The sequence below is a fragment of the Bombina bombina genome, chromosome 2 (genome assembly GCF_027579735.1).
Source record: "Bombina bombina isolate aBomBom1 chromosome 2, aBomBom1.pri, whole genome shotgun sequence".
Lineage (NCBI taxonomy): Eukaryota > Metazoa > Chordata > Amphibia > Anura > Bombinatoridae > Bombina > Bombina bombina.
The window spans coordinates 826,393,672-826,465,760 of NC_069500.1; the positions used below are offsets into that span (position 1 = coordinate 826,393,672).

At 38.4% G+C, this 72,089-nt stretch overlaps 1 protein-coding gene across 1 annotated transcript; it reads left to right on the forward strand.

Annotated features, from left to right (window-relative positions):
• Positions 1–22,336: 22,336 nt before the first annotated feature.
• Positions 22,337–46,653, forward strand: LOC128649694 (cytochrome b-c1 complex subunit 10). The gene is made up of 3 exons (XM_053703100.1): positions 22,337–22,401; positions 27,573–27,727; positions 46,482–46,653. Exons 1-2 carry the CDS (start codon positions 22,352–22,354, stop codon positions 27,691–27,693), a joined length of 171 nt encoding a protein of 56 aa, XP_053559075.1. The 5' UTR covers positions 22,337–22,351; the 3' UTR covers positions 27,694–27,727; positions 46,482–46,653.
• The last annotated feature ends 25,436 nt before the right edge of the window (positions 46,654–72,089 follow it).

The window sequence follows — 72,089 nt, forward strand, 5'->3', positions numbered from 1 at the left end:
GTTTTATCTATTGGTGTTAAATTGGCGTCGTCTAAAAATCTATGCAATAACTGTCTACAGGGAGTGCAGAATTATTAGGCAAGTTGTATTTTTGAGGATTAATTTTATTATTGAACAACAACCATGTTCTCAATGTACCCAAAAAACTCATTAATATCAAAGCTGAATAGTTTTGGAAGTAGTTTTTAGTTTGTTTTTAGTTATAGCTATTTTAGGGGGATATCTGTGTGTGCAGGTGACTAATACTGTGCATAATTATTAGGCAACTTAACAAAAAACAAATATATACCCATTTCAATTATTTATTTTTACCAGTGAAACCAATATAACATCTCAACATTCACAAATATACATTTCTGACATTCAAAAACAAAACAAAAACAAATCAGTGACCAATATAGCCACCTTTCTTTGCAAGGACACTCAAAAGCCTGCCATCCATGGATTCTGTCAGTGTTTTGATCTATTCACCATCAACATTGCGTGCAGCAGCAACCACAGCATCCCAGACACTGTTCAGAGAGGTGTACTGTTTTCCCTCCTTGTAAATCTCACATTTGATGAAGGACCACAGGTTCTCAATGGGGTTCAGATCAGGTGAACAAGGAGGCCATGTCATTAGATTTTCTTCTTTTATACCCTTTCTTGCCAGCCACGCTGTGGAGTACTTGGACGCGTGTGATGGAGCATTGTCCTGCATGAAAAACAGAATTTATGCTTACCTGATAAATTACTTTCTCCAACGGTGTGTCCGGTCCACGGCGTCATCCTTACTTGTGGGATATTCTCTTCCCCAACAGGAAATGGCAAAGAGCCCAGCAAAGCTGGTCACATGATCCCTCCTAGGCTCCGCCTACCCCAGTCATTCGACCGACGTACAGGAGGAATATATGCATAGGAGAAACCATATGATACCGTGGTGACTGTAGTTAGAAAAAATAATTCATCAGACCTGATTAAAAAAACCAGGGCGGGCCGTGGACCGGACACACCGTTGGAGAAAGTAATTTATCAGGTAAGCATAAATTCTGTTTTCTCCAACATAGGTGCGTCCGGTCCACGGCGTCATCCTTACTTGTGGGAACCAATACCAAAGCTTTAGGACACGGATGAAGGGAGGGAGCAAATCAGGTCACCTAAATGGAAGGCACCACGGCTTGCAAAACCTTTCTCCCAAAAATAGCCTCTGAAGAAGCAAAAGTATCAAATTTGTAAAATTTGGCAAAAGTGTGCAGTGAAGACCAAGTCGCTGCCTTACATATCTGGTCAACAGAAGCCTCGTTCTTGAAGGCCCATGTGGAAGCCACAGCCCTAGTGGAATGAGCTGTGATTCTTTCAGGAGGCTGCCGTCCGGCAGTCTCATAAGCCAATCGGATAATGCTTTTAAGCCAAAAAGAAAGAGAGGTAGAAGTTGCTTTTTGACCTCTCCTTTTACCAGAATAAACAACAAACAAAGGAGATGTTTGCCTGAAATCTTTAGTGGCCTCTAAATAGAATTTTAGAGCACGGACTACGTCCAAATTGTGTAACAAACGTTCCTTCTTTGAAACTGGATTCGGACACAAAGAAGGTACAACTATCTCCTGGTTAATATTTTTGTTGGAAACCACTTTCGGAAGAAAACCAGGCTTAGTACGCAAAACCACCTTATCTGCATGGAACACCAGATAGGGCGGAGAACACTGCAGAGCAGATAACTCAGAAACTCTTCTAGCAGAAGAAATAGCAACCAAAAACAAAACCTTCCAAGATAATAACTTAATATCTACGGAATGTAAGGGTTCAAACAGAACCCCTTGAAGAACTGAAAGAACTAGATTAAGACTCCAGGGAGGAGTCAAAGGTCTGTAAACAGGCTTGATTCTAACCAGAGCCTGAACAAACGCTTGAACGTCTGGCACAGCTGCCAGCCTTTTGTGAAGTAAAACAGATAAAGCAGAGATCTGTCCCTTCAGAGAACTTGCAGATAATCCTTTCTCCAAACCTTCTTGTAGAAAGGATAGAACCTTAGGAATTTTTATCTTGTTCCATGGGAATCCTTTAGATTCACACCAATAGATATATTTTTTCCATATCTTATGGTAAATTTTTCTAGTTACAGGCTTTCTAGCCTGAATCAGAGTATCTATTACAGAATCTGAAAACCCACGCTTTGATAAAATCAAGCGTTCAATCTCCAAGCAGTCAGTTGGAGGGAAACCAGATTCGGATGTACGAATGGACCTTGAACAAGAAGGTCCTGTCTCAAAGGTAGCTTCCATGGTGGAGCCGATGACATATTCACCAGGTCTGCATACCAAGTCCTGCGTGGCCACGCAGGAGCTATCAAGATCACCGAAGCCCTCTCCTGATTGATCCTGGCTACCAGCCTGGGAATGAGAGGAAACGGTGGGAATACATAAGCTAGGTTGAAGGTCCAAGGTGCTACTAGTGCATCTACTAGAGTCGCCTTGGGATCCCTGGATCTGGACCCGTAACAAGGAACCTTGAAGTTCTGACGAGAGGCCATCAGATCCATGTCTGGAACGCCCCATAATCGAGTTATTTGGGCAAAGATTTCCGGATGGAGTTCCCACTCCCCCGGATGGAATGTCTGACGACTCAGAAAATCCGCTTCCCAATTTTCCACTCCTGGGATGTGGATTGCAGACAAGTGGCAGGAGTGATCCTCCGCCCATTGAATTATCTTGGTCACTTCCTCCATCGCCAGGGAACTCCTTGTTCCCCCCTGATGGTTGATATAAGCAACTGTCGTCATGTTGTCTGATTGAAACCTTATGAATTTGGCCTTTGCTAGATGAGGCCAAGCTTTGAGAGCATTGAATATCGCTCTCAGTTCCAGAATGTTTATCGGGAGAAGAGATTCTTCCCGAGACCATAGACCCTGAGCTTTCAGGGGTTCCCAGACCGCGCCCCAGCCCACCAGACTGGCGTCGGTCGTGACAATGACCCACTCTGGTCTGCGGAAGCTCATTCCCTGTGACAGGTTGTCCAGGATCAGCCACCAACGGAGTGAATCTCTGGTCCTTTGATCCACTTGAATCGTCGGAGACAAGTCTGTATAATCCCCATTCCACTGTCTGAGCATGCACAGTTGTAATGGTCTTAAATGAATTCGTGCAAAAGGAACTATGTCCATTGCTGCAACCATCAATCCTATTACTTCCATGCACTGCGCTATGGAAGGACGAAGAACAGAATGAAGTACTTGACAAGAGCTTAGAAGTTTTGATTTTCTGACCTCTGTCAGAAAAATCCTCATTTCTAAGGAGTCTATTATTGTTCCCAAGAAGGGAACTCTTGTTGACGGGGACAGAGAACTTTTTTCTATGTTCACTTTCCATCCGTGAGATCTGAGAAAGGCTAGGACGATGTCCGTATGAGCCTTTGCTTTTGACAGAGACGACGCTTGAATCAGGATGTCGTCCAAGTACGGTACTACTGCAATGCCCCTTGGTCTTAGAACCGCTAGAAGGGACCCTAGTACCTTTGTGAAAATTCTCGGAGCAGTGGCTAATCCGAATGGAAGTGCCACAAACTGGTAATGCTTGTCCAGAAAAGCGAACCTTAGGAACTGATGATGTTCCTTGTGGATAGGAATATGTAGGTACGCATCCTTTAAATCCACCGTGGTCATAAATTGACCTTCCTGGATGGTAGGAAGGATCGTTCGAATGGTTTCCATTTTGAACGATGGAACCCTGAGAAATTTGTTTAGGATCTTGAGATCCAAAATTGGTCTGAATGTTCCCTCTTTTTTGGGAACTATGAACAGGTTGGAGTAAAACCCCATCCCTTGTTCTCCTATAGGAACTGGATGAATTACTCCCATCTTTAACAGGTCTTCTACACAATGTAAGAATGCCTGTCTTTTTATTTGGTTTGAAGATAATTGAGACCTGTGGAACCTTCCCCTTGGGGGTAGTTCCTTGAATTCCTGGAGATAACCCTGAGAAACTATTTCTAGTGCCCAAGGATCCTGAACATCTCTTGCCCAGGCCTGAGCAAAGAGAGAAATTCTGCCCCCCACCAGATCCGGTCCCGGATCGGGGGCCATCCCTTCATGCTGTTTTGGTAGCAGTGGCAGGCTTCTTGGCCTGCTTACCCTTGTTCCAGCCTTGCATCGGTCTCCAGGCTGGTTTGGGTTGAGAAGTATTACCCTCTTGCTTAGAGGATGTAGAATTAGAGGCTGGTCCGTTTCTGCGAAAGGGACGAAAATTAGGCTTATTTTTAGCCTTAAAAGACCTATCCTGAGGAAGGGCGTGGCCCTTTCCCCCGGTGATGTCTGAAATAATCTCTTTCAAATCAGGACCAAACAGTGTTTTACCCTTGAAAGGGATGTTAAGCAATTTTGTCTTGGAAGACACATCCACTGACCAAGACTTTAGCCAAAGCGCTCTGCGCGCCACGATAGCAAACCCTGAATTCTTCGCCGCTAATCTAGCTAATTGCAAAGCGGCATCTAAAATAAAAGAGTTAGCCAATTTAAGTGCTTGAACTCTGTCCATAACCTCCTCATACGAAGATTCTTTATTGAGCGACTTTTCTAGTTCTTCGAACCAGAAACACGCTGCCGTAGTGACAGGAACAATGCATGAAATTGGTTGTAGAAGGTAACCTTGCTGAACAAACATCTTTTTAAGCAAACCCTCTAATTTTTTATCCATAGGATCTTTGAAAGCACAACTATCTTCTATGGGAATAGTAGTGCGTTTGTTTAAAGTAGAGACCGCCCCCTCGACCTTGGGGACTGTCTGCCATAAGTCCTTTCTGGGGTCGACTATAGGAAATAATTTCTTAAATATAGGGGGAGGAACAAAAGGTATGCCGGGCCTTTCCCACTCCTTATTTACTATGTCCGCCACCCGCTTGGGTATAGGAAAAGCATCGGGGGGCACCGGAACCTCTAGGAACTTGTCCATCTTACATAATTTCTCTGGAATGACCAAATTGTCACAATCATCCAGAGTAGATAATACCTCCTTAAGCAGTGCGCGGAGATGTTCTAATTTAAATTTAAATGTTACAACATCAGGTTCAGCTAGTTGAGAAATTTTTCCTGAATCTGAAATTTCTCCCTCAGACAAAACCTCCCTCCTGGCCCCTTCAGATTGGTGTGAGGGTATGTCAGAACCGTTATCATCAGCGTCCTCTTGCTCTTCAGTGTTTAAAACAGAGCAATCGCGCTTTCTCTGATAAGTAGGCATTTTAGATAAAATGTTTGCAATAGAATTATCCATAACAGCCGTTAATTGTTGCATGGTAATAAGTATTGGCGCACTAGATGTACTAGGGGCCTCTTGTGTGGGCAAAACTGGTGTAGACACAGAAGGGGATGATGCAGTACCATGCTTACTCCCCTCATTTGAGGAATCATCTTGGGCAATATTATTATCTGTGGCATCATTGTCCCTACTTTGTTTGGACACTATGTCACAATTATCACATATATTTAAATGGGGAGAAACCTTGGCTTTCATACATATAGAACATCGCTTATCTGATGGTTCAGACATGTTAAACAGGCTTAAACTTGTCAACAAAGCACAAAAAACGTTTTAAAAGAAAACCGTTACTGTCACTTTAAATTTTAAACAGAACACACTTTATTACTGAATATGCGAAAAAGCATGAAGGAATTGTTCAAAATTCACCAAAATTTCACCACAGTGTCTTAAAGCCTTAAAAGTATTGCACACCAAATTTGAAAGCTTTAACCCTTAAAATAACGGAACCGGAGCCGTTTTTACATTTAACCCCTATACAGTCCCAGGTATCTGCTTTGCTGAGACCCAACCAAGCCCAGAGGGGAATACGATACCAAATGACGCCTTCTATAAGCTTTTTCAGTGGTTCTTAGCTCCTCACACATGCATCTGCATGCCTTGCTTTCCAAAAACAACTGCGCATTAGTGGCGCGAAAATGAGGCTCTGCCTATGACTAGAAAAGGCCCCCATCTGAAAAAGGTGTCCATACAGTGCCTGCCGTTTTTTAACAACAATCCCCAAGATTATAATAACTATTAAGAGTTATAATCTGCCAAATATGCTTAGCAAAGTAATCGTTTTAGCCCAGAAAAATGTCTACCAGTTTTTTAAGCCCTTATAAAGCCCTTTATTCTTTTACTTAATCTAAGAAAATGGCTTACCGGTCCCCATAGGGGAAATGACAGCCTTCCAGCATTACAAAGTCTTGTTAGAAATGTGGCCAGTCATACCTCAGGCAGAAAAGTCTGCCAACTGCTTCCCCCAACTGAAGTTACTTCATCTCAACAGTCCTGTGTGGAAACAGCAATCGATTTTAGTAACGTTTGCTAAAATCATCTTCCTCTTACAAACAGAAATCTTCATCTCTTTTCTGTTTCAGAGTAAATAGTACATACCAGCACTATTTTAAAATAACAAACACTTGATTGAAGGATAAAAACTACATTTAAACACCAAAAAACTCTGAGCCATCTCCGTGGAGATGTTGCCTGTGCAACGGCAAAGAGAATGACTGGGGTAGGCGGAGCCTAGGAGGGATCATGTGACCAGCTTTGCTGGGCTCTTTGCCATTTCCTGTTGGGGAAGAGAATATCCCACAAGTAAGGATGGCGCCGTGGACCGGACACACCTATGTTGGAGAAATCATGTTTTTCTTGAAGGATGCAGACTTCTTCCTGTACCACTGCTTGAAGAAGGTGTCTTCCAGAAACTGGCAGTAGGACTGGGAGTTGAGCTTGACTCCATCCTCAACCCGAAAAGGCCCCACAAGCTCATCTTTGATGATACCAGCCCAAACCAGTACTCCACCTCCACCTTGCTGGCGTCTGAGTCGGACTGGAGCTCTCTGCCCTTTACCAATCCAGCCACGGGCCCATCCATCTGGCCCATCAAGACTCACTCTCATTTCATCAGTCCATAAAACCTTAGAAAAATCAGTCTTGAGATATTTCTTGGCCCAGTCTTGACGTTTCAGCTTGTGTGTCTTGTTCAGTGGTGGTCGTCTTTCAGCCTTTCTTACCTTGGCCATGTCTCTGAGTATTGCACACCTTGTGCTTTTGGGCACTCCAGTGATGTTGCAGCTCTGAAATATGGCCAAACTGGTGGCAAGTGGCATCTTGGCAGCTGCACGCTTGACTTTTCTCAGTTCATGGGCAGTTATTTTGCGCCTTAGTTTATCCACACGCTTCTTGCGACCCTGTTGACTATTTTGAATGAAACGCTTGATTGTTCGATGATCACGCTTCAGAAGCTTTGCAATTTTAAGAGTGCTGCATCCCTCTGCAAGATATCTCACTATTTTTGACTTTTCTGAGCCTGTCAAGTCCTTCTTTTGACCCATTTTGCCAAAGGAAAGGAAGATGCCTAATAATTATGCACACCTGATATAGGGTGTTGATGTCATTAGACCACACCCCTTCTCATTACAGAGATGCACATCACCTAATATGCTTAATTGGTAGTAGGCTTTCGAGCCTATACAGCTTGGAGTAAGACAACATGCATAAAGAGGATGATGTGGTCAAAATACTCATTTGCCTAATAATTCTGCACTCCCTGTAGTACGGTCAGTCTGCGTTGTTTTTTCTCCGTTATAAAGATGGGCATAGTATTGAGCAAAGATATCCGCTATTTCCTGTGGATTCGAGGTACATGTACCATCATGTTTCTGTAGAACTGGTATGGAAAAGGACTTTGTCTGTTCCCTAAGCTTATGTGCTAAGTACTTATCTGGTTTGTTAGAGTAGATAAAATACTGTGATTTCAGCTTGTGAGCTGCTCTAAGGGATGCCTTATTCATAATCGTTGATAACTCTAGTCTCTTAGCTTGTAGTTCCTGAAACTGTTACTGATAGGCCCTGTTGATGTAATCTAGTAAGGGTATCTATTTGAGTTTGTAGTGAGTCTATCTGGCTTCTATTAACCTTGTTCAGGGCCGCTTTTTCTTTAATAAGTAGTCCTCTGATGAATGGTTTGTGTTCCGCCCATGTGATAAAGGGATTAGAGGTGGATCCCATATTTATTGCCCAGTACTCTGACATAGTTTGTGAAATAGAGTCATATGTGAAATAGAGTCATATGTGCCTGGTTTCTGTAATACCAAAGGGTCGTAGTTCCATGATCGTGCCGCGCTAACGTGAAATGTTTCTTTAATGTTTACTTGGACTATGGAATGATCCGACCAAGCACAAGCGTGTATGGTAGAAGATGTCAAATCAGGAATCAAAATCTGGCTTAAATAAACATAGTCTAACTTTGAGTATGTTTTATGCACGTGAGAATAATAAGTGTAATCAGACGTTTTACCATATAAGGTATCCCAGGAATCTATAATGTTATGAGACAAAAAAATCTCCTTTATTTTCTTAACCATAGAGTTATGTTTTAGCTGTTTTTGGGTCAATTTGGTCTGTTTTGTATTCTGATATGGATACATCGCTATATTAAAATCACCTCCTAGGAGTATCCTAGCTTGTGACCACTGGGTTAATAAATAGGAAATGTGCGCAAAAAAAGATATCTGTGTCTCATTGGGTGCATATATGTTGCATAAGACAATCTGTTTATCCCGCTGCCTCCCACGCACTATTAAAAACCTCCCTTCCGGATCTCTAATTGTTTCTTCTACTACGAACCCCAAGGATTGGTGTAACAAAATCGATACCCCCCTCTTTTTTTGTCTGATGTTGAGTGTTAGTGTTGAGTAAAGCATCTGGACCAATATTTTGGAACTACTTCTTTGGTAAAGTGTGTTTCCTGCAAAAATATTATATTAGCTTTTAGTCTCAGATATTGGGACAGTGCTGTCCTTCGTTTAAGATCTGTGTTGAGGCCTCTAACGTTATGTGAAATTAGACAAATGTCAACAGTCATTACTTACAATTTGAAGTTTGGGGCTCTCCCCCCCAGATCCGCTTCTTCCACATTCATTACCACCATCTTCAGAAACTTCAAATGGGTACCTCCCTTTCTAGGAGTTTCACACGAGCAGGATTAGCAATGCAATAGAACAGAAACAAGAGCAAAAACAAAGTTACAGAATATTTTCAGCATATCATTTGTACAACAACGAGTGGTAACAGTAAAAACAACAAAAAACAAATATCTCCTACATTTGGTAACTACATGTAGAAGATAAACATTGAAAATTAGAAAGTCTCTCATCCCCTCCCCACTCCCCCCTTTTATTCCATACACCTTATGAGTATTTTATACTCCCACTGCTGACACAGTAATGTTGGGCATAGTAAACGTTCATGTTTGCTTTGATCATTCTACAAACAGTCCCATCCTCAGACCACCCATGTCAGGAGATGCTATACTAAACCTTAGTTTCTTGATACCCACATTTTTTGCTTTGAGACATACTATATCACCTCAGTCTGTTGATCTCCAAAACGTGTGTCGGACAGAAATATCATGTCTTGGTTTTCTTCTTCGTGACTCTTGTCCACTTTTGTCTTTGTGGTTGACTAGATCCAGATGCCTGCTGCCCTGTTTCCTCTCTGTGCGTCATTTGTGGCAGATCTGGGGTTTCCAGATGTAGTTTACTGCAGATTGCTGGGATCTCCGCCGGTTCTCTGAGACTCAGAGATCTGCCATTGTGTAAAATATATAAGTTGAAGGGAAACCCCCACCTGTATCTGATTTGATGTTTCCTCAGGAGTGTGGTGAGGGGTTTCAGACCGCTTCTTCTCTGCAGCGTTTTGACACAGAGGTCTTGATAGAATTGGATCACTGAGCCTTGGAATTTAAACGTAGAGTTCTTCTTTTGGTTTGGCTCGTAGTGCCCTGTGTGCTCTTTCTAATTGAAATTTCTCTTCACCTACTTTGCCAGTAATGGCTTGGAAGAGTTGATGTAGATAGATATGTAATTCATCTATCGTAACAGATTCCGGTATCCCTTTCAAGCGTAGATTACATCTTCGGCTTCTGTTTTCGAGATCTTCCAATTTATCTTGCATTTCAGTAACCTCCTGCTGTTGTGCAGTAAGTTGCTGGTTAAAATTAGTGAGATCTTCTGTTGCTGAAGTTTCAACCTCTTCCAGAGCCACCACTCTAGAGCCTAGGTCCATGACATATTGCTTTATTTCTGCCAGGCTGCTAGTCACAGTGCTTTGGAATGCATCAAATTTTTCCCAGAGTTTATCAAAGTTCTTATTGATATCCTGTTTGGACACCAATGCCTTAAGGTCGGCTTTTGTGGCAGGGATAGAGTCATCTTCATTAATCTGTGAATCAGTGTCAGAGTCTATATCTTCGTCTGCGACATTGTTGGTTGTCTCCAGAACTTTCTCCTTCACAGGTTTAAAAAACATAGTTGCTGTTGGTGTTTTAAGTCCTTGGGAGGATTTAGTTTGTTTTCTAGCTGTCATGTTGGCTGTTAAATGTCAGTCTTTGAGGAAGAATAGTAGCAGTTTTCAATTGGGGATACTGGCAAATATCCTTTCTGATTTGTTTGAACCCTTATATCGTCAGGAAAGCTTGCGTTTTGTGACTACCTTGCACCCATGTGGAGATTGGTCATTATCTATTGATTATGTTTTCAGCAAGGCATTTTCTGTAGCAAACATATTATGTTGGCTTTTGATATTCCTTGGAGTTCAGTGTCTTTGCATTTGAGAGGGTTCAGGTATCTGTAGCTATTTCAGTATTCCTCCCTATGAAATATATGTGTAGATATAGTTCAGGCCTCAAAGCATTTCAATAATGGTCTTACCGTTCTCTTATTGTGTGAGAACAGAGCCCTGCTTATAGTGTATATATATGGCAGTCTATGGAGGGGTAGCGTTGTTTTATCCTGTTACAACAGATCTCTGCTTATAGTATGTGCGCATAGCAGGCTATTACAGGGTTAACTGAGTCACATCAGCATCTTAATATTACGACATTAGTTGCAGGGTCATCATATCCCTCTGTGTATACTTGCAGTATGTTAGATTAAAACCCTTTCTCTTAGCGAGAACTTTTAAGCATAGAGCCATACATGAGTATGAATTTCTTCATTAATCCCCTCCCATCATCTGTCATTGAAAAACCTTTATTGTAAGGCAGTTGCATATAATTGATGACAACAAATAAGTAAAGTTCTTATATAGCATGTCCCCCACCAGAGACCACTTCACATAACATGCAGTGTTTGTCATCTTCAGTCGGCACTTCGCCGCTTACACACTGTAACCCTGTTCCAGTAATCCGGTTCAGTCAGTGACCGATCTGTACAGGCTAAGAGCCGCTGTTCCTTTCTCCCTCCCTGCAAACAATCTCCTCTGTGACCAATCTGGCACAATGTCGCCTATTTGTGTGACAGGTAAGGTCCTGGATCCGGGTTAAATTGCTTGGTGCTATTACATCTGACACCGCAGTCAATTTAAAAAAGTTTTACCCCTTGTTTGATGAGTAACTGACCTCGTGGTCAAAATGGCGGATCGCTCCGCATATTCACCGCTGCACCCGCTGCTTGTCAGATCGCTCAGTGTTCGGATCAGCCTCCAATCTTTCTCCGTTAGGTTCACTACCCCTCCATTGACACTCTCTCAAGGTTTTAGGTAGATATATGCCCTTTAGAAGTTGTTAATTGAGCAGTGTTCAGCGGAGCTCTAAGACTACACTGCCATCCCTGTTAGGCTCCAGGCTCCGCCCCCCAAGCAACAAATATTTAAAGGGACAGTAGAGTCAGAATTGAACTTTCATGTTCAGAGAGAGCACACAATTTTAAGCTTTTCAATTCACTTCCATTATCTAAATGTGCACAATCTTTTTTATATATCAGTTACTACTGAGCATGTGCAAGATTCATAGGATATATGTATATGCATTTTGTGATTGGTTGATGACTGTCACATGATGAATTAAGAAGAAAAATGTAACTGACATTTGTCAGAAAAAAATCTACTACTCATTTGAAATTCAAACTTAGTGCTTTCGCATTGTCTTTATATTATTCATGTATTAAATATGCAATTCTAGTCTAAAAAAACAAAACAAAAAAACCCCACAAATTCTGCCCCTAAACCTACATGAAGGTGCGGCCCTCAAGCCAGTTCTTCTGGTAGGGGGCAGACTAAAGCTATTTCAAAGAGTTCGGACAGACTCTGTCCAAAATCAGTGGATTCAGAATATAATTTTTCAGGGGTATTGAATAGGATTCAAAATAAGACCTCTTTTGGGAAGATTCTTTCTTACCCATGTAACAAAAAACCCAGTAAAAGATCAAGTCTTTCTGAAATGTGTTTCAGATCTAAAACTTTCAGGGGTAATTATCCTGGTTTCACAGCAGGAACAAGGATTGGTTTTTTTTTTATTCAAATCTATTCTTGGTACCAAAGAAGGAAAATTCTTTCAGACCAATTTTGGATCTGAAAACTTTAAATCGTTTTGTAAGAGTCGCAATTTCCAAGATGGTGACTATAAGGACTATTCTGCCTTTTGTTCAGCAAGGTCACTAAGGCCTAGATTTAGAGTTGGGCGGTAGCCGTCAAAACCAGCATTAGAGGCTCCTAACGCTGGTTTTGGGCTACCGCTGGTATTTAGAGTCAGTCATTAAAGGGTATAACGCTCACTTTCCAGCCGCGACTTTTCCATACCGCAGATCCACTTACGTCAATTGCGTATCCTATCTTTTCAATGGGATCTTCCTAACGCCGGTATTTAGAGTCGTGGCTGAAGTGAGCGTTAGAAATCTAACGACAAAACTCCAGCCGCAGAAAAAAGTCAGTAGTTAAGAGCTTTCTGGGCTAATGCCGGTTTATAAAGCTCTTAACTACTGTGCTCTAAAGTACACTAACACCCATAAACTACCTATGTACCCCTAAACCGAGGTCCCCCCACATCGCCGCCACTCTATTAAAATGTTTTAACCCCTAATCTGCCGACCGCACGCCGCTGCCACCTACATTATCCCTATGAACCCCTAATCTGCTGCCCCTAACACCGCCAACCCCTATATTATATTTATTAACCCCTAATCTGCCACCCCCGCTATCGCTGACCCCTGCATATTATTATTAACCCCTAATCTGCCGCTCCGTACACTGCTGCCACCTACATTATAGCTATGTACCCCTAATCTGCTGCACCTAACACCGCCGACCTCTATATTATATTTATTAACCCCTAATCTGCCCCCCTCACCGTCGCCTCCACCTGCCTACACTTATTAACCCCTAATCTGCCGAGCGGACCGCACCGCTACTATAATAAAGTTATTAACCCCTAATCCGCCTCACTCCCGCCTCAATAACCCTATAATAAATAGTATTAACCCCTAATCTGCCCTCCCTAACATCGCCGACACCTAACTTCAAGTATTAACCCCTAATCTGCAGATCGGAGCTCACCGCTATTCTAATAATTTTTTTAACCCCTAAAGCTAAGTCTAACCCTAACACCCCCCTAAGTTAAATATAATTTAAATCTAACGAAATAAATTAACTCTTATTAAATAAATTATTCCTATTTAAAGCTAAATACTTACCTGTAAAATAAACCCTAATATAGCTACAATATAAATTATAATTATATTGTAGCTATTTTAGGATTAATATTTATTTTACAGGTAACTTTGTAATTATTTTAACCAGGTACAATAGCTATTAAATAGTTAATAACTATTTAATAGTTACCTAGTTAAAATAATTACAAAATTACCTGTAAAATAAATCCTAACCTAAGTTACAATTAAACCTAACACTACACTATCAATAAATTAATTAAATAAAATACCTACAATTACCTACAATTAAACCTAACACTACACTATCAATAAATAAATTAAATAAAATTCCTACAAATAAATACAATTAAATAAACTAACTAAAGTACAAAAAATAAAAAAGAACTAAGTTACAAAAAATAAAAAAATATTTACAAACATTAGAAAAAAATTACAACAATTTTAAACTAATTACACCTACTCTAAGCCCCAAAATAAAAAAATGCCCTACCCTATTCTAAATTACAAAAGTTCAAAGCTCTTTTACCTTACCAGCCCTTAAAAGGGCCCTTTGCGGGGAATGCCCCAAAGAATTCAGCTCTTTTGCCTGTAAAAAAAAACATACAATACCCCCCCCCAACATTACAACCCACCACCCACATACCCCTAATCTAACCCAAAACCCCCTTAAATAAACCTAACACTAAGCCCCTGAAGATCTTCCTACCTTATCTTTACCATGCCAGGTATCACCGATCGTTCCAGGCTCCAAAATCTTCATCCAAGCCCAAGCGGGGGCTGGCGATCCATAATCCGGCGGCTGAAGAGGTCCAGAAGAGGCTCAGAAGTCTTCATCCTATCCGGGAAGAAGTGGCAATCCAGACCGGCAACCATCTTGATCCAAGCGGCATCTTCTATCTTCATCCGATGACGACCGGCTCCATCTTGAAGACCTCCACCGCGGACCCATCTTCTTCTTCCGACGACTTCCCGACGAATGACGGTTCCTTTAAGGGACGTCATCCAAGATGGCGTCCCTCGAATTCCGATTGGCTGATAGGATTCTATCAGCCAATCGGAATTAAGGTAGGAAAATTCTGATTGGCTGATGGAATCAGCCAATCAGAATCAAGTTCAATCCAATTGGCTGATTCAATCAGCCAATCAGATTGAGCTTGCATGCTATTGGCATTGAACTTGCATGCTATTGGATTGAACTTGATTCTGATTGGCTGATTCCATCAGCCAATCAGAATTTTCCTACCTTAATTCCGATTGGCTGATAGAATCCTATCAGCCAATTGGAATTCGAGGGACGCCATCTTGGATGACGTCCCTTAAAGGAACGGTGATTCGTCGGGAAGTCGTAGGTCCGCGGTGGAGGTCTTCAAGATGGAGCCGGTCGTCATCGGATGAAGATAGAAGATGCCGCTTGGATCAAGATGGTTGCCGGTCCGGATCGCCTCTTCTTCCCGGATAGGATGAAGACTTCGGAGCCTCTTCTGGACCTCTTCAGCCGCCGGATTATGGATCGCCAGCCCCCGCTTGGGCTTGGATGAAGATTTTGGAGCCTGGAATGATCGGTGATACCTGGCATGGTGAAGACAAGGTAGGAAGATCTTCAGGGGCTTAGTGTTAGGTTTATTTAAGGGGGGTTTGGGTTAGATTAGGGGTATGTGGGTGGTGGGTTGTAATGTTGGGGGGGTATTGTATGTTTTTTTTTACAGGCAAAAGAGCTGAATTCTTTGGGGCATGCCCCGCAAAGGGCCCTTTTAAGGGCTGGTAAGGTAAAAGAGCTTTGAACTTTTGTAATTTAGAATAGGGTAGGGCATTTTTTTTATTTTGGGGGTCTTTGCTATTTTATTAGGGGGCTTAGAGTAGGTGTAATTAGTTTAAAATTGTAATATTTTTCTTATGTTTGTAAATATTTTTTTATTTTTTGTAACTTAGTTCTTTTTTATTTTTTGTACTTTAGTTAGTTTATTTAATTGTATTTATTTGTAGGAATTTTATTTAATTTATTTATTGATAGTGTAGTGTTAGGTTTAATTGTAGATAATTGTAGTTATTTTATTTAATTAATTTATTGATAGTGTAGTGTTAGGTTTAATTGTAACTTAGGTTAGGATTTATTTTACAGGTAATTTTGTAATTAATTTAACTAGGTAGCTATTAAATAGTTATTAACTATTTAATAGTTATTGTACCTGGTTAAAATAAATACAAAGTTGCCTGTAAAATAAATATTAATCCTAAAATAGCTACAATATAATTATAATTTATATTGTAGCTATATTAGGGTTTATTTTACAGGTAAGTATTTAGATTTAAATAGGAATAATTTATTTAATAAGAGTTAATTTATTTCGTTAGATTTAAATTATATTTAACTTAGGGGGGTGTTAGTGTTAGGGTTAGACTTAGCTTTAGGGGTTAATACATTTATTATAGTAGCGGTGAGCTCCGATCGGCAGATTAGGGGTTAATTATTGCAGGTAGCTGGCGGCGACGTTGTGGGGGGCAGATTAGGGGTTAATAAATATAATATAGGGGTCGGCGGTGTTAGGGGCAGCAGATTAGGGGTACATAGGTATAATGTAGGTAGCGGCTGTATACGGAGAAGCAGATTAGGGGTTAAAAAAATATGCAGGTGTCAGCGATAGCGGGGGCGGCAGATTAGGGGTTAATAAGTGTAAGGTTAGGGGTGTTTAGACTCGGGATACATGTTAGGGTGTTAGGTGCAGACATAGGAAGTGTTTCCCCATAGAAAACAATGGGGCTGCGTTAAGAGCTGAACGCTGCTTTTTTGCAGGTGTTAGGTTTTTTTCAGCTCAAACTGCCCCATTGTTTTCTATGGTTATATCGTGCACAAGCACGTTTTTGAAGCTGGCCGCGTCCGTAAGCACCGCTGGTATCTAGAGTTGCAGTGACGTTAAATTATGCTCTACGCTCCCTTTTTGGAGCCTAACGCACTGAAAACCCAGCCATTCTGTGAACTCTAAATACCAGCGGTATTTAAAAGGTGCGGGAGAAAAAAAGCACGGGTAGCTAACGCACCCCTTTGGCCGCCAAACTCTAAATCTAGGCGTAAATGTCCACAATAGACTTACAGGACGCTTACCTTCACAATTCGATTCATCCAGAGCACTATCGTTTTCTGAGATTCTTTTTTCAAAACAAGCATTACCAATTTGTCGCTCTTCCGTTTGGCCTTGCAACAGCATCAAGAATATTTTTAATAGTTTTAGGTGCCCTTCTATCTGTAATCAGAGAGCATGGTATTGCGTTGTTTCCTTATTTGGACTATATATTGGTACTAACTCAATCTTTTCATTTAGAGAATCTCACACAAAACAATTTCTGTTGTTTCTTCAAAGACATGTTTGGAGGATCAATTTACCAAAGAGTTTTTTGATTTCTCAGACAAAGGTCACCTTTTTAGGTTTCCAGATAGATTCAGTGTCCATGACTCTATTTCTTACAGAACAGAGACGTTTGAGATTGGTTTCAGTTTGTCTAAACCTTCAGTCTCTTATTATTCCTTTCAGTGGCTATGTGCATGGAAGTTTTAGGTCTCATGATTGCAGCATCGGACGCGATCCCTTTTGCTTGTTTTTATATGAGACCTCTACAGCTTTGCATGTTGCACCAATGGTGCAGGGATTATACTCAGATATCACAACTGATATACTTAAATCCCAACACCCAACTCTCTCTGACTTGGTGGTTTAACCATCACCTTATTGTTCAAAGGGCCTCCTTTGTTCATCCTACTTGGACTGTGATCACAGCAGATGCAAGTCTCACAGGTTGGGGAGCTGTCTGGCGGTCTCTGACAGTACAAGGAGTTTTGAATCCTCGAAAGTGGAGGTTACCAATCAATATTAGAATGCTGTGCTATTTTCAGAGCTCTTTAGGCTTGGCCTCTATTAAAGAGAGAACCGTATATTCGGTTTCAAACAGACAATGTCACAACAGTGGCATATTTCAATCTTCAAGGGGGGACTTGCAGTCCCCTAGCAATGAAAGAAGTGTCTTTAATACTTTCTTGGGCTGAATCCAACTCTTGTCTAATCACTGTGATTCATATACCAGGTGTAGACAATTTGGAAGCGGATTTTCTCAGGCGTTTACATCCAGAGTGAGAGAGTGGTCTCTCCATCCAGATGTGTTCTATCAGATTGTGCAGATGTGGGGTCTTCCAGACATAGATCTGATGACCTCTCGTCAAAACAAGAAACTTCCCAGATACCTCTCCAGGTCCATGGATCCCCAGCAGGAATTGATTAATTCTCTAGCAGTTTCATGGTTTTACCAACCTGCTTAAATTTTTTCACCTCTGGGAGTGATCTCAAAGATCATAATGGAACAATCTTATGTGTTTCTGATAGCACCAGCATGGCCTCACAGGGTTTGGTATGCGGACCTTGTCCAAATGTCCAGTTGCCAACCTTGGTCACTTCCTCTAAGACCAGACCTTCTATCTCAAGGCCCGTTATTCCATCCAGATCTCAAATCTATAAATTTGAAGGCATGGAAATTGAACGCTTAGTCCTTAGTTAAAGAGGTTTCTTTGACTCTGTGATTAACACTATGATACAGGCTCGTAAGCCTGTTTCAAGGAAAATATATCACAAAGTTTGGAAAACCTATATTTCATGGTGTTCCACTCATGATTATTATTGGCATTCTTTTAGAATTCCTAGGATTCTACAGTTTCTTCAGGATGGTTTGGATAAAGGTTTGTCTGCCAATACTTTGAAAGGACAAATCTCTGCTCTTTCTGTTTAATTTCACAGAAAGATTGCTAATCTTCCTGATGTTCACTGTTTCGTACAGGCTTTGACTCGTATCAAACCTGTCATTAAATCTCTCTCTCCTCCTTGGAGTCTAAATTTGGTATTATAGACTTTGCCGGCTCTTCCTTTTGAGCCTATGCATTCTTTGGACATTAAACTACTTTCTTGGAAAGTGTTATTTCTCTTGGCTATCTCTTCTGCTAGAAGAGTTTCTGAATTGTTTGCTCTCTCTTGCGAGTCTCCTTATCTGATTTTCCATCAAGATAAAGCTGTTTTGCTGACTTTGTTTAAATGTTTACCTAAAGTTGTGAATTCTAACAACATCAATATGGAAATTATTAATCCTTCCTTGTGTCCTAATTCTAAGAATACTCTTGAAAGGTCTTTACATTCTTTGGATGAGGTAAGAGCTTTGAAATATTATGTTGAGGCTACGAAAGATTTCAGAAAGACTTCTAGTCTATTTGTTATTTTTTCTTGTTCCCGAAAAGGTCAGAAAGCCTCTGCCATTTCTTTGGCATCTTGGTTGAAACTTCTGATTCACAAAGCTTATTTGGACACGGGGCAGTCTCCGCCTCAAAGAATTACAGCTCATTCTACAAGATCAGTTGCCACATCTTGGGCTTTCAAGAATGAAGCTTCAGTTGATCGAATCTGCAAAGGAGCCACTTGGTCTTCTTTGCATACATTTACTAAATTTTACCATTTTGATGTTTTTGCTTCTTTGGAAGCACCTTTTAGTAGAAAGGTTCTTCAGGCAACTGTCTCGGTTTGATTCTAGTGCCTATGATTTACGTTTTTTTAATTTTTAAGAAAACTAAATTATGTTTTTGGATTTAATTTCTCAGAGGAAATAGCTGCTTTTATTTTATCCCTCCCTCTCTAGTAACTTGTGGACTTCCACATCTTGGGTATTATATTCCATACGTCACTAGCTCATGGACTCTTGCCACCTATATGAAAGAAAACATAATTTATGTAAGAACTTACCTGATAAATTAATTTCTTTCATGGTGCCTATTTTTTTTGGGTTATGATGTTTTATATAAAGCACTTTATTTATCCAGTTCCTCTTTTTTATGCTTTTACTTCTTTTACACCTCACTAACTTGGCTATATGTTAAACTGAGATATGAGTGAGGTGGGAGGTGTATTTATAGGCATTTGAGGTTTGGGAAACTTTGCCCCCTCCTGGTAGGAATGTATATCCCATCAGTAACTAGCTGATGGACTCTTGCCACCATGAAAGAAATGAATTTATCAGGTAAGTTCTTACATAAATTATGTTTTTTTTTATAAAATGCAAGTTTAGGTTTTTTGAAAGTGTATTATTTTATTTAAAATGAAAATAACTGTAGATATTTTCTTTGTTAAGCTTTATATTGCAAATTGCAATCAATTACAGAATAAGAAGCCAACTTCAGCCTTGTATATTTTGCAGCTTTCTTGTTCTTAATGTTCATTCACAGTGGTTACCTTATAAATGACAATCAGCATAAACCACTGTGAATGAACATTAGAGGGTTATAAATATTTGGGGTTTTTTAGTAATAAAAAAAGCATTATCGATTATATAATGTCCAATGAAACACAAGTAACTGCTTCTTACCGTAAAACGAAGCTTACAAAGCGATAAATATTATATATATATATTTTCTTAGGAAACGGCCGTAACGTCCGCCCACAAATGTAGCTGGATTTTGCTATAATCCATGCAAAGCCCTCCATCCAATGGCGCTGCAGCAATGTCTTATTTATTTAAATATTTAAAGCAGTCTTAGTCATCACTATCGGCATGCACATAATATGTTGTGGGCAATCGCATGAGCAATGGACCTATATTCTACCATCTTCCATATTTGTTATTCTACACGAACGTCATCATTCAGCATCTTTTTATGGCCAATAATTTTAACTTCCATTTCTCAATATAATCATTTATTTTGTGTCTGTCAAAAACTATTTGCAACACAAGAAAGTAATCAATGTTAGCGTCACGTGTCCTCTTAACAACATCCGTCGAGGAGATGATGACGAGCGGCGGAAGGTAGATAATCCCCCCAACTGTCCCGATTTTCGCGGGACAGTACCGATTTTAGGGGTCTGTGCCCCTGTCCCGGTTTGCTAGCCATATGTCCCGATTTGCCCCATGCATTTAAAAAAATTATTTTAAATTCTATTGGGCCCATACTGAGAAGCAGCTGGCTTTGCTCTCACAGAGTTAGATACCTGTTAGATTCCCTGTGGAATGAGTTAAGCAGGAGTAAGAAGGCTGTATACACTCTGAGCATGGGTAATGGTGACCTCTCTAACCTACCTCTGGTAGTAATGATGTCTAACCCCTGGTGATAACACTAGCATGCCTTCAGTTTTATAAAATGAGCAGTGCTAATACCAGGGTAACGAACAGTGGCAGCCGCAGACTGCCAGATAATGTGCTTGCCAACCCCAGGACCCCATACAATGAATTACAGATACCCATATATGATGTAGTGTGTGTGTCTATCTGTATCCATAACTGTGTGTTTGTATCTGTATGTATAAGTTTATGCTATGTAGTATGTGTGTGTCTGCATGTATAAATGTAAGCTATGTAGTGTGTGTATGTGTATCTGCATGTATAAGTGTGTATCTGCATGTATAAGTGTATGCTATGTAGTGTGTGTTTGTCTGCATGTATAAGTGTATGCTGCATGTATAAGTCTATGCTATGTAATGTGTGTGTATCTGCATGTATAAATGTATACTATGTAGTGTCTGTGTATCTGTATGTATAAGTGTATGCTATGTAGTGTGTGTGTATCTGCATGTGTAAGTGTATGCTATGTAGTGTGTGTGTATTTGCATGTATAAATGTATGCTATGTAGTGTGTGTGTGTATCTGCATATATAAGTGTATGCTATGTAGTATGTGTCTGCATGTGTAAGTGTATGGTATGTAGTGTGTGTGTGTATCTGCATGTGTAAGTGTATGCTATGTAGTGTGTGTGTATCTGCACGTATAAGTGTATGCTATGTAGTGTGTGTGTATTTGCATGTATAAGTGTATGCTATGTAGTGTGTGTGTCTGCATGTATAAGTGTATACTATGTAGTGTATGTGCATGTGTAAGTCTATGCTATGTAGTGTGCTACTGTGCATTTTTGCTGACTTTAAAGGCCAGAATCTAGAATATTAATGGGGAATGCAGAAAGCAGTTTTAAAGAATTTATTATTAAATGTCCAATTAAAATAAAAATATTTAGCAATGTCTTTGCAAAGGCTAATTAAATACATAGCTCACATAGCCATACCAGTGGTTTGAGCTTGTGTTTGATTTGCTGCCTAAGTGTATTAAAAATATATGACTTTAGTTAGAATTTTATTTATATTACTTTGGTCTTATGATTTTTTAAGCCCCGCCCACCACATTGCAATTTTTTCTTTTGAATTTTGAAATGTTGGGAGGTATGTAATACTGTGTACAAGTACGCATGCGCTTCACAAAAGGATGTCTACTGCACATGCCTGACACCATTTTAGTTCTACCTAGGTAGAAATTGTCAATTTGCCAGAAAAAGTCTTCAAAGTATGGGTTTGGCAGCATTTATATTTAATTTTGCTAATTGCATGAATATTTAATTTTACAATGTTTAATACATTTTTATGTAGTTTTCGAAATTTAAAAATCATTTTTTTTGGGTTTACTATCCCTTTAAGAACAAGAAAGCTGCAAAAAAAGTTTAGGTTTTCATGTTATTGTCTATAGGTTCGTTTGTTACGTTAAAGTTGATTGGAGAAAAAAAAGCAGACAAAAAAAAAAACCTTTGGGTGGAGGTCACATGTTTCCTGTCTAGCATGGAGGTCCAGTCTGCAGCCAGACCCTTCTTTAAAGTGCCCTTTGGTCAGATCTGTCCTTTACATTGCCCGAATGTATTTCCCCCCTTATTTCTTATATTTATCCACGATTAGGTCTTTCAAGTTAATTTGAAAATTAGTTCGTATTTTGTGTATTTTTTTTAAATTTTATTAAGACAGGCACATTGAAAGTCAGCAATGAGGTCCTCTTGCCGCCATGTTTGTATTCCCGCTGATATAACCTATTGCGAGAGTTGTGGGTCACATTGTGATTTGTACACTGTATGTTGTAGTCATGATCGGCAGGTTGCTGGGTCCTCGGTATCAGCAGTTGGCAAAGAATTGGTGAGCTTTCTGAAAGCATTTAACGAGTGCTTGTTAAAAAAAAAAATAAGAATCCCCGTGGCCTTCGTTTAAAGAGAGGTTATTTGTAGGGCGTACTAAAATCATTAACGGTGTTTTGTTACTTATAGCAGTTTATAGGTAATTTGTGCGTCCAGCAAAACTGTGATGGGAATTTAATACAGTAATGATCTTAAATCATAATTTCGTGATTACGACTATAGTTAATATTCGGAATATTATGTGAATTATGATCCCTCCCCTTCCCATTAATTCCTATGCAATTATGTTTATGATATGAATAAATAAGTCATATCAGTTCTAGTTAAGATATTACCCCATTCAATATGTCAGTTCTATAGGTTTTATGATCTTTACTGTGTCTTTAAAAGCTTGCATTTAAAAGTGTAAATGAAGGGTAACAATATGTTGAAGCTAAAATGTGCGAAATCTAACTCGTTTTTTAAAACACGATTGTGCAAAGGTTTAGTTTGCAATTTACGAATTTTACCCTGGCTTCTCTGAGGGAGGCATCTGGAATTTGCCCCAATAAGTACTAGGGTTTTGTCTACTCTGTGAGGCATCGTTCTATCGTTATACTCTTTACCTTTCTCAATACACCTACCTAATGCAAATATGGCTTCACAAAGATCAAAAGCCACGGTCTTAGAAAATGCTTCTAGTGTCTGATAACACTCCCTTTGACCCTTCTAATTTTGTATTACAAGCATTTTTAGTGTGTACTGTCACAGCTGTGTCATTTCTGCAGCATGTGTCCCATACTCTCTTCTTTCTATACTGTTTCCTTAATTGCTGCACTGACTGGTAATGTAGCATACTGTGCTGGTATCTGTGCTATAACACCTTTTGAAGATAATGGTTAAAACTGTTACTGGGGACCAAGGAGTAAAAGTGATGATAAATCCTAGAGTTTCAAAAACATTAGGATTTACCAGCGCTAAAAATAAAGGTGACCTTCATTCACAAGTTACCAAAAAAAAACCTGTAGAAGGTTCCTTTATTTCACTGCAGCTTCACTGCTATCCTAAGAGGCTCCGGCTGCCCACGGTAAGTCTTTTTTTTTTTTTTTTTTTTTTTTCCTTATTGTGGTTTCGTTTCCACTTCTTAGCCATTAGCTGTACTAGCCATATGCCAGTGTTTTTCAACCATAGTCCTCAAGTACACCCAACAGTCCAGGCTTTCATGGTAGCTGAACTAGTGCATAGGTAAAATAATCGGCAGATGTCTGAGAGCAGGTTTGTAACCATGGTGTTACTGATTAGTTGAATACTTAACCTGTGCACTGGTTCAGCTTTGAAAGCCTGGCCTGTTGGGGATACTTGAAGATCGCGGTTGAGAAACACTGTATTATGCTAGTACGGCTATTGGCTAAAATGTGGAAACGTCATCTTGTTGAAAAAAAATCAGTGAAGCTGCATCAATATAGTTACCTTCTACACAGGTGTGTGTTTTTTTTTTTTGTTAACTTGTGAATGAAGGTCACCCTTTTTATTTTATTTTTTTATCACTTTAAAGAAACATAAGTCAAAATGAAATCTTCATGATTCAGAGCACTCAATTTAAAAAAATAATATCCAATCCACTTCCATTATCTAAATGTGCAAATTCTTTTTATATTTATACTTTCGAAGGCACCATTTTCTACAGAGCATGAATTCACAGTATATTCATTTTATGATTGGCTGATGGCTGTCACATGATGAAGGGCAAAGGAAAATGGGACAAACTGACATTTTTCTGAAAAAAAATATCCTCATTTGAAATTCAAAATGCTTTTGCATTGTCTTTTTATAATGCAATTCCACTGTATTTAATGGTTTGTTTTAAATGACTAATTCTGCAAATTGTTGCCAGCCAAGGACTTTAAAGCATTGTTTTGTGTATGCTGTTTCTGGAATTCAGTGATCAGGTGTCCTAGTACCCTACATTAGATTTTTCTTTAAAGTAAATTGGTCCTTTATCTTAAATCATAGTAGTTATTAACCCCCATCTTAGCTGCAAATCCTGCTTCCCCAGGCTCGAGTGTTACTTTTATTTTTTCTCTCCTCAAGCTGAGCTGTACAGACACTTATGGTAAGATTTAACATGATTGCAGGCGGACAGATTCGCAAGTAGAAAATCTGTCAGTCTCCAATTGCCACTTGATGCTGCAACATGTGTCAATGTAATGTTGCGCAAGAGCTTTCTTGTGCAATGCCGTCCCCTTCTCTTGAGCAACACATTGCTTGAGAGCTGGGCACATAAGTCACCTGAAATCGAGTGGCAAAAGAAGCAACTTCTGCCCCCTTAAAGGGACAGTCTAGTATAAATTAAACTTTCATTATTCAGATAGGACTTTTAATTTTAATCAACTTTCCAATTTACTTTTATCATCAACCCCCTGATCACATGACTGTGACTGTTTTAATATCTGTTGTCTTAAATTTAGTATTTTGTGCTAAATCTTAAAAAAAACCCTGTGCCTGAACAGTGCTATCTATATGGCCCACGTGTACTTTCTGTCTTTGTGTTGAAAAGAGATTTACTAAGCATGTGATAAGAGGCTTAGAAATTAGCATATGAGCCTACAACGAATAGTGAGTATAACAGGGTTAAATATAAATGTACATCTAAAGTTATTCATGACATCTTAATGGTAGGCAACATTCTAAAAACCAAAACAAAAGTCACAATAGTAACGTTAGGAACTGGTTACGGCAGACTGATGAACTAACATGCCTAATACATAGGGTTAGGGCTGAGGATAACGGAATGTATGGTGTTCAAGATGCTTAGCCTACTCCAGTAACCTGCAGTCCCGGAGGAGCAACTATTTGAAGGGCTAAGGCTTTCACCCCCAGAAGTAGAGGCGCAATTAGGAAGGGAACAGGAGTGCTGTAAGATGAGCCCAGCGGGTCTAATATGGCGGAGGGTATATAGAGCATATCTTCTGGCCTCCCCATGTAGCTCCAGAAAATCCCCCAGTCATCCCCTTTACAGGAATTAAGCATGTAAGTTTCCGCAGTGATGTGGGCAGCAGACCTGTTTCTCTCTAGCTCCGCTCTGATCAGCTGCTTCGGGGCAAGAGCAGAGTGAACAGCTGCGCATTGCATGGTAACGTGCGGGAAGTTCTCTGGGGTCAGGAGGGATGAGATCTGGGAAACCATCTTGGTAGGCTGCTCAAGTAGTGTAGGCAGAGTGCCTCTGGTCTCATTCGCTATCCTGCTATGGAAACGGAAGTGTTGCAGGTTGTGTTCTTGTGCCGGTTGGCAAGCAGCTATGTCAGGATCCCCCTCTGAAGCATCTGATAAGCCCTCCCAGGCAAGAGAGAGGTGTCGGATAAGATCGTCAAACTGAGCTTCCATGCGGAGTTCCAGGGCAGAGAGTGCAGTTCTGATTTGGAAGTCCATCTTCTCTATTGGTTAGAGAATCAAAACTGCCCCCAGAAGGTAAATGAGTGTCCAGGGTCTAGGTGCAAATGGATCCTAATATGGAGTTGTTCTAATAGCGGTTGTAGAGATAGCAGGCCCTTCACCCAGGGATTGTGGTGTCCATGACGTCACTGCTGTAATGGCGACTTTGCGCCTCTTCAAAGGCTGCTCTCCGTGATCGTGACCAAAAGATGGGTCATATAGTGGCTGACCAAACTGTCTACGGGGCTTTGTAACGTATTCTCCATCTTACTAAACTACAAGGAGATAAGGGGAGACCCGTATGTTGTCCGGTTCGCAGCAGATCAATCTAACTCCACTTTTTCCAAAACTACATATGTGCATCTTGATGGTGCTCCGATGAGAACTATGAGGCTGACGTCCAATTTACTTATCTAAAACTCTAATTATAAAGTCCTTTGGTGTACTTTATTATGTTGTTAGAGCAGGAGCTCTCAATACCTGCGTCTGCTCGGCTTCACAGTTGGCTCCGCCCCACCTTTTTATCAATTTTTGTACACACATGCTTCCTTATCTTTATCTGCATACTAAATCTCACTACTTGGAGAGAACAATTGGAAATTAACATTTTATTACATTATCTCTTACCTCCCACAGGGAGTGTCATTTCTTCTGCTAGCTATGTTTACACAGCTTTTCTATAGCCTATACAAGGACAGTAAAGTCACAATTGGACATTCATGATTCAGATGGAGAATACAATTTTAATCAACTTTCCAATTTACTTCCTAGGTTTTAGCTGCTGATTGGCTGTGTGTGATATATAATCTATCTCACCAAATAGACATGCACTCCAGAATCCAAGAAATTATCGCCGGGGTTGCACCAGAAAGTATACACAATATCCAGAAAGAGTGCACTCACCAGGGCTTTTGACATTTGAGGAATAAATTGTGTCAAAAACCCTGGTAAGTGCACTCTTTCTGGATATATATCTATCTCGATTGTCATTGGCTCACCTATGTGTTCAGTTAGAAACCAGTAGTGCATTGCTGCTCCTTTTTTATATTTTATAATAGAAGTAAACTGTAAAGTTGTTTAAAATTGTATGTTCTACCTAAAAAATAATTTTTTGGGGTTTCATGTCCCTATAGGTGGGGATACTACAGGTAAAATTGGCTATTTCAAATGCTTATATGAAGGTAAACAATTTAATACACTTCAGCAGGTAAAATGGATTATTGGAAACAAATTAAAGGAAAGAAATATTTAGGTTTAGCTGTCCCTTTAACTAACTTACTGCTCCTATTAAAGCTAATGGTGTTCTCATTGCCTATTAGGGATATAAAATAATGGGCCTCTCATGCAGCTAGTCCACTGTTTTTTTTAAAGCTGTCCTCAGGCCTCCCCAACAGGCCAGGTTTTCAGGCTTACCTTGGATGAGAGCAGGTAAAATAACCATGGTTACTAATCAGCTGATTATTTCACCTGTGCTTCAGTTAAGATAGCCTCAAAATGTGGCCTTTTAGGTAGGCCTGAGGACAGGTTCAAAAACCAGTGAGCTTGACCCATCACTGCATTGAGTAGGAGATGATGATGCAGCTGCTTATTAGCTGTACTCCTCAGATTGGGAAGTAAGGGGGGGGGGGTACTCGAGTCTGGGGTTTCCAGATTATTTGGTAAGGAGGGTGATTATTATTTAACATTACAGCATTTATTCAGTGTTCTTTCATAACCTGGGATTTCTTATTCTGGTCCCTCTAACAACACTCTTTATTGCAGGGCTCCAATTCTAGCCACATGGGGTACAGTTGGAGGAGTAGGACTAATCTGGGCCACTGACTGGAGGCTATTTCTTGACTATGTCCCATATGTAAATGGAAAATTTAAGGAAGAGAAATAAATTGGTATGTGTGAGACCTGCTATATGCCATATGGTGAGTAATGCATCAGAAGACCACTCTTATCCACTTGATATTTTTATTATATTTTAAGTTGTTTAGTAAAATTAGAATCTTTAGCTTCTTGTATTTATCAAGCTTTAAAATAGACTCCTTGAATTTTACTTTTCTTTCCTAGCGTTTTGTGTTCATAATTTGTATGAAGTTGGCAGCTGTCTGCCAGCCAGATAGGACGACAATGGATTGTGATCCCCTCTGACCTACAAAGGGGTTAAAGGGACAAAATAGTTATTCCCTGAATGTGTTTTACATGACATGCTGTACCAGCTGCAGTGTATAGAATGTATGAGAAATTGCTAATTTATGCTGCTTTTTGCAAAAGAAATAGCTGGATTTGCTCTTTGAAGCTACAGCCCATCAAAATAGGCTAAGCTTGCAAGCAGAACATATCTGTTTCTGTACAATACTTAAAGCTTGAAAATTTTCAATTTCTATCTCTTCCACCACCCTTTTTTTTTTTTTTTTTTTTTTTTGCCTGCGTTTACATAGTTTCTCAATAGCCTACAACCTTGGTATATAAACCTTCAGTATTGATATGGATACAACAGGCTGAATCTCTTTCAAATGCCAATATAAAGACTAAGGAGCTATTTGTGGAGGGGATATAGTTGAATATTAAGAACACACATTCAAAATTTTTGAAAATTTACTTTTCAACCTCTTAATTTCTCAGACTGACATTTTATTAATTTCTTGGTCGGGTCAAAAGCACTATTTAACTCACAAATTTTGAGCGAATACTTTCTAATCTCCATTATTGGGGACTATAACAAATCCTTCTCTCACTTTTTTTTTTTTTTTTTTTTTTTTTTTTTTTTCTTCTTCTCAACAATTTTGTTGAAAAGAACTGTCAACTTTCTAAAACGTATTCTTTTTCCACCTTTTGTGTGTTACACCCAGAAATCTTGAGAAAACGCCCTATAATATCTATTAGGAGAGATTATAGCAAACTATTAACTATTTTTTTTTTTTTTTTTTCTCTCTGTATGGAGAAATATATTAGAGACAGTCAACCCAAAATTTGTCCTAAGTCATTCCTATAAAGTTGCAAACCCTTTTTGCCAACTATAGCCCAATTGTGTAACATATATCGTTTACAAGTAATAGGACTTACTTTTTGCCCCTCTGCCTGTTTAAAATGTCCGCCTGCCACTCCCCCCCCCATTTCACCACCATAGTCATGTGGCTGTAATCAAAGTTACTTTGTGATCGTACACGTTCCTGTATTTGACGCATACGCAATGCACCAATTTTACTGAAGGGGTAAGTTTTAAACGGGAACTGAAAATACCACATCATTATCCTAGCCGTTTTATATTTGCGGCAGACCAGTGTGCCATTTGCGCCGCAAATATGAAACGGCTAGGATAATGATGTGGTATTTTCAGTTCCTGTTTGAAACTTACCCCTTCTGATGATGCTGATGACGAAATAGGATAGGGGGCAGGCTGCTATAGTTTGCAATAATAAGCATTTGCAATTTTATAGGAATGACTTTGGTCAAATTTTGTGTTGACTGTCCCTTTTTAGTACTGCAAAAAATAAATCTGCAGCAATGGCGGGTAACATGATTAAAAATCGAGAGAAGGAATAAAATGTCTAATGAATCAGTTGTAGAATTAAAGTGAAGGTCAATTTTGATGAATTAGTGCCCGGTTTTTAATAATCCTATTAAAAACAAGTGCACTTTAATTCATCAAAATTGACATTTCACATGTTTTCTTCAAAAACTTACCTTTTAATCCTGGCAGCCGCTCCAGCACTTCCTCCGCCCGTCGCAAGCAGTCTTCGCGGGTCGAAAATGACAAATCCGGTTTCCTCCAATCACTGCGTTGCTTCAGGCCAAGATTCCCCCGGGGGGGGGGAGCCGTGATTGGAGGAAGCCGGATTCGTCATTTCTGACGTCTGCAGAGGCTTCTGACGGCCGGGGGAATCGCTGCAGCGGCTGCCAGGATTAAAAGGTAAGTTTTTTGAAGAAAAGAAGTGATATGTCTATTTTGATGAATTAAAGTGCCCTTGTTTTTTTTTTTTTTTTTTTTTTTTTTTTAAATTCTTTTTATTGAGAAATAATAACATACAGATTGAGAGCATGAGTATAAGCAAGCACATAATACAGACATAATCAAGACAGTAGTTACAAAATATAATTTCAGCAAGCCAGCATTGCAACCCCATGTGTCACAATAGTCTCAGTGGGGGCTCTTTAATGACCTTGATATCATGTTGGTGCTTATATCTTGCTGAGGGAACATACAGCGTTTTAGCTCTCAATCCAGATAAGGCATATACAGTATAGTTGACTACATCGCAAACGTCAATTAAAAATGTAAGCTATGCATATCTTCTTGTTACAGTGATTTTCTCATATATTTTTTTTAACCCCTTAAGGACCAAGGACGTACGCCACACGTCCTCAAAAAAAATACACTTAATGACCGAGGACGTGTGGCGTACGTCCTTGGTCTGGAAAGCAGCTGGAAGCGATCCTGCTCGCTTCCAGCTGCTTTCCGGTTATTGCAGTGATGCCTCGATATGGAGGCATCCTGCAATAACCCCCCTTGGCCATCCGATACAACTCTCTGCACCGGACATCGTTTGTGGGTTATCGTTGGCGGGTGGGCGGCCATCGGTGCTCTGTGTGAAGTGGAGGGGGGCGGGATCTACGGGGGCGCGTGCACGGGGGGGGGTGGCGGGCGGGAGCGGGTGGGAACCGCTACACTACAGAAAAAAAAAAAAGTTAAAAGCTAAAAATAAATAAATGTAATTATTAAAAATGTAATCTAAGGGACCTGGAAGGGGTTGGGGGTTGGTCTTGGTGGGGGGGGGGAAAGCTACACTACAGAAAAGGGCATTTAAAAAAAAAAAGGCACATTTTTTTTTTTACAAAACTGGGTACTGGCAGACAGCTGCCAGTACCCAAGATGGCGCCCATTAAGGCAGAGGGGAAGGGTTAGAGAGCTGTTTGGTTGGGGATCAGTGAGGTTGGGGTCTAAGGGGGGATCCTACACATAAGCATATGTAAATATGCTTTTTTTTTATTTTTAAAAAAGGGCCAAATACCTTTTTATTTTAGTACTGGCAGAGTTTCTGCCAGTACTTAAGATGGTGGGGACAATTGTGGGGTGGGGGAGGGAAGAGAGCTGTTTGGGAGGGATCAGGGGGTCTGATGTTTCAGGTGGGAGGCTGAGCTCTACACTAAAGCTAAAATTAACCCTGCAAGCTCCCTACAAGCTACATAATTAACCCCTTCACTGCTAGCCATAATACACGTGTGATGCGCACCGGCATTTAGAGGCCTTCTAATTACCAAAAAGCAATGCCAAAGCCATATATGTCTATTTCTGAACAAAGGGGATCCCAGAGAAGCATTTACAACCATTTGTGCCATAATTGCACAAGTTGTTTGTAAATAATTTCAGTGAGAAACCTAAAATTGAGAAAAAAATTTACGTTTTTTTTAATTTGATCGCATTTGGCGGTGAAATGGTGGCATCAAATATACCAAAATTGGCCTAGATCAATACTTGGGGTTGTCTACTACACTACACTAAAGCTAAAACTACCCCAAAAAGCTCCCTACATGCTCCCTAATTAACCCCTTCACTGCTGGGCATAATACACGTGTGGTGCGCAGTGGCATTTAGCGGCCTTCTAATTACCAAAAAGCAACGCCAAAGTCATATATGTCTGCTATTTCTGAACAAAGGGGATCTCAGAGAAGAATTTACAACCATTTATGCCATAATTGCACAAGCTGTTTGTAAATAATTTAAGTTAGAAACCAAAAGTTTGTGAAAAAAATTGTGAAAAGTGAAAGATTTTTTGTATTTGATTGCATTTGGCGGTGAAATGGTGGCATGAAATATACCAAAATGGGCCTAGATCAATACTTTGGGATGTCTTCTAAAAAAAAATATATACATGTCAATGGCTATTCAGAGATTCCTGAAAGATATCAGTGTTCTAATGTAACTGTCGCTAATTTTGAAAAGAAATGGTTTGGAAATAGCAAAGTGCTACTTGTATTTATGGTCCTATAGTTTACAAAAAAAGCAAAGAACATGTAAACATTGGGTATTTCTAAAATCAGGACAAAATTTAGAAACTATTTAGCATGGGTGTTTTTTGGTGGTTGTAGATGTGTAACAGATTTTGGGGGTCAAAGTTAGAAAAAGTGTGTTTTTTTTTTCCATTTTTTTCCTCATATTTTATATATTTTTTTATAGTAAATTATAAGATATGATGAAAATAATGGTATCTTAAGAAAGTCCATTTAATGGCGAGAAAAACGGTATATAATATGTGTGGGTACAGTAAATGAGTAAGAGGAAAATTACAGCTAAACACAAACGTCTCAAAAATGTAAAAATAGCCTTGGTCCCAAACGGACAGAAAATGGAAAAGTGCTGTGGTCATTAAGGGGTTAAACTAACTAAAACAAATACAACTATAACAATAACAGCTAAAAACTACACATAGAACCAATAAAAGATTCATCCACACACCATACTAGTTGAGTTAAAAGGCAGCAATAATAGGAGTTGTAGCTGTGGGAGTCTTCAATAGATGGATGGGTAGTACAGTGGGTATAAAATAAAATCAATGATGCTGAGTTGAAGTGAATTAAACACAGCATGATGTTATTATAAGATATGTTCAATGACAAATATCATGGCACAGATAGGCACTATGAAGTGAGTGTATTGTCTCCCTCATATATAGCAACCAGCTGAGGGTACATTAAACATCACAGCATTTTTAGGTGCAGATTTTTCATAGAGTGTAGGGCCAGGAGGGATATTATTTCTAAGAGTGTTTAGCTCTGGAGCTGTACCCAATCAAAATAATAAGAGGCTGCTCTAATTTTTTGTTTTTATATTCGTGGTGTTTTCTAGAAAAAATCATCAGGTGCTGACAAATAAATACTACATCTATATGCTGGAGAGAACAGCGTATACATCAGGCTTTAACATCCCAGTTCACCCAATGTGATATTTGGTTGAGTGCAGAGCGTAACCTATTGCATAAGAAAGGAAATAGAACTACACACGGAGAAAACATCATGCTACCTAGATGGTTAATATGCTCAGTACTAAGTGGGTGCTTGGCTAAGAAGAAGAACCAATGACTCTCCAGTTTATATCTTTAAACTAGTACGTAAACAAACTAAAAGGGCATAAGCAAAGCAATACTAGAAACAAAACAATGGTAAACACATAATAAAATATGAACATTTAGGAGGCAACTTTACTAATAAAAGTCACTACCCGCTACAAGCTATGTTGCCTAGACTGACATGACGAGAAATGGTTTACAGAGGTAGGGGCAGGCATGCTCAAGAAACATTGCGTGATAATTTGCAGCAGAAGTATGTCAAACTACATTCATGAGAATTAACCCTGTATGTCCCAGTACAGTGCAACCAGCATCGCCCCCACAAATCTACACATTAGCCGATTCCTGTAGGACAGTGAGGTTTCAGCGGTCCCCCCACAATGGAAATCCGCCAACTCTCACGGCACAGATGATCATGGAGAGAATCCAGGGTGTTGGTCAGAGGGATCCGTGTGTGAGCAGACCTGTCTGCTCCTGGATTAGTGGCTGGTTGCTTGAACTTGTTTGTAGGACAGTGGGGATTCAGCGGTCCCCCCACAATGGCAATCTGCCAACTCTCACGGCATAGATGATCATGGAGAGAATCCAGGGTGTCTGTCAGAGGGATCCGTGTGTGAGCAAACCTGTCTGCTCCTGGATTACTGGCTGGTTGTTTGAGCTTGTTTTTAGCTTTGGCTATGCAGCGGTTATATCTGGCACTATGTGCAGCTACTGATCTGTATGGAGTATTAGAAGGCTCATGAGTTCGAGTAAGCTGATAGTATGGGAGTCGCATGTGTAGGGAGGGTGAAGCCATATCCGTTCCTTGCAGGGTTCCATCCCTCTGCCGGAGGTGCCGTCCTCCATGATATAATCTCCTCATGCGACCCAGAACTGTTACTTGCCTTCTGAAGGCAATAGATGGTCCTGTTTTTGTAAAGGACCCTGCGGCAGCGGCCGATTCTTGTCTGTCCTGCTCTGGTCCCGCAAGCATCTGTGTCTCAGCCGGGATAGCATCCTCGTGTTGCGAAACTTCTGGGAAATGATAGTGCTCAGCCAGCAAAGATGGAGACCTATGAGCCCGCGTCTCAGTCAGTAGGCGCTGCATGGCTGTTTCTAGTCTAGTAAATGCTGGAAGAATAAGGGTTTTTAGTGCAGACAGTACGTCCTGTGTCTGACTATCTTCAAATAGGATAGCAGTGTTCATTGGAGCAGTATCATAGGGATCGTGCATAGCGAAATATGTTCCCATCCACTGCGGAATCTGTAACTCTTTAATCTTTTTCAGAATGCCTTCCGTGGGAGAGAAGATGGTCGTTTCTCTATCCACTATGATTCTCGGACACTAAGCTGTCAAGAGAGACGTGGATGGCAGAGTATTATGGCTGCAATAAATCAGTGCCCTTGTTTTTAATAGGATTATTACAAACCGGGCACTAATTAATCAAAATTGACCTTCACTTTAAGCAATAAAGAAACTGTTCTATCACAAGGGAACAAAGATTTATTTAAACAAATGTTTATTCCAAAATTGAATGCACTACAGGATAGCTTGGAGATTGTTTCCAATGATATTAAACGGTTAGTGACACGGGTAGCCCTCAAAGAACAAAGAATTTCAGATTTGGAGGAAAGGAAGATTGAAGCAGACAAAACCATTGCTGCCCTAGATAAAAAATAAAAAAAATAAAAAAAAAAGTTAAAGATCTGCAACAAAAATTTGAGGATCAGGAGAATCACTCAAGGAGGAATAATGTGAGGATTATAGGTCTCCCAGAATCTAAGGAATATGGGGGTTAAAGGGACATTAAACCCAAAATGTTATTTCATTATTCAAATAGAGAATACCATTTTTAAAGTTTTCAATTTACTTCTCATGTTCTTTGTTGAAGGGATACCTAGGTAGCGTGCACATGCCTGAAGCACTACATGACAGGAAATAGTGCTGCCATCTAGTGCTCCTGCTAATGTATAACATTGTTGCAAAACTGCTGCCATATAGAGCTTCACACGTGCACACTCGTAAGTTTACTTTACTGCTTTTCAACATAGGATAACAAGAAAACAAAAAAAAATTAACTGAAGTAAGTTGTTTAAAATTGTATGTTCTATGTCCCTTTAAGTACAATTTGCATCTATGCAATTACCCAAACTATTAAAAATTCCAGAATCCGAAACCCCAATAGCAATAGAGAGAGCCCACAGAATAGGACCTGAAAGAAAAGATCGTAGAGTTAACCAAGTCAACAGACCAGCTATATTTAAGGTACTAAATTTCCAGGACAAGTTAAAAAATTATGTAAGCATATAGAAAGCAAGAAAACTTGATTATAGATGGGGAAAAAAATATTACTATTTCAGGACTTCTCAAGCGAGACTACTAGTTAAAGATTAGCACCAATCTGTACCAGGAAGGCAGGGAAGTCAGATTAATATATCCAGCAAAAATTTGTTTAAAAACGGAAAAGGGTACATTTAATATTTAAAACTGTCCAAGAAATCACAATTTCTGGGCGGGGAAGAAAAATAGAAGTATAATTCATTTTATGTTCCGGAAAAGTTGCATAGTTGAGAATTTGTGTTTTTGTATTTAATTTTTCTGTTTTTTAAGTCGGATATTAAAAGGAAGATGTATTTTAAAGCAAGGAACACATTTTTATTTGTGTTCTCCCCTTCTCTTTCAGCCCCCCCCTCTCCTCCTTGCATCTCTCTCTCTCCCCCTTACCCTTTAGTCAAGACTTTTTTGGTTATGCAGCATGGTAAGAGGAACTGTCCTAAAAATTGTGGAATGACATTAAGATTTGCATCATGGAATGCTGGGGGATTTACATCTCCAATAAAATGGGAAAACGGTTTTAAAACACTTAGCAAGTCTTAAAGTAGATATAGCTTTGATTCAGGAGTTGCATTTAAATGCTAAAGAATCAGAGAAATTGAAATGGGGTTGGGTAAAGGAGGTAATATTTACATCATGCGCAAAAAGACTGAAAAACAAATTTAGATTACGAACTCAGCAAATCCATCATAGATAAAGGGGAGAGATAAATAATATTAGATACAAATACAGGGTATAGATTATGTAATATTTATGGCCCTAATATTAAGGACAACCGTTTCTGGGAAGATATCCAGAATAAGTTGCTTGAATACACCAATAAAAAAAAAAAATGGTGGTGGCCAGGGATTTTAATTTGGTACGTAACTCAACAATAGATGGATCTCGACCACCGGGGAGGAATAGTAATAGGATAATTAATAAACAAAATGCTAAAGAAACTAAAACCCTGACAAACTTGCTTGCTAATCTTAAATTAAACGATGTTTGGAGACTACATAATCTGACAGGCAGAGAATATACGTGCTAATCAAAAGCTCACAAAACAGTCTAGGATTGACATGTTTCTAATTTCAAACCCTAAATAACATCCCCTCAACAAAAATATTACCATTAACACTATCGGATCATTCACCAATTTTACTGGAAGTTAAGGACAGTAGGAAAGAACAATATTGAAATATCCTTAGATTCGCAAATTACTTATATAATAATAATAATACATTTAGAAATGTTATGCTAGACAAATGGCTTCATTACAAAAAGGACAATATGCATTATTTAAATAGAATTGAGATATTTTTGGGAGGCCTCTAAGGCAGTCTTAAAGGGAGAAATACTGGCCTATTTAAGCTTTAAAAAAAAAAGAGAATTGCAGTAAATGCAAATAACAAAACAATTGAATACTTATACCAAATATAGTCTGGGAAACTGGAACAAGTATGTAGAGGCAAAGAAGATAAGGGATCCTTTTATGATTCGAGGAAGAAAAATATATATTAAGAGGAGGAGCAAATTCCATTGTTTTGGAAATAAGTCAGGTAAATATCTAGCCACGTTAGTATAACAGCAATGAAATAAAGGAATTATCCCAGCCATTAGGAATAATAGTAACGGATATACTGAGATTAAAGGACCAGTAAACACAGTAGATTTGCATAATTAACAAATGCAAGATAACAAGACAATACAATAGCATTTACTCTGAATTTCAAATAAGTAGATTTTTTTTTTTTTCCAACAAATTTCAAAGTTATGTATATTTCCACTCCCTCTGTACCATGTGATAGCAATCAGCCAATCACAAATGCATATACGTATAGTCAATGAATTTTTGCACATGCTTAGTAGGAGCTGGTGACTCAAAGTGTAAATATAAAATGTGCATTTTTTTTTTTTTTTTATGGAAGTAAATTGGAAAGTTATTTAAAATTACATGCTGTATCTGAATCATGAAAGTTTAATTTGATCTGAGTGTCCCTTTAATGATATTAGCACACAATTTTTAAACTACTTCAAAAAGATCTATACAAATATATCATTTGGTGTTAGTAATGAGGAGGACTTTTGGAATGACCTCGACTTGAATAAATTAACAATTGATCAACTAGAAAATAAATAGCCCAATTTTGGAGGAGGAGGTAACAAGAGTAATTAATAAACTTTCCCTGATCAAAGCAGCTGGACCAGACTCATTTCCAAATTTAATTCTATAAAATCTTGGTACAGAACATAAGTACTATCCTAACTAAACTCTATAATTACTTTATAACAAAAGGAAAAACAATCAGAATATTTTGCAGAGTCTAAAATAATATTATTGTTAAAATCTGGAAAGGACCCAGAGTCAATGGACTCCTATAGACCGATATCCTTATTAAATTCGGATTATAAAATATTGACAAAGATACTGGCAAATGGGATACAACCCTCTTTACAATCTATAATACATAAAGATTAGTCTGGGTTTATTAATGGCAGGTTAATAACTACTAACCTAAGGAAATTTTTAGTAATAGCCTCGCAATCGCAAAAAAAGGGGTTAGTTAAAGGGTAAAGATGATAAAGCTGTGCTCTCATTAGATGCACAAAAAGCATTCATCTCCATAGTCTAGAACCATCTATTTACTTCAATGGAGAAATTTGGGTTTACTGGTAATATTTTACAAATTATTAAACTTATATATTCAAATCCAGCTGCCTTGTTTATTATAAATTCTATGCAGACATCTACCTTTAAGTTATATAGGGGCACAAGACAAGGTGCCCCAATTTCACCAATACTTTTTAATATAGCTATTGAACCCTTGCTATAGCACTAAGAGAAATAAGTCAAATTGGGAAAAATGGAAATAAAAATTAGCATTGTATGCGGACGATTTAATTTTGTTTTATAGATCATTTTATACTAGTGTTATGAAGCTAATAAATGCATTCGGCACATTTTTCCGGGTATAAAATAAATACATCGAAATCAGAAATAATGTGGCTAGGTAAAAAAAAAAGCCCACTTCAATCAGACTTTAAAGAAGTTCGTGATTTTCTAGTGTATTTGGGAATAAAAATATCTGTAGGTTCCAAAAAATTGTATGATTTTAATTACACACCAATAATACATCAACTAGCAGAGGAGCTGAAGAGATGGAAGAATTTACTACTTAATTTAAGTGGAAGAATTAGTTTGAAGTATATATAAAAGTTTAGGAAAACAAATCATTTTAACCAAACCGTTCCTCTACTGTTGAAAAGAAAAGAGACAATTATTGAATAAAAGTATTAACACCTTTTTATATGGGGGGGGGGGGGGGGGGTAGGAAAATTAGGGTCAGGCTCAAGTCTATGTATGGAGGAAAAAAAAAGCGAACTAGGATTAGCAGTACTCAATATAGAAGTGTATAACGACCTTTTCGAATAAAATTATTAAAGATTGGCTATTAGGAATAGACCACTTTACATTGGCGGAGTTAGAAATTGGTATGGTAGCCCCATTATGATTTAAAAGCTCTCCCTCATGTTAAAATTTAAAATCTTCCAAATGGTTTAAACATATATTGACATTTTAAAAGACCCGTTAATTGCCTGGCATAGAAGTTGCAAACTATTGAATATTGAATTTAGGTTCTCCCGATACCTACCAATTCAAGGGAATCCTGAGTTTAAAGTTGGAACAACCTCAAAAAACATTTCAAGTTTGGAATATATCTTCCAAATTCTAGAGAATGATTATATAACGGTAAAATCGTTTGAAGAATGTAAATTAGAATTTAATTTAACAAATAGACTTTCTAGCATACTTTCAAATAATAAACTACTGCAGGGAAATAACGGGCTTCTCGGACTTGATTACCCAATGGCACTCAGTGAATCCATTGTTTTTTAAACAAACGATACTCTATTACATATCTCTATAATTTATGTATAAGCACAGGAAGTGAGAGCACTATGAATGTAGTTTTACTTAAATGGAATTTACTAAAATAAGTTAAATGTAATAGCGAATTGATAAAATAATAGTTCAGGAAGGTAGAAAAACTGTCGTCTAGCAACAAAAGAGAACAGCAATTCAAAATTTTACATCAAATTTATATAACACCTATGGTTATGGCTAGGTGAAGTGAGGATATTGAGACTAAATGTAAAAATGTTCATTCTCTAGGGCTAATATTATACACATGTTTTAAAACTGTCCCTACAGCTGCAAATTCTGGGGTAAAATAGAATACTGGGGCTCCCAAATTTTAGGAAGGATTAAATTTAATAATAAAAAATATTTTTTCTTAGTAATTTCACAGAGGAAGGAAACAACCTTTGGTTCCTGAATATGATCATTCTTATTAGCAAGAAGCTGATTCTGAAGGCATGGAAATCCGTGAAGGAAATTTAAATTGAAATAGCTAATTAATGAAGTAAAAGTACAACTACAGATGGACCAAGTACACTCACAATTTAAGACAGAAAATTCTAAGACTTTTTTTCAAAAATGGGAAATGTTTAACTTTAGAGACAGACACAAAAATAATTGTTAAAACCATTTATACAAACAGAATAATGAAGGAGTAATTGGCAATATAAATAATTGAGGGAATATGAGAGGGGGGAAGGAGGGGTAATATTTATTTATATATGTTTTATTTATTTTATTATTTTTGTGTTGTTCCTCAACATGTTATGCATAAATAACAACAAATACATCTATGAGCACATAGAAATGTGCTGATTAGGAATGACAAGAGAAGGGAAGAAGGTTTAAGAGAATGTAGTGAATGATAGGAACAAGAGAGGAAAGGAAAATTAAGAAAAAATATGTAACTACTGTAAATGATATCTTGTATAAGCCATTTAAAAATGTGATGCTAAATTATGTTGTATGCTATTGAATGGAAATGTCCAAAAGTAAGAAGAATGTATGTATTATATACAGTATATTGTGCATCAATAAAAAAAAAGAGCTATTTATAAACAATTTAATACACTCCAGCAGGTAAAATGGATCATTGGGAACAAATTAAAGACATTTTTGGCTAAACTGTCCCTTTTTTAAGCTTTACTAATACTATTATCATTTAGGCTACCACAATATTTCCAATACTAAAAAAAATAACAAAGCGTAGTATCTGAATAGAATAACATAATTTATGTAAGAACTTACCTGATAAATTCATTTCTTTCATATTAGCAAGAGTCCATGAGCTAGTGACGTATGGGATATACATTCCTACCAGGAGGGGCAAAGTTTCCCAAACCTTAAAATGCCTATAAATACACCCCTCACCACACCCACAATTCAGTTTAATGAATAGCCAAGAAGTGGGGTGATAAGAAAGGAGCGAAAGCATCAAAAATAAGGAATTGGAATAATTGTGCTTTATACAAAAAAATCATAACCACCACAAAAAGGGTGGGCCTCATGGACTCTTGCTAATATGAAAGAAATGAATTTATCAGGTAAGTTCTTACATAAATTATGTTTTCTTTCATGTAATTAGCAAGAGTCCATGAGCTAGTGACGTATGGGATAGCAGATACCCAAGATGTGGAACTTCCACGCAAGAGTCACTAGAGAGGGAGGGATAAAATAAAGACAGCCAATTCCGCTGAAAAAATGAATCCACTACCCAAATCAAAAGTTTCAATTTTTATAATGAAAAAACCTGAAATATAAGCAGAAGAATCAAACTGAAACAGCTGCCTGAAGTACCATTCTACCAAAAGCTGCTTCTGAAGAAGAGAAAACATCAAAATGGTAGAATTTAGTAAAAGTATGCAAAGAAGGCCAAGTCATTGCTTTGCAAATCTGATCAACAGAAGCTTCATTCTTAAAAGTCCAGGAAGTAGAAACTGACCTAGTAGAATGAGCCGAGGCGGGGATTAACCAGACTCCAAATAAGCATGATGAATCAAAACCTTTCCTAAAACCAGAAAATATAACAAATAGAGTAGAAGTCTGTCTGAAATCTGAGTAGCTTCAACATATTGAGTAGCTTCAACATATTTCAAAACTCTTACCACATCCAAAGAATGTAAGAATCTTACCAAAGAATTCTTAGGATTAGGACACAAGGAAGGGACAATAATTCCTCTACTAATGTTGTTAGAATTCACAACTTTAGGTAAAAATTGAAATGAGGACAGCAAAAACGACCTTATCCTGATGAAAAATCAGAAAAAGGAGATTCACAAGAAAGAACAGATAATTCAAAAAACTGTTCTAGCTGAAGAGATGTCTAAAAAGAACAATACTTTCCATGAAAGTAATGTCCAAAGAAAGCATATGCTCAAACAGAAGAGCCTGTAAAGCCTTCAGAACCAAAATAAGACTCCAAGGAGGAGAAATTGGCTTAAATGACAGGCTTGATATGAACCAAAGCCTGAACAAAACAATATCAGAAGGATTTAGCAATTCTTACTGTGAAACAGCACCGAAAAAGCAGAGATTTGTCCTTTCAAGGAACATGCAGACAAAACCTTATGAAGAAACTATAAAATCCTAGGAATTCTTAAAGAATGCCAAGAGAATTCATAAGAAGAGCATCATGAGATGTAAATCTTCCAAACTCTATAATAAATCCTACTAGACACAGATTTACGAGCCTGCAACATAGTATTAATCACTGAGTCAGAGAAACTTCTATGACTAAGTACCAAGCGTTAAATTTTCATACCATCAAATTAATAATTTGAATTCCTGATGAAAAAAACGAATGTTAAGATATAAGGGCTGGCCTTAATGGAAGTAACCAAGATTGGCAACTGGACATCCGAACAAGAACCATATACCAAAACCTGTGTGGCCATGCTGGAGCCACCAGCCACACCAAAGATTGGTCTCTGATTTAGAAAATCACTCTAAAAAGAACCAGAGATGAAAAAATATAGGCAGATTGATAATTCCAAGGAAGTGTTAATGCATACACTACTTCCGCCTGAGGATTCCAGGACCTGAATAGGCCCCTGGGAAGTTCCTTGTTTAGATGAGATGCCATCAGATCTATTTCTGGAAGCCCTCACATCTGAAAAATTGAAAAACATATCTGGGTAAAGAGACCATTCTCCCAGATGTAAAGCTTGATTAACAGAGATAATCCGCTTCCCAATTGTCTATACCTGGGAAAAAGACCACAGAAATTAGATAGGAGCTGGATTTAGCCCAAGCAAATATCCGAGATACTTCTGTCACAGCCTAAAGACTGATAGTCCCACCCTGATGATTGACATACGCCACAGTTGTGACATTGTCTGTCTGAAAAAAGTCTCTTCTTCAAAAAGAAACCAAACTGAACAACCCTAAGAATGCACGGAGTTCCAAAATATCAAATGGTAATCACGCCTCCGGAGATTTCCAAACCCCTTGTGCTGACAGAGATCCTCAGACAGCCTCCCAACCTAAAAGACTTGCATCTGTAGAGATCATGGTCCAGGTTGAAAGAACCAAAGAGACCTGTAGAACTATATGATGGTGATCTTAACCACCGAATCAAATATAGTTAAACATTAGGATTCAAAGATATAAAAAGTGATATCCTAGAATCCCTGCACCATTATTCAGCATAAAAAACTGGAAAGGTTTCCTATGAAATGAGCAAAGGGAATCGAATCCAATGCTGCAGCCATGAAACCTAAAACTTCCATGCATATATAGCAACTTGAAGGAAATAATAGAGACTGAAGGTTCCGACAAACGGAACCCAATAAACTTGTCACTTGTCTGTTAGAGACAAAAACATTGACACAATCTATTTGGAAACCTAAAAAAGGTGACCCTTGTTTGAGAAATCAAGGAGCTTTTGATAAAAAGATCCTCTAACCATGTCTTGAAGAAACAACAAAGTTGAATCGCATGAGATTCCGCAGAACGAAAAGACTGAGCCAGTACCACGATACCGTCCAAATAAGGAACACTGAGAACCTTGAAAAGATTCTTAGAGCTGTCGCTAGATCAGAAGGAAAAGCAACAAATTGGTAATGCTTGTCAAAAAAAGAGAATCTCAGAAAATAAAAATAATCCGAATGAAAACAGAAAATGAAGATATGCATCTATTGTATCTATTGTAAACAAATAATGCCATCACTGACCAAAAAGGCAGAATAGACCATATAAATACCATTCTAAAAGATGGTACACTTATATGACAGTTCAAAAAGATTTTCTATCTTTGGAACCATGAATAGTCTTGAATAAAACCCCAAAACCCAGTTCCTAAAAAGAAACTGGAATAAATACCCCAGAAAACTCCAGGTCTGAGCAGCGCTTGAGCCCCAACGGGTGACCAACTGCACTTCACCAGTACCCAAAACATATAGGTCTGAAACACACTTCAGGAAAGTGTTAGTCTTACTGGAATATGATAGAGAAAAAAGACTTCTCACAGACGGTTTTACTCTGAAACCTATTCTGTACCCAAAGTCTAAGAAGTTTGGACCGAATAGAACCAAACAAATTTCAAAGAAGTCTTAACCTGCCCCTTACCAGCCAAGCTGGAATAAGAACCGCACCTACATGCAAATTTGGGGAGCTGACTTTGAACTTTTAAAAGGCTTAATTGAATGAAGGAAAAAACTTCCAATTATAAACCTGTTACTTGGGGAAGAATTCAGGATTCCGTTCCTTAGTAAGAACAGAAAACTAATATAAGCTTAAAGTTTTAGTCTTAGAACTCAATCTTGAAGCCCAGAGTAACAGTTAAAGAATTTAATCCAATTATGAACCAAATAATTGATTATCTTGGAAAAAAGAAATATGGATTTTAGAAATCAAATTAGCATTCCATGATTGAAATCACAAAGTTCTTCTAGCTAAAATAGCTAAAGACATAGATTAAACCTCATTTGCGAAAATATTTAATAAAATGACAACACAAATGAAATTATTAGCATGTTAATCAAGTTAAAGGACCAGTCAACACACTGGACTTGCACAATCAACAAATGCAAGATAACAAGACAATGCAATAGCACTTAGTCTGAACTTCAAATAAGTAGTAGATTTTGTCCTTTTAACAATGCTAAACATATCATAATCCGATACTTGATCTTAAAGTATCCAACCAGAAAGATGAAGCAATTGCAACATCAGCCAAATAAATTACAGGTCTAAGAAAAGTACCTGAAAATAATTTTCCTTAAATAAGATACGACCATCTAAAAGAAAAAATAAATAAATACTATTTGCTATAAGAATAATAGTATATTTAGCAAGAGTAGAGACAGCCCCATTAACTTGGGGAATCTTTCCTTAAAACTGAAAACTAACTGCCGGCAAAGAATACAATTTAAAAACCTTAAAGAAGGACTAAAAGAAAATTCTCAGCCTATTCCATTCCCTAGTATCAGGAACTGGAAAAAAAACCCTGAAGAAACCACAGAAGATAAATAAGCAGAATTTAAATGTTAGCTTGTTTTTAAAATAAAAAAACTAGTTACTTCAAAATCCAAAATAATCAACACCTTTTGAACAAAGAACAAATGTACTCTATTAAAAAATAAAGTAGATTTGTTAGTGTCAATATCTGATGAAGAAAAATTCTGAAGGAGAAAAAACACCATCAGAGAAGGATAATTCATTATGTTGTTGGTCATTTGAAACTTCATCAACTAAAAAAGAAGTTTGAAAAAGACCTAAAAATTTTATTAGAAGGCGGGATGTCAGACAAAGCCTTTAAAATAGAATCAGTATATCTTTACATAAGATATAAAAAGAATAGCAATATATAAAGCATAAATACTATTGGATTCTGCATGTAAAAGATAACTTATTACAAACCATAGCTAAAGATAAACATTCATAACATTAAAATAAATGAACTTAGCTTTGGTAGGACTGATATCAGTCAACAGGAATCCCTCAGTGTTTGAATATCTTGCAATATGTAATAGAAAAAAACATATAAAGCAAAATGATCAAATTCCTTAAATGACAGTTTCAGGAATGGGAAAAATGCAAAATAAACAAGCCTCAAGAAACCAGAAGCAACAAAAAAGTGAGACTTAAATAATGAGAGAAAAAGTGGAACAAGTATGACGCCCACATTATTGGCGCCAAGTACAACGCCCATATTTTTTGGCGCCAGGTATGACACCACATCCTCTGACGCAAAAAAAGACGCCCACATTTTTTGGAGCAAAAAAAGTCTCAACACACATGCGTAAAAAAAAACGTAACTACGAACAAACTTCCGGCGTCAACTACGGCGCCGGAAATGACAAAATTTTGCGCCAAAAATTACGCAATAAATTGAAGCATTTTCTGCTCCCGCGAGCCTAACAGCCCGCAGGGAAAAAAAAAAAAGTCAATTGAAAATTTTCAAGGTAAGAAAAAAAAATATTTATTCATATGCATTATCCCAAATAATGAAACTGACAGTCTAAATGAAGGAATACTGATTATCCTGAATCATGGCAAATATAAGTTTAAAGACATATATTTAGAACTTTACATATAAGTGCCCAACCATAGCTTAGAGTGTCACAAATAAAATAAGATTTACCCCAAGACACTCATCTACATAAAGTAGATAGCCAAACCAGTACTGAAACGAGAATCGGTAGAGGTAATGGTATATAAGAGTATATCGTCGATCTGAAAAGGGAGGTAGGAGAAGAAATCTCTACGACCGATAACAGAGAACCTATTAAATAGATCCCCTAGAGGAAGACCATTGTATTCAAATAGGCAATACTCTCTTCACATCCCTCTGACATTCACTGCACTCTGAGAGGAAAACCGGGCTTCAGCCTGCTGCGAAGCGCATATCAACGTAGAATCTAGCACAAACTTACTTCACCACCTCCATGGGAGGCAAAGTTTGTAAAACTGAATTGTGGGTGTGGTGTATTTATAGGCTTTTTAAGGTTTGGGAAACTTTGCCCCTCCTGGTAGGAATGTATATCCCATACGTCACTAGCTCATGGACTCTTGCTAATTACATGAAAGAAATACTTGTAAGCTTTTACTTATTTCCATGTTTTCTCAAGTAACTAAGACAAAAATATAAAATACTAGTCCAGGGCTCGACAAACCCAGGAGCCAGGGAGCCCCTGGCTTCTAATATTTTGAGTTATTCTCCATATATCTATATATAACTACCACTGTTTGGCTCCTAAAAGAATGTCTGGCTCCTAAATATTCTTTCTGGCTCCTAATTTTTAAATATATTTGTCGAACTGTACTAGTCATAGTAATTCATTGGAATTGATCTTGTTCATATCACTGTTGATCATTTATCAAGAGTAGCTCAACTTTTTTTTCTTTTTCTCCAATAATACATAAGCTCTTTAATTGTGTGTTTTGTTTTTTCTTCTTAGCTCCTTACGTGATCTGTGATCCTGTGCAGAAATGAATTCAAGATTGAGTTGATCTGCTTGCTTGATGCACAATTTAAGGACATGCCCCCGGATGTGTTAATGAACTGTTGAAGTCCTTATTTATAATGGAAACATTGGTGTACAGTTTAAAAATAAACGCTGTTTCTGTAAATGTGTTCTTGTTTTTTGTTTTTATATATGTTCCTGTCTTGAATAAAGAGAATAATGGTAAAAGGAGGGAGTGCTTGGCAGCTTGCTATGTTATAGCACAATGTTAGTTATGTGGCTCACATAGCACTCCCCTGTTGTGAAAAGCTAAAAAAAAAAAAAAAAAAAGCATGTGATCAGAGGCTGTCTTTGGTGGCTTAGAAACAGTCAGAAATTTAGAGGTTTAAAAGGTTATAAAGTATATTAATATAACAATGTTGGTTGTGCAAAGCTCGGGAATGGGAGGTAAATGCGTTATCTAACTTTTTAAACAAAAACAATTTTAGTGTTGACTGTCCCTTTAGTACATAAGTCATTACTGCTAATTTCTATATAGTAAAGGTTGGGGGAATAAGATAGGAATCTTTTAGAGTTATGTTGATGGGGAAACATTGGTAGTGGATTCATGTTGTTGCCACTTTGTTAGAATTTAGGTTGTAAACGGAGATAACTTTCAACTAAACTAAAACTTAAGAATATGAAAGTTTCCATAGCTTCACTATGAAGCATACCCTAAGATACAGCTATCACAGCGGAATATTAGTGATCTATTGAGGATTAACTCTTCCTGGTCAAATTATTTATGAAGCATGTAATGGAACATTAAATAGGGATCAGCTTGTAAAACCGTATAAGACTATTACACAAACGCAGAAATCCAAAGGCGTACCTTAAAGGGACAGTCTAGTCCAAAATAAACTTTCATGATTCAGTGTAATTTTAAACAACTTCCCAATTTACTTTTATCACCAATTTTGCTTTGTTCTCTTGGTGGTATTAGTTGAAAGCTAAACCTAGGAGGTTCATATGCTAATTTATTAGACCTTGAAGGCCGCCTCTTAACAATTTTTAACCACTAGAGTGTGTTGGTTCATGTGTGTCATATAGATAACGTGCTCACGCACACGGGGAGTTACCTAGGAGTCAGCACTGATTGGCTAAAATATCAATCTGTCAAAAGAACTGAAATAAGGACTTTGGGTGGATGACGTCACGCACGTAGGTAGCGTGATGAGTAGCGCCAGCGATCCACCACCTGCGTAATCCCTAGGCAAGGCCGAAAACCATAGCCGGGCATCAAAGCATCCGACAGGGCACTGCAAGTCCGAGCGGAAGTCATGTACTGCAAGAGTCGCAGGATTGTCCTTACGGCAATCCGACACAACTAACTAGCAGAGCCGAATACATTGAGGCCCATAAGGTGGAAGGTACACACTTGGCAGTCTGAAGGGAGGACACAGCTCTAGGTTATACCGCGGTCCCTGTAGAGACAGTGACTTACCCTCTGTGGAGTGAATCTGCAGGGGTTGGTGGTCTCCGGGGTAAAAGCAGCAGCACTTGAATAACTACAGTTACTGGAGCGGACCAAAGAGCCAATAAGATGGAAGCTACCGCATGAAGGTAGGATTGTACCTGACTGTAAACCTATTACCTCCACATGGGGTGTGTGTAAAGTTATTGGAGTGACTAACATTGACACTCTCAGGCTGGCTGATAAATAGCGCAACCTGACTAATACCCATATGCACAGATGGGTCTCTCTGGATGTGCAATCTTCATGAAGAATTTCAAGCTTAAGACATGCATAAGATCCATTTAAAGGGACAGTCTACAATTGAATTGTTGTTTTTTTTTTTAAAGACAGATTCCCTTTATTTCCCATCCCCCAGTTTTGCATAACCAACACTATTATATTAATACACTTTTTACCCCTGCGATTACCTTGTATCCAAGAACCTTCTGACAGTCCCTGATCACATGACTGTGACTATAAAAAATCTGAGTTGCATTTAGCATTGTGTTGTGCAAACTCTTAAATAACTCCCTGTGCCTGAACACAGTGTTATCTATATGGCCCCAGTCTCTTGTTGTTAATAGCAATTTAAAAAAACATGTGATAAGAGGCAGCCCTCAAGGGCTTAGAAATAAGCATATGAGCCTACCTACATATTGCCAAAGTAAATTGGAAAGTTGATAAAAATTACATCTATCTGAATAATGAAAGTTTAATTTTGACTAGACTGTCCCTTTAAGGCTGTGGGCATGTGATACTGTCTAGTGAAATATTTGCTTCAATAAGGCCTATCTAGGTATTTCCCTGAGGAGTAACTTTACTACAGTTTGGATCTGTGTAAAGGGACAGACTCAAGAGCTAAGATAATTACAAGGATTAACCAAAGGGAAACTATTCATGGAAAGAAATAACACCATTGACTTATGATTGGATACAGGAGTATACATCGTTCGTAATACCCATTTATGTTTATAAGCTTTCCTCAAATCAATCAAACTTAAGACGCTCTCCTAATGACATTTAAAATTCAAGTTATACTTTACACTAAGTTTACTAAAGTTATTAGCTGAGATAAATACATAATTGTGATATAGCCTAAGAATTTGTAGCTTAACACTTGGAGCATTGAGCATATTAAGGCTTACTGGGATTCTTGCCTAAATTCTATAAGTCCTACTCAGATTAGCTGGGGTACTAGCTTAAAAAAGGAACTATAATCTTTGTTCACAATTGTACTATATATAAGGTTTACTCTGTGTAGTCTTGTCTTTTCTACATAGACTCCCCTATGCTAATAGGATAATTACAATTGGTTAACTTCCATATCTGATGCTATCCTGTTTTGATGTATATGAGAGAAGTGCTATCCAATATCTGAATGTGTATCTAAACCCCTATATCTGAGTGTTGGTTAAGTTTCAGTCACTCTGATTTATCTCTTTCTTTATGTATTGAACAAATATACTGTTGGAAATAACCATACCCTTATTGCTCAGTACAAATTTCTCATATTTTGAGCTTGGTATTTTAAGGTATACTTGTTATACGTGGTATATACCTTACTAATGCTTCTATAGAATGTGAGGGGTGTATGCAATGTTCAATATCCAACAATGGTTAGTGCTATGTAACAAATGTTCTATAAGCTTAATTTATACATCACTACATACCATACTTTGTTTAAAAAATAGTCTTTCTATTGCCTCTTCTCTCTTGACCAACTAAAGAGAAAAGTAATTGGATATTCCTATTGCTGGGTTCTAGCATTTCTGAGAGTAATATTTTTCAATACTGGAGTATCATTTTAAATGTTAAACATTTTGTGTATGTATTTCTAGCTCATTAGCTAGTTCTATGGCGATTTACCACCCGGAAGCAGCCTCTTTTAGACCAGTGTGCTTTTCACAGAGGAAAACTTTCCTGGAGTATATCAGTCTGATCCCGCCATGCAAGGTCAGTCCAGCCCCGAAATACCAGGCAATTATCCTCTGAACAAGGAACATGACAACCCCAGACGATCGTTTCGGCCTCCTATGGGCCTCGTCAGTGAGGTGCAGCCACATTCCTCTAGCACACTGGGCAGGGAGTCCACGTCTGGTTTCCCCCATCACCCATAGGGAGATCTCCCCAGGGTGATTTATAATTTGCATATTGGGTTCTCCGAAGAGAGAAGCGCTCTACCAGGAACAAACAGCTCATTAGCTAGTTCTATGGCGATTTACCACCCGGAAGCAGCCTCTTTTAGACCAGTGTGCTTTTGACAGAAGAAAACTTTCCTGGAGTATATCAGTCTGATCCCGCCATGCAAGGTCAGTCCAGAAATACCAGGCAATTATCCTCTGAATAAGGAACATGACAACCCCAGACAATCATTTCGGAGCTTCTCTCTTCGGAGAACCCAATATGCAAATAAAAAATGTAAATATATATATCAGTCTCTGTCTCTCTATCCTCTAATCTCTATCCTCATCTTCTAGCAGACTAGTGGTTTTTACAAACTTTAAGGCTGTTACAACTGTATATATTGCTTTATCTCTCTCTATGATAAGTAAATATACTGTATTGATATATCAAATTTAAAATTAAGTAACTGGCATATTACCACAAGTGCACTGATATATATATATATTTTTTTTGTCTCCCTCCCCTATCACATACACACACCCTTATGAACACATTTTTATTTAAAATAAGTATACTACTCACTATACACTTATCTCTAATTGACCTAGCCCTTTTTCTAGTGAATTCTGATTATCATTCATTACACTGGTAGTATATCTCCCTCACTGAACTGACTGTTGTATTTCACTCACTAGCTTACTAGCCAACTATATATGGAAATAAATATGGAAATTTTAAAATTAAAGACAAAAAAAAAACTAGGAACAGCCTAGAGATAAGTACAGAAGTCCAGATGGACACAGGCAGCCTAGCCATAAGTCATGCAGATATACAAACAAGTGGCTAATCTCTTGCTACCACAGTTTGAACAGATAAGACAAGATGTAACTGCACTGTCCTCAGAAACTAAACAATTTATAGCGAGAATATCTGAGGCTGAAAACAGGATATCCAATATAGAAGACACATGTTAAACAAGAACAAAATATCCAAACACATAGTAACCAAATAACAGATATCCATAGGTAGCTTAAGGAATTGGAGGACGGATTTCACAGGAATAACCTTAGGGTTATAGGGCTTCCTGAGAGCTCTGCCTTCCAAGATTTGATATTCTTTGCCTCCACTAACGCAAGCATTAGGTATTGATATCCAAGAAAGGGCCATTCCAATAGAGAGCACATAGAACAATTATGGATAACACTGTACAGGTAAGACCTGCTATGATTAAGTTCTTACATTTCTAAGATAAGATCTCTACAGGGGAAGCAAAAGCTTGGATATAGTGCAAAACAGAATCTTATTATTCCAGGACTTCTCTGCACAAACTTCTGCCAAAAGGAAAGGAATGGCCCCTTGTTGTACCAAATTAGTCAATGCCGATTTCTTTGCTAGAATGATATATATCCAGCAAACATTAAAATCATTATAAATGATAAAATAACTATGCTGAAATCTAATCAGGAAGCTCTGGAGTTTTTGCAAAAGAACAATGACTCCAACAGCAACTAATTATATTTTTGTTTTTAAGCAAAGATTATTCAATGGAAACAGAAACTAAAGAGAATTCTATACTTACAGGTATGTATTTGGTTTTAAATCCCCCCACTTTTTTTTTTTTTCTTCCTCTACCATTGGGGTCTCCCTCTTGCACCTCCTCGACTTTTCTTTTAAAGTATGATTTTCCTTTACCTTCTCACCCCTTTATCTCTGAAGTATGGCCACTATTAGAATAGTGTCTTGGAATGTCGGGGGTATCACTAACGGAATAAAACGAAAACTTATTCTGTCATCTCTTAAAAAGAGCAGGGCCGATATTGCACTAATCCAAGAGACTCGCCTATCCAAAGTGGAAAATTAAAAATTGAAATCCAACTGGGTGCAAGAGGTAATAACTACCCCATGTGTATCTTTGAAAAAGGGCGTGGCAATACTATTCCATCGTAATTTAGACTACCAAATTGTATATAAAGATATAGACCCGAATGAGAGATATATTGTAATTAAAATTTTAATTAAGAACAAGGTATTGTATTTTGTAATATCTATGGCCCCAATAGGCCAGATGTAAATTTCTAGTCAGAACTCAAGAGTAAACTATGAGTTCATGAACTCTAATTTGATAGTTGTCGGTGATTTTAACATGGTGTTCAATAACTTAAATAGATCGCAATTTATAAATATCGACAAAAAGAGAAAAATTAGAAGAACAATAATAAAACCACTCAAAAAACTTTTGTAATGCTTTAAAGCTAAGAGACATATTTCGGGTTTTTTAAACTCAAGTACCAGAGCATTTACATGTGAATCTAAGAAATACAAATCCTTTTATAGATTAGACTTCTTTTTATCCTCAGAATTTTTAGCTTAAATCCAGAAGCAGGGATAGGAGACTTTACACTCTCAGATCATGCAACAATCTTGTTGAAAATGTCTTGGGGAGAAAAAATGTACAATATAACGAAAGGCTATAGATTCCCAGCCCCCCCCCCCCCCGCGCCCCTCCGGTTTTTGGCATTGAATCCCAAATGTAAGAATTGGCTTATTCAGAAATAGTATACCTATAAAAAAGATAATCATATATACACAAACATAAGGTCTTTTGGGAAGCTGCTAAAGTGGCCCTTAGGGGGGAGATAAGAACGTATTCAAAATGGAGAAAAGAGGTTAATAAAAATGAACTATCTCCAATCATCTTAAAAATAGATATAGTGCATATATTGGTTGTCCCAATAGAGAGAACTGGGATAGATACACGAAAGCAAGAGCTGAGTGGGAAGTGATCTCTGAACAGATAAACACTATAAACGACCTTAGAAGTAGAGCAAGATACTACAGATACGGGGTACATAATAGGTACATTTTTTGGAAAAATGTGTTAATTCAAAGGAAAAACACCCTATTAAAAGGATAAAATTGAGCGGTAATCTGTTCAAAAAAATCAGGGAAGCCTCAAAAATTCAGGGAAGAATTTTTTAATTTCTTTAAAAAATTATACTGCTCTCCTGAGGTAGATTTTACAAATAAGAGGGATTTGTAGTTCAAGACCAGTCTTGAGAAAGGTCCCTGAGGACCGAAACGCGTTGGCTATACACTGGTATTGCAGCTCAGAATATATCAGGTGAGTAGAATACTGTTGTTGTCATTCTAAAGTGATTTTATTGCACTATGTCTATTTTCTGTACACTTTTTAGGTACAGGAGGATATCCCATTACATTTGATAACCTTTTAAGGAGAGGAACATCAACCCAGCACTTTCTACACTCACATTTGGAATACTTGGAATTATATACACATTTTTTGGAGCAATTTGGACTTTATTTATTTCACCAGGATTTTGAATCCTTTTTTATGACACATTTTTTATGACTCATTTTTTACCACACCTTTTTTATATACACACATTTTTATACACACTTTTTAGGTGTACACCTCACGAGAATTATTCACTATCACATATATTATATTCCTTCCATATGGGTTGCTGATCACAACTCATATATTTTTTATATATTTTTATTTATTTTTTCATCTTTTCAAAAAATATTTAATATATTTTATATTTTTTACATTTTTTCACCTTTTTGATTTTTACACCAACTTTGGGCATATTATCATTTTTATTTTTATTTTTTTTGGATATTAACCTTGAACATTTGCTTTGGACATTTTGGTATGGGACTTAAACACTTGTATGTTACATAGGACATAACTTCTTGGACATTGTATGGGGCAATCCATTAGATTGTTGAATCTATTTTTAACTGTATTTTTAACTGTCAGTTTATGTTAATAAAATGTTTGTTTAATACATTTTAATATCACATCCTATATATATATATATATATATATATATATATTTTGTTTTTAATCTTTTACCTTTTAAGTACTTTTTCACATGGTTTTATATATATTCTTTGTGTAACACAATATTATATATTAACCTTTATGTATACACATTCCTAGTCGTGGACACCATCTTTAGCAACCCAACCCTCATCTGAGGGTAGTGTAGCGCTGTATCTTGGCATTTCTTTTTACTCTAGATTTTACAAATAAAACTATGTTTTGGCAAGGTATTCCTCTCCCCTCTCTTAAGCCTGAAAGTCTTTAATTTATAAATGCTCAAATATCTATATTGGAGGTACTGCAAGTTATAGATAACAAACTCAATAAAGCAGCGTGACCAGATTTATTACCCGGGGAATTTTATAAAATCTTGAGTGGCTATAGCTACAACTTTAGCGGAATTATTTAACAGTTACTTTATAATAGGAGAAACTCCCTCCCGATATTTCGCTGAGTCAGTAATAACTCTGATCCAAAAAAAAGGGAAAAACCCTGAGTCTATGGATTTATATAGGCCTATCTCACTACTCAATACCGATTACAAACTGTTAACTGGTATTTTAGCTAAAAGATTAAAAAAAGTTATTGAACCTCTGATATAAGCAGATCAAACAGGATGTATGCCCAATCAAAATCCCTCTAACTTGCAAAAAGTATTTTTAATAATAGACTCTTGCTGGAACCTTAACAAAGAGGAGAGGAAGAAAGAGGCCTTGCAAAATGCGGCTATATTATCTATTAATGCATTTGATTCTATAACGTGAGATCACTTGTTCACCGCCCTTGAGCATTTTGGGTTAAAAAAAAATCAATGCTCTATAGTGAAACTAAGCTCAAACTACTACTATATGCAGATGACCAATTTATTAAAGATGTAAATTTAGAAGTACCTATGTTACTAAATATAATACAAATATTCAGTTCTGTCAAGGTATATGTGAGATTAATAAATATATATTTTAATCATATATTTCAAGATTAATAAAGCTGTATCTTTGATCAGATATTTCACTGATCAGTAAAAAAAAAAAATGACTCATTGCATTCAGAACTGACTTCAGACAGGCTTAGTTCTCCCCCACTTCTTCAATTGGACAGGAGACATTCTTGGCTAAAAGTAGAACAAAGGATTATTTCTGGGAGATCTCCACACTCAATATGCTAAATTATGCAATTGTATAATTTAGCAAGGAAATGGAAACTAACACAATTTCAGGATACAGGCCCATATATGGATTTCCTCCAAGGAAAATGCCGATCTGTCTGAAAAGAGGTGAGAGATGCAAAAATTCTTCAAAGGACTGATAATTAACACAGATTTTGCTTGAGTGGCTCAGGCTGTGCTGCTGATAACACAGAGAAAACACAGACAAATGCTAAGGTGTGACTCTGAACATACAGCACACAATGAAGGTACATGGCTTACATTATGATTTCAAAGCAACTGTAGTTAGATTTCAAATAAAATATACTAGGAAAATAAATACAAGACATACATATTTCTCTTGTAAGGTGTATCCAGTCCACGGATCATCACTTGTGGGATATTCTCATTCCCAACAGGAAGTTGCAAGAGGACACCCACAGCAGAGCTGTAATATAGCTCCTCCCCTAACTGTCATAGCCAGTCATTCTCTTGCAACTCTCAACAAGCAAGGACGTTGTAGGAGAGAGTGGTTAAATATAGCTAGTTTATTTTCTTCAATCAAAAGTTTATTTTTAAATAGTACTGGAGTTGTGCTATTTTATCTCAGGCAGTAAATAGAAGAAGAATCTACCTGAGGTTTCTATGATCTTAGCAGGTTGTAACTAAGATCCATTGCTATTCTCACATATGTCTGAGGGGATTACACAGATGAGGTAACTTCAGCGAGAGAATGGCGTGCAGTTTATTCTGCTATCGGGTATGTGCAGTTATAATTTTTTCTAGAGATGGAAAACACTAGAAAATGCTGCTGATACCGGATTAATGTAAGTTAAGCCTGAATACAGTGATTTAATAACGACTGGTATCATGCTTACTCCCAGGGGTAATACCCTTATGATATTTACAATATAAAACGTTTGCTGGCATGTTTAATCGTTTTTATATATGCTTTGGTGATAAAACTTTATTGGGGCCTAGTTTTTCCACATGGCTGGCTTAAATTTTGACTAGAAACAATTTCCACTGTTGTAGTATAAAAGTTACAGTTGGTGCAGTTAAAATTACAAACTGTGACATCCAGCTTCCCTCAAAGGCCCTCTGAATGCTATAGGACATCTCTAAAGGGCCCAAAGGCTTTCCAAAGTCGTTTATTGGGGAAGGTAGGGCCACAGCTTGCTGTGGCAGTTGGTTGTGACTGTTAAAAAACGTCTATTTGGGGGGCGGAGCCAACCGCCATGCTGAGTAGATGCAAACTGAAGGAGCTCCGTAAAATTTCTCTTAATGGAGTCTTAAGCACTTTCTTCTAGATAATTGTATACAAATGCTCCTACTTTTCACCAGGGACCTTGCAAGAACATGGGAGTAGATTTTTTATTTTTGATGGCGGAGTTACTAGCCTTACCTCAAAAGCACGCAGCTGTGATTGTGGCCTAACACACGGTTACGGACCCTCACTGCAATATTGCCTGAGAGAAAGACTAACCATGCTATAAGAGTACTCCCTTCTACTATCACAATTGGGCAACTACTTTATGTAAACCTTCAGGGTATTATCTTTTGATTGCCCGCTCTGGGGCAAGCTGGATTACTGAGACTTGAGGAAGCAATACCTCTCACTATTTGCCATTAAGACAACTCAAGTGTGGCCTCTGTGCTGCAAGCTGCAAATTTAATATCGCTACTGATCACGGTGATATTCCTGACATGGATTCACAGTTATTCTATGATACCATCGGAATTTTGTTCGCACGGCTGGAAAAGAAAATGTCTGAGCAGTTTGTGGAACTAGCTCAGTCTCTGCGGGATGCGACCATAAGACCCATCAACGATGCTATCGCACAACAAACGGTGATCCAGCGCACTAACCCCTTGCCTGCTTCTCCCACGATACCTCTCATCCTAGACCTGCCTAACGGAGATGACCAGGTGATTGAGGCTCATATCTTGGGAACACGAGAATGGCGTAAGGAGATTACTCTAGTACCCGCAATACAGAGACCTTCGGCCTCACTACCGGCTTCCAGCCTTACTGTGGACTTTGTACCCTGTTTCCTGGATTATGACAGGGAAGCCAGTCTGCAGGATACCTCTCACCTATTTTGACCGATAGCCTCCACACAGCGGCAGGGTCTGAGGAGGTCACAGACCAGCATGAGAATGCTGATTCATGAATACACCATTCCTGAAATGTTCACAGAAGCAGAGTTGAGCGCATATACCGATGGTCCTAAGAGAGCGGCGCCACACCAGTCGATCCACATAGCCGATCTAAGCTTTCCACTTCATGGTTGGATCGACTCCCACAACTCTTCAAGCCTGTGCCATAGAAGTGAAGTGCGGGACCTAAGTAGCTGGCTATATGTGTTGCTCATTTCAGTGCCGCTGTCAGGAGCGGGAGGTACACTTCCTATGGGCATCGGTTAAAGAATAACTATACTGACAACGGCACAAACTGAATCTGAGAGTTTATGTGCTGAGTCCCCTATATGTTTGCCACAATCTATGCTATGACACCACACAATTGGAACACTGTATACCCACACTAAATGTTTTACTTAGGTCTTAAACGCTGGTGAGGAATATTTCTCGTTAATCCCTCTGTTGGTGGGTTGAAATAGACAGCCCTCTCACATTTAATTATTACCAAGCTACCCTTGTTTAATTTTAATTGCCTATCTATTGCCTGACAAAATTTGACATTAATGCTCTTAGTCCTTAGTTTATCTTACTGCATTCTACCCGGCACTACCGTAGTTAGTTTGTATTTTGCCCTTCACATAAAATCAGTTAGGCTTCTACTGCAGCACTACAGGACCTTATAATTTTTATAAATTCTCTATTATACATTGCAACATATTCTATTTAGTCATTTGATACGGCATAATGTACAATACAGGTATAAGGAGGGCCGCCTTTCTCAGTCCCAGTAACTACTTCAATATAATAGATGGGATGCATATATAAAAGCTCATTCTGATTGTTCCCCTTTCCTCCTTAGTATTGCAGATCTATGTTTGTTAGGGTAGTCATACATATACATTAAAAGGTTTCTTAGGCTATCCCTCTGCCCCACTAAGTAACACTAATGACGATATGCTTACCATGTCTGATGCTGTGATCTATTATCCGCTTATGGTTTTACTTCCACTCTGCCCTCAGGTTAACCCTTACTTGAAGTGTTTGCAATAATTATATTCTTAACAAGTTACTGTCATCCTATAAATTTTACTCAAGCAGCTACATATGTTGAGCAATGAACGTTACTGATTTTCGCCCTGGTATGTTCTATCTGGTTAGATGCAGATATTATTATTCTTTACCAAATATCTGATCGCAATTTGTCTCCCTAACAGTTAAGGCTCCAAACAGCCTTATTTTTACAATATCTACTAACAGCATATTGCCCTAGTTATCACATGGTCTACCTACTAACCTCACCTAATCTAATAACATTATCAATACACTAGAAGTTGTTTCATAAGGTTTATTATAAATGAACGCCTTATAGTGCATATAGTATTTTCATGACAACCCTAATGAGGTCTGTAAAGATTGTTTTCGGGGCCCACACCACTGTATATACTTTAGGTATACTATATGTTCATTGTTCAACACTAGTTAGTATTTATGTTGTGCTGCTGAGGTATTTGCTGATCTGAGGTGGCCTTTATATGTCTGGGTTATTTTACGTACACACCTGTATCAACGTTTATGCAAGATTTATTTTTAATTACCTGAGAAATACCTTTTCTCAGAGCCTCTGGTTGTTAGATTATGAGTGGTGATACTGTTGTCATGAATATGTTATAGTATGACTTGCTTGTTAGAAAATGTGTTTCTTATGGGCATTACCTATGCTACACACTTATGGTTACTACTGAGCCCCTCTCCTCCCTTTCCCGCTGGTACTGGTTGCCTGCGGGTCATACCCCCCTCCCTTTTTCCCACATCGTCTATAGTTGACATCGCCCCAGGAGAGGAGCTCACCCAGGAGTCCCTTATATTATATTGTTGTCGGTTTTTTCTATTACATTTCATATTTATTTAACCACAATATGAGTGATTCTAACTGTTCCATGTCTGTGCGGTGCTATTGGCGGCCGAGATGGTACCGTATAGACGTGGCATGAGATAATGACCTGTACATCCTGGTGTGGCCCTAGTCCCCAGATCTTTGGTTGGACACAATGTTGTGCAATGTTTTAAAATAGTTGATCTACATACAAAGTATTACAAAGGCTTAGATCAGAGTGATTTGGTTTATTTCAAGTAATAATACTCTAGTCCCACCTAATTTGTTCCTGATGAGGACATACCTATTGACTCCGCCCCCCCGTCTCCCCCCCCCCCCCCACCCCTCCCCTATTATATCTGAGCGGCTCTTGCCCGCTGTGTCCCTCTTCCCCATATAACTATAGAGTCACCTCCTCCCTAGTCTTTTACTTATCTGAATAGCCACCTTGCTTCTCTTTGTATATAGCTAGGAGAGGACCATTGTTGCTTATATTACATTTGTTATACTCTAAAACAAAACTGAAGTCTCTGTATGTGATAGCCCACATTATATGGAAATGTTTGAGATACTAGAATACATTGTCTCCTAATTATGCTCTGTACCCATTGTTTCGTGAATGGTCTGAGACATACTCTATACTCTGTATACTCTGTATTGGTTGTTGACTTCAATAAAAAAAAAACAAAAAAAAAAAACGTCTATTTCGTTTTTTTGATCCGTTTTTTGAACTAAGGGGTTAATCATCCATTTGCAAGTGGATGCAATGCTCTGTTAGCCTATTATACACACTGTAAAAATTTCGTTTGATTTACTGCATTTTTTCACTGTTTTTCAAATTCTGACAAAATTTGTTTCTCTTAAAGGCACAGTACCGTTTTTTATATTTGCTTGTTAACTTGATTTAAAGTGTTTTCCAAGCTTGCTAGTCTCATTGCTATTCTGTATAAACATGTTTGACATAGAAGAAACTCCTTGTTTATTATGTTTAAAAGCCATGGTGGAACCCCCTCTTAGAATGTGTACCAAATGTACTGATTTCATTTTATGCAATAAAGATCATTTTCTGTCTTTAAAAAATGTATCACCAGAGGAATCTGACGAGGGGGAAGTTATGCCGAACTAACTTTCCCCACGTGTCAGACCCTTTGACTCCCGCTTAAGGGAGTCACGCTCAAATGGCGCCAAGTACATCTAGGGCGCCCATAGCGTTTACTTTACAAGACATGGCTGCAGTCATGGATAATACACTGTCAGCGGTATTAGCCAGACTACCTGAACTTAGAGGTAAGCGAGATAGCTCTGGGGTGAGACAAAATGCAGAGCATACTGACGCTTTAAGAACCATGTCTGATACTGCCTCACAATATGCAGAAGCTGAGGAAAGAGAGCTTCAGTCAGTGGGTGATGTTTAATGACTCAGGAAAGATACCTGATTCTAATATTTCTACATTTAAATTTAAGCTTGAACACCTCCGCGTGTTGCTTAGGGAGGTTTTAGCTGCTCTGAATGACTGTGATACCATTGCAGTGCCAGAGAAATTGTGTAGACTGGATAAATACTTTGCAGTGCCAGTGTGTACGGATGTTTTTCCAAATACCTAAAAGGTTTACAGAAATTATTAATAAGGAATGGTATAGACCAGGTGTGCCGTTCTCTTCCCCTCCTATTTTTAGAAAAATGTTTCCAATAGACGCCACCACATGGGACTTATGGCAGACAGTCCCTAATGTGGAGGGAGCAGTTTCTACTCTAGTAAAGCATACTACTATCCCTGTCGAGGACAGTTGTGCTTTTTATTTTAGATCCAATGGATAAAAAATTAGAGGTTACCTTAAGAAAATATTTATTCAACAAGGTTTTATCCTACAGCCCCTTGCATGCATTGCCCCTGTCACTGCTGCTGCGGCGTACTGGTTTGAGTCTCTGGAAGAGGCTTTACAGGTAGCGACTCCATTGGATGACATACTTGACAAACTTAGAGCACTTAAGCTAGCCAATTCTTTTATTCTGATGCCATTGTTCATTTGACTAAACTAACGGCTAAGAATTCTGGTTTTGCTATACAGGCGCGCAGAGCGCTATGGCTTAGATCATGGTCAGCTGACGTGACTTCAAAATCTAAGCTACTTAACATTCCCTTCAAGGGGCAGACCCTATTCGGGCCTGGTTTAAGGAGATTATTGCTGATATCACTGGAGGAAAAGGTCATGCCCTTCCTCAGGATAGGTCCAAATCTAGGGCCAAACAGTCTAATTTTCGTGCCTTTCAAAACTTCAAGGCAGGTGCGGCATCAACTTCCTCTAATAATAAACAAGAGGGAACTTTTGCTCAATTCAAGACGGTCTGGAGACCAAACCTGACATGGAAAAAAGGTAAGCAGGTAAAAAAGCCTGCTGCTGCCTCTAAGACAGCATGAAGGAACGGCCCCCTATCCGGGAACGGATCTAGTAGGGAGCAGACTTTCACTCTTTGCCCAGGCGTGGGCAAGAGATGTTCAGGATCCCTGGGCGTTGGAAATTATACCCCAGGGATATCTTCTGGACTTCAAAGCTTCCCCCCCAAAAGGGAGATTTCACCTTTCACAATTATCTGCACACCAGATAAAGAGAGAGGCATTCTTACACTGTGTACGAGTCCTCCTAGTTATGGGAGTGATCCATCCAGTTCCAAAGGAGGAACAGGGACAGGGTTTTTACTCAAATCTGTTTGTGGTTCCCAAAAAAGAGGGAACCTTCAGACCAATTTTGGATCTAAAGATCTTAAACAAATTCCTCAAAGTTCCGTCGTTCAAGATGGAAACTTTTCGTACCATCCTACCACTGATCCAGGAGGGTCAATATATGACTACAGTGGATCTAAAGGATGCTTATCTTCACATTCCGATACACAAAGATCATCATCGGTTTCTCAGGTTTGCCTTTTAAGACAGGCATTACCAGTTGTAGCTCTTCCCTTGGGATTAGCTACAGCCCCAAGAATCTTTACAAAGGTTCTAGGGTCACTTATGGTGGTCCTAAGGCCGCGGGGCATAGCAGTAGCCCCTTATTTAGACGACATCCTGATACAGGCGTCAAACTTCCAAATTGCCAAGTCTCATACGGACGTAATACTGGCATTTCTGTGGTCGCATGAGTGGAAAGTGAACGAGGAAAAGAGTTCTCTATCCCCACTCACAAGAGTTTCCTTTCTAGGGACTCTGATAGATTCTGTAGAAATGAAAATTCACCTGACGGAGTCCAGGTTATCAAAGCTTCTAAATTCCTGCCGGGTTCTTCATTCCATTCCGCGCCCTTCGGTGGTTCAGTGTATGGAAGTAATTGGCTTAATGGTAGCGGCAATGGACATAGTGCCGTTTGCACGCTTACATCTCAGACCGCTGCAACTATGCATGCTCAGTCAGTGGAGCGGGGATTACACAGATTTGTCCCCTCAACTGAATCTGGACCAAGAGACCAGGGATTCTCTGGTGGCTATCTCGGGTCCATCTGTCCAAAGGTATGATGCAGGCCAGATTGGACAATTGTTACGACAGATGCCAGCCTTCTAGGTTGGGGTGCAGTCTGGAACTCCCTGAAGGCTCAGGGATAGTGGACTCAGGAGGAGTCTCTCCTTCCATTAAATATTCTGGAACTAAGAGCGATATTCAAGGCTCTTCAGGCTTGGCCTCAGTTAGCAACTCTGAGGTACATCAGATTTCAGTCGGACAACATCACGACTGTAGCTTACATCAACCATCAAGGGGGAACGAGAAGTTCCCTAGAGATGTTAGAAGTTTAAACTGATTAATCGTTGGGGCAAACCAGAACTGGATCTCATGGCGTCTCGCCAGAATGCCAAGCTTCCGTGTTACGGATCCAGGTCCAGGGATCCCAAGGCGACACTGATAGATGCTCTAGCAGCGCCCTGGTCTTTCAACCTGGCTTATGTGTTTCCCCCGTTTCCTCTGCTCCCTCGACTGATTGCCAAGATCAAGCAGGAGAGAGCATCAGTGATTCCGATAGCACCTGCGTGGCCACGCAGGACCTGGTATGCAGATCTAGTGGACATGTCATCCTTTCCACCATGGTCTCTGCCTCTGAAACAGGACCTTCTACTTCAGGGTCCTTTCAACCATCCAAATCTAATTTCTCTGAGGCTGACTGCCTGGAGATTGAACGCTTGATTTTATCAAAGCGTGGCTTCTCCGAGTCAGTTATTGATACCTTAAGACAGGCACGAAAGCCTGTCACCAGGAAAATTTACCATAAGGTATGGCGTAGATATCTTTATTGGTGTGAATCCAAGGGTTACTCATGGAGTAAGGTCAGGATTGCTAGGATATTATCTTTTCTCCAAGAAGGTTTGGAAAATGGATTGTCAGCTAGTTAAGCGTCTGGCAGATGTTCCAGACGTTCAGGCATTTTGTCAGGCTTTAGTTAGAATCAAGCCTGTGTTTAAACCTGTTGCTCCACCATGGAGCTTAAACTTGGTTCTTAAGGTTCTTCAAGGAGTTCCGTTTGAACCTCCTCATTCCATAGATATCAAGCTTTTATCTTGGAAAGTTCTGTTTTTGGTAGCTATTTCCTCGGCTCGTAGAGTCTCTGAGCTATCTGCCTTACAATGTGATTCTCCTTATCTGATTTTTCATACGGATAAGGTAGTCCTGCGTACCAAACCTGGGTTCTTACCTAAGGTGGTATCTAACAAGAATATCAATCAAGAGATTGTTGTTCCATCCTTGTGTTACACAATTTGGACGTGGTCCGTGCTTTAAAGTTTTTACTTACAAGCTACTAAAGATTTTCGTCAAACATCTGCTTTGTTTGTTGTCTACTCTGGACAGAGGAGAGGTCAAAAGGCTTCGGCAACCTCTTTTTCTTTTTGACTAAGAAGCTTAATCCGCTTAGCCTATGAGACTGCTGGACAGCAACCTCCTGAAAGGATTACAGCTCATTCCACTAGAGCTGTGGCTTCCACTTGGGCCTTTAAAAATGAGGCTTCTTTTGATCAGATTTTCAAGGCGACGACTTGGTCTTCGCTTCATATTTTTTCAAAATTTTACAAATTTTATACTTTTGCTTCTTCGGAGGCTATATTTGGGAGAAAGGTTTTACGGGCAGTGGTTCCTTCCATTTAAGTTCCTGCCTTGTCCCTCCCTTCATCCGTGTACTTTAGCTTTGGTATTGGTATCCCACAAGTAATGGATGATCCGTGGACTGGATACACCTTACAAGAGAAAACACAATTTATGCTTACCTGATAAATTTATTTCTCTTGTGGTGTATCCAGTCCACGGCCCGCCCTGTCATTTTAAGGCAGGTAATTTTTAAATTTAAACTACAGTAACCACTGCACCCTATGGTTCCTCCTTTCTCGGCTTGTTTTCGGTCGAATGACTGGCTATGACAGTTAGGGGAGGAGCTATATTACAGCTCTGCTGTGGGTGTCCTCTTGCAACTTCCTGTTGGGAATGAGAATATCCCACAAGTAATGGATGATCCGTGGACTGGATACACCAGAAGAGAAATAAATTTATCAGGTAAGCATAAATTGTGTTTTTGAAAGCATGAATATCTTAGCCTCTGTGTGTTTAAGAACATGAATAGATGTTTATGGACCTGAAGAGAAGTGATCATTAACATTTATTTTTATTTCAGATCTACATAAACAGGATTTATGTATTCAGGAAGAAATACACAGAAATGTCACATACTATATCTGGGTGAATGCAGTATATCAGGAGTTTTAAATACTACCAATCTGGAGATATAAAAATAAGCTGTTATTTGCAAAGAAATGCCAGAATACTGATAAAATTATAATGCATTTTAAGCTAATAATTAGCAGTGTTAAATTGCTTTAATATAATACAATGTTAATAATATAAAACATGACGTTTCATATCAAAACGATCAGGAAATTAATCTGATGCCGCTTCACCTATAATTAATATTGGGAGAGATTAATACAAGAAATTATGGCAGTTATTACATAGTTTAAAGAAATATTTCACTGGCTAAAAATGTTGGTTAAATGAATTTGTATGTATTGTCATGCTGCATTGTTTTTGTACTGTCTATTTGTAAATGCTGCCACCTGGTGTTATGTTGCGAGAACTACAGCCAGAAGGTTCTTTCTGGCTGTTAAAAATGAAATCTCCAAGGGCCAATCCGATTAGACTTCCCAGATAACCAATGGGAAGGTCAGCTCCCGTAGTGCCACCCACATGATGTCATCAATGATTGAAAACATATATAAGTAAGCAAAAGAGAAATGAAAGAAAAGGCTGTTTTAACTTTGGATGATATCTGCTGCTGGGCATTTTAAAACCAATCTAAACAAGCTGACTACCTCCTTCTCATTGATTGCAAAAATTACTTATCTGTCTTCTGAGATGACCTAAAGACCGCTACGAATTGGTTCAAAATTGGTGAAGTATATTGTATTTTAAATTGGTAATCATAAGCCTAGGTATTGTTTAAATCTGTATCTGATTTGCTAAGTAAATCATCTGTGCAAGTTCTGATATTGTAAGTTAATTTTGTATTAGGATTGCAGTTAAATAGCAGAACATATATATTATCCTATTGCTTAAATTAACACTGTAAATCATATTGCTGAATGTTTGTAACTACTATTTTAGGTCTCATTGTAATATTTTAAATGCAGCTCTGAATGAAAGATTGGGTTTAAAGTAAATTGGCATGAGCTTTGCATAGCATATTTTAAATAGTTTTTGTTTTAACGCATATAATATTAACTCATATTCTAATCATTACAAATATGTACGTATCAACATGCTCATAGTTATTTACTAATAATAAAGAATTCAGATATTTAGATTAAATTTATTGTCTTAGCAAATGTATGTTTGATTGCAGGTTTAGTTTAAAGGAAGATTGTTAAATATATTCCCTGCCATATACTTACACATTGTTTAGAGAATACTGCTAAGATTTTCATAAATATACTGACAGTTCTATCTCTGGATATCAGATTAACGCTTTAAAATCAGAACTCTTATGGATTTTCCAAGATCCAAATAGGAATATAGAGATCCCCTTTAAAGAAATACATAAACAAGTTACCTATCTTGGTATTAATTTATGTTGTAATCCTAAACAATGGTATAATATAATGTCCCTTATATCAGTAAAATAAAGCAAGATCCGGAAAACTGGTCTAGACTCCCACTATCCTTGACTGCTAAAATTTAATTAAAATTATATTAATCCCCAAATTTCTCTATCTTACGCACAATATTCCTGTTATGCTTAAAAAAAAAAAAGATTTATTTCATGTAATTGGCAAGAGTCCATGATCTAGTGACTTATGGGATATACAATCCTACCAGGAGGGGGCAAAGTTTCCCAAACCTCAAAATGCCTATAAATAAACCCCTCACCACACCCACAATTCAGTTTTACAAACTTTGCCTCCTATGGCGGTGGAGAAGTAAGTTTGTGCTAGATTTCTACGTTGATATGCGCTTCTCAGCATGTTGAAGCCCGGTTCCTCTCAGAGTACAGTGAATGTCAGAGGGATGTGAAGGGAGTATCACCTTTTGCATACAATGGTCTACCTAACGGGGATCTATTTCATAGGTTCTCTGTTATCGGTCGTAGAGATTCATCTCCTACCTCCTTTTTCAGATTGACGATCTACTCTTATATACCATTACCTCTACTGATTTTCATTTCAGTACTGGTTTGGCTATCTGCTATATGTGGATGGGTGTCTTTTGGTAAGTATGTTTTTTTTATTACTTAAGACACCTCAGCTATGGTTTGGCACTTTATAAATAAAGTTCTAAATATATGTTTGTACTTATATTTGCCATGATTCAGGTTTATCAGTATATTTCTTTTTTGCAGACTGTCAGTTTCATATATGGGAAATTGCGGGCTGTATTAGGCTCGTGAGAGCGCAAAATGCTATAATTTATTGCGTCAATCTTGGCTCAAGACTTTTTTGGCGCGAAAATTACGTTTGTTGACACAAATTCGTCCTTTCCAGCGTCTTAGTTGGCGCCGGGTCCTTTCTCGAGGTTGCGTCATCTATGACGCTAGAGTTTCGTTCCGGACGTTTTTTGCGCCAAAAAATGTTTTTCAGTTTGTGGTGCGTCATACTTGGCGCCAAACTTTTTTTTCATTATTTAAGACCTCATTCCTTTTGCCTCTGGTCTTTTTTTCTATGTCAGAGGCCTATTCTGTTTGCATTTTTTCCCATTCCTGAAACTGTCATATAAGGAAATTGATAATTTTGCTTTATATGTTGTTTTTTCTTTTACATACTGCAAGATGTTTCAATCTGATCCTGTCTTAGAATCTACTACTGGAATCCTGCTGCCTGATATCGGTTCTACCAAAGCTAAGTGCATTTGTTGTAAACTTGTGGTAACTGTTCCTCCAGCTGTGGTTTGTAATAGTTGTTATGATAAACTTTTACATGCAGAGAATGTTTCCATCAGTAGTAGTTCATTACATGTTGCTGGTCCATCAACATCTAATGCTCAGGATATTCCTGTAAATTTAAGAGAATTTATTTCTGATTCCATTCAGAAGGCTTTGTCTGCCATTCCGCCTTCTAATAAATGTAAAAGGTCTTTTAAAACTTCTCATAGAGTTGATGAATTTTCTAATGACCGACAACATACTGATTTATCTATCTCTGATGAGGATCTGTCTGATTCAGAGGATCCTGCCTCAGATATTGACACTGGAAAATCCTCTTATTTATTTAAAATGGAGTATATTAGTTCTTTATTAAAAGAAGTGTTGATTGCATTAGATATGGAGGAGACTAGTCCTCTTGATACTAAAACTAGTAAACGTTTAAATTCGGTTTACAAACCTCATGTAGTTGTTCCAGAGGTTTTTCCAGTTCCTGATGCTATTTCAGATATGATTTCTAAGGAATGGAATAGATTGTATACTTCTTTTACTCCTTCAAGGTTTAAAAAATTGTATCCTTTGCCTAGTGATAGATTGGAGTTTTGGGAAAAATCCCCAAAGTTGATGGGGCCATCTCTACTCTTGCTAAACGTACTACTATTCCTACAGAAGATAGTACTTCTTTTAAAGATCCTTTAGATAGGAAGCTTGAATCTTATCTAAGGAAAGCTTATTTATGTTCAGGCCATCTTCTTAGGCCTGCTATTTCTTTGGCTGATGTTGCAGCTGCCTCAACTTTTTGGTTGGAAACTTTAGCGCAACAAGTATCAGATCATAATCTGTATAGCATTGTTAAATTAATTCAACATGCTAATAATTTCATTTGTGATGCCATTTTTGATATCATCAGAATTGATGTTAGATATATGTCTTTAGCTATTTTAGCTAGAAGAGCTTTATGGCTTAAATCTTGGAATGCTGATATGACTTCTAAATCGACATTGCTATCTCTTTCTTTCCAAGGTAATAAATTATTTGGTTCTCAGTTGGATTCTATAATTTCAACTGTCACTGGAAGAAGGGAGCTTTTTTGCCTCAGGATAAAAAATCTAAGGGTAAATGTAAAGCTTCTAACAGTTTTCGTTCCTTTCGACAAAATAAGGAACAGAAACCTAATCCTTCCCCTAAGGAATCTGTCTCCAATTGGAAGCCTTCCTCAATCTGGAATAAATCCAAGCCATTTAAGAGATCTAAACCAGCCCCCAAGTCCGCATTAAGGTGCGGCCCTCATTCCAGCTCAGCTGGTAGGGGGCAGATTAAAATTTTCAAGGATGTTTGGATAAATTCAGTCCAAAATCATTGGATTCAGAACATTGTCTCTCAGGGGTACAGAATAGGTTTCAGAGTAAGACCGCCTGTGAGAAGTTAATTTCTCTCACATATTCCAGTGAACCCAGAGAAAGTGCAGGCTTTCCTGAAGTGTGTTTCAGACCTGGAGTTATCTGGGGTAATCGTGCCAGTTCCTTTTCAGGAACAGGGTCTGGGGTTTTATTCAAATCTGTTAATTGTCCCAAAGAGAGAAAATTAATTCAGACCAGTTCTGGATCTAAAAGTCTTGAATCGTTATGTAAGAGTACCAACATTCTAAATGGTGACTATAAGGACTATTCTGCCTTTTGTTTCTCACGGGCATTATATGTCCACAATAGACTTATAGGATGCATATCTTCATTTTCCGATTCATCCAGATCACTATCAGTTCCTGAGATTCTCTTTTCTTTACAAGCATTACCAATTTGTTGCTCTTCCTTTTGGCCTAGCAACAGCTCCGAGGATCTTTTCAAAGGTTCTCGGTGACCTACTCTTTGTAATCAGAGAGCGGGGTATTGCGGTGTTTCCTTATTTGGACGATATCTTGGTACGTGCTCAGTCTTTACGTTCTGCAGTATCTCACACGAATCAACTAGTGTTGTTTCTTCAAAGACATGGTTGGAGGATCAGTTTACCAAAAAAGTTCTTTGATTCCTCAGACAAGGGTAACCTTTTTAGGTTTCCAAATAGATTCAGAATCCATGACTTTGTCTCAAACAGACAAGAGACGTCTAAAATTGGTTGCAGCCTGTCGGAACCTTCAGTCTCAGTCATTCCCTTCAGTAGCTATGTGCATGGAGGTTTTAGATCTCATGACTGCAGCATCAGACGCGATCCCCTTTGCTCGTTTTCACATGAGACCTCTTCAGCTTTGTATGCTGAACCAATGGTGCAGGGATTATACAAGGATATCACAATTAATATCCTTAAATCCCAATGTTCAACTATCTCTGACTTGGTGGCTAGATCACCATCGTATAGTTCAAGGGGCCTCTTTTGTTCGTCCAACCTGGACTGTGATCACAACAGATGCAAGTTTTTCAGGTTGGGGAGCTGTCTGGGGATCTCTGACAGCACAAGGGGTTTGGAAATGTCAAGAGGCGAGATTACCAATCAATATTTTGGAACTACATGCGATTCTCAGAGCTCTTCAGTTTTGGCCTCTATTGAAGAGAGAGCCGTTTATTTGTTTTCAGACAGACAATGTCATAACTGTGGCATATGTCAATCATCAGGGTGGGACTCACAGTCCTCAGGCTATGAAAGAAGTATCCCGGGAACTTGTTTGGGCAGAATCCAGCTCCTGTCTAATTTCTGTGGTCCATATCCCAGTTATAGACAATTGGGAAGTGGATTATCTCATTCGTCAGGCTTTACATCCGAAATTGTTCAGATGTGGGGGCTTCAAGAAATAGATCTGATGGCATCTCATCTAAACAAGAAACTTCCCAGGTACCTGTCCAGGTCCAGGGATCCTCAGGCGGAAGCAGTGGATGCATTGACACTTCCTTGGAGTTATCAACCTGCCTATATTTTTCCGCCTCTAGTTCTTCTTCCAAGAGTGATTTCCAAGATCATCATGGAGCAATCGTTTGTGCTGCTGGTGGCTCCAGCATGGGCTCACAGGTTTTGGTATGCGGATCTTGTTTGGATGTCCAGTTGCCAACCATGGCCACTTCCTCTAAGGCCAGACCTTCAATCTCAAGGTCCGTTTTTTCATCAGGATCTCAAATCATTAAATTTGAAGGTATGGAAATTGAACACTTAGTGCTTAGTCATAGAGGTTTCTCTGACTCAGTGATTAATACTATGTTGCAGGCTCGTAAATCTGTTTCTAGAAAGATTTATTATCGAGTTTGGAAGACTTACATTTCATGGTGTTCTCATAAATTCTCTTGGCATTCTTTTAGAATTCCTAGAATTTTACAGTTTCTTCAGGATGGTTTGGATAAGGGTTTGTCTGCGAGTTCCTTGAAATGACAAATCTCTGCTCTTTCTGTTTTATTCCACAGAAAAATTGCTAAACTCCCTGATAGTCATTGTTTTGTACAGGCTTTGGTTCGTATCAAGCCTGTCATTAAATCAATCTCTCCTCCTTGGAGTCTTAATTTGGTTTTGAAGGCTTTACAGGCTCCTCCGTTTGAGCCTATGCATTCTTTGGACATTAAATTGCTTTCTTGGAAAGTGTTGTTTCTTTTGGCCATCTCTTCTGCTAGTAGGGTTTCTGAATTATTTGCTCTTTCTTGTGAGTCTTCTTTTTTAATTTTTATCAGGATAAGGCAGTTTTGCGGACTTCATTTAAATTCTTACCTAAACATTAGTAGGGAAATTGTTTGACAACATTAGTAGGGAAATTGTTGCCCCTTCTTTGTGTCCCCATCCTAAGAATTCTTTGGAAAGATCTTTACATTCTTTGGATGTGGTGAGGGCTTTGAAATATTATGTTGAAGCTACTAAAGTTTTCAGGAAGAAACAGAATTTATGTTTACCTGATAAATTACTTTCTCCAACGGTGTGTCCGGTCCACGGCGTCATCCTTACTTGTGGGATATTCTCTTCCCCAACAGGAAATGGCAAAGAGCCCAGCAAAGCTGGTCACATGATCCCTCCTAGGCTCCGCCTACCCCAGTCATTCGACCGACGTTAAGGAGGAATATTTGCATAGGAGAAACCATATGAAACCGTGGTGACTGTAGTTAAAGAAAATAAATTATCAGACCTGATTAAAAAACCAGGGCGGGCCGTGGACCGGACACACCGTTGGAGAAAGTAATTTATCAGGTAAACATAAATTCTGTTTTCTCCAACATAGGTGTGTCCGGTCCACGGCGTCATCCTTACTTGTGGGAACCAATACCAAAGCTTTAGGACACGGATGATGGGAGGGAGCAAATCAGGTCACCTAGATGGAAGGCACCACGGCTTGCAAAACCTTTCTCCCAAAAATAGCCTCAGAAGAAGCAAAAGTATCAAACTTGTAAAATTTGGTAAAAGTGTGCAGTGAAGACCAAGTCGCTGCCCTACATATCTGATCAACAGAAGCCTCGTTCTTGAAGGCCCATGTGGAAGCCACAGCCCTAGTGGAATGAGCTGTGATTCTTTCGGGAGGCTGCCGTCCGGCAGTCTCGTAAGCCAATCTGATGATGCTTTTAATCCAAAAAGAGAGAGAGGTAGAAGTTGCTTTTTGACCTCTCCTTTTACCGGAATAAACAACAAACAAGGAAGAT

Coding starts and splice junctions, on each gene's coding strand:
- LOC128649694 (XM_053703100.1), top strand. CDS start 22,352: ATGATCGGCAGGTTGCTGGGTCCTCGGTATCAGCAGTTGGCAAAGAAT. Junction 22,402..27,572: donor CAGCAGTTGGCAAAGAATTG/GTGAGCTTTCTG, acceptor TCTTTATTGCAG/GGCTCCAATTCTAGCCACAT.